This window comes from Salvelinus fontinalis, chromosome 10 (genome assembly GCF_029448725.1).
Source record: "Salvelinus fontinalis isolate EN_2023a chromosome 10, ASM2944872v1, whole genome shotgun sequence".
NCBI classification, from domain to species: domain Eukaryota; kingdom Metazoa; phylum Chordata; class Actinopteri; order Salmoniformes; family Salmonidae; genus Salvelinus; species Salvelinus fontinalis.
Window position 1 is genome coordinate 8,341,843 of NC_074674.1, and position 72,089 is coordinate 8,413,931.

Genomic DNA, 72,089 nt, shown 5'->3' on the forward strand with positions numbered 1-72,089 from the left:
TCCCTGGTTCGCGAGGGGACGGACGTAAAGTTATACTGTTACAACTGCAGTGGTTTGGGGCCAAAAGCTCTTTCAGCGTATCTTAAATAACCAAGCTCCACATGCGTTGGTACTGTAGGTGCTCTTCATTAAAAAAACAGGACTGACCCAGCAGGTCAGACGCTGGGCACTAACCACACCAGGAAGTCTCTTTCGGTGTTCAACCTGAACCTCTGTCTAAGATGTCTCCTTTGATGGGTGCACTGCGCTGAAGTTCAAAGCACAATACTTCTGTTGTCCGGATTCTTTTGAGGCCAACTGCAATCTTCCTCTATTATTCAGAAAAACAATGAATAAAATAAGACCACTCCTGGTCACTCAGACTCCTTTTTCCCCCCAGCACATATATTCACAATTTGACACCTCAAACGAGTCTCCTACATATGTATCCTTATTCAACAAACGCATCCCAACATGAAACGATGAATTATCGTTCATACACGTATCCTCCACTCCAATTTTAGACCATTTCCTTTTTGTTAGATATTTTTTTTTTTACACTAATGTTGTCCATTCAGAACATTCATCTTCACCAACTTTGTTCGACGCGCTGCTTGATTCCAACTCCGCATCCACTTCCGCCATCTCTCAGTGAGTGAGTTATGTGGCCGTGGCTTGCTATATAAAGTAGGCATCGAAGCATTCCGTTACTGTTCGATTGAACGTTAGAATGAGCAAAACGAGTGACATAAGACACTTTGAGCGTCGATGCCAGGTGCGACGGATCCATTATGTCTAGGGTTTACAGAGGATGGCGCGACAAACAAAAAACAGGAGAATGGCAAGAATCGTGTAAACTAACAGGCGGGCCACAAACAGTCAAATAATGGCGCAGTACAACGGTGGTGTGCAGAATGGCATCTCAGAACGCACAACTCATCAATCCTTGTCACGGATGGGCTATAGCAGCAGACAACGAAAATAAGGTTTGAGGTAAACAGGCTTAGGATGTTTAATGAGATATCAGTCAGTTAACATGACTTTGATTCATTACAAAGCATTTGTGATTTATGTGTTTGTGTAACAGTCTAACTTTACGTCGTCCCCTCGCCCCGACACGGGCGCGAACCAGGGACCCTCTGCACACATCGACAACAGTCACCCACGAAGCAGCGTTACCCATCGCTCCACAAAAGCCGTGGCCCTTGCAGAGCAAGGGGAAACCCTACTTAAAGTCTCAGAGCAAGTGACGTAACTGATTGAAATGCTACTAGCGCGTACCCGCTAACTAGCTAGCCATTTCACATCCGTTACACTCACCCCCCTTTCAACCTCCTCCTTTTCCGCAGCAACCAGTGATCCGGGTCAACAGCATCAATGTAACAGTATAAACTTTACGTCGTCCCCTCTGCACACATCAACAACGGTTGCCCACGAAGCATCGCTACCCATCGCTCCACAAAGGCCGCACCCCTTGCAGAGCAAGGGGAAACCCTACTTAAAGTCTCAGAGCAAGTGACGTAACTGATTGAAATGCTACTAGCGTGTACCCGCTAACTAGCTAGCCATTTCACATCCGTTACACTCACCCCCCTTTCAACCTCCTCCTTTTCCGCAGCAACCAGTGATCCGGGTCAACAGCATCAATGTAACAGTATAAACTTTACGTCGTCCCCTCTGCACACATCAACAACGGTTGCCCACGAAGCATCGCTACCCATCGCTCCACAAAGGCCGCGCCCCTTGCAGAGCAAGGGGAAACCCTACTTAAAGTCTCAGAGCAAGTGACGTAACTGATTGAAATGCTACTAGCGTGTACCCGCTAACTAGCTAGCCATTTCACATCCGTTACATTTGTTTTCATTACATAAATGCTTCAAAATTCACAAAAGTGACGTTAGCTGATGAAGATTAGCTCATAGAACAAAACGTATAAGATCTCCTAAGCCTGTTTTTACCACAGTCCTTATTTTCAGCATTAATCCAAAAACCCTACAAAAAAAACACCATTAATTTCCCCATAGGCTTTGGCCAACAAGCCATGGCGGAGTTAGTTCCTACAAAAAGATGCCATTACTATTGCTCCCTATATGCTGTGTTTACCGTGAACGCCTCTCCCCCATGTAACCTACTTGCTGTGTGTATGTACTGACATGAAGGTGTAACTATTAGATGCACACACACTACATGTTAATGTTTTTAAAGGTATGTAAATTGTAAAGGCTTTTGACTGTATTTTTTGTTATGTGTCGGACCCCATTAAGACTAGATGTCGCCATTGGCGTCGGCTAATTGTTGTCGGCTAATTGGGATCCTAATAAAATCTAAATGTGGTCTCCGCGAACGCGGAAACATTGCAGACAAATCGTGGCTTACAGTCTTCCTTGGAACAAAGATTCTATAGCCCCGTTTTTCTTTAGGTCCTGACGTGCTTTTCCCTCACATTCTAGTTGTGACCACACTTTTAGATGGGTGTAGACAATCAAAAGACACATTGTGATCTGATTGTGGTGAGGTCTTCTTGACCTCTTCCGGTGGTAGTCAGACACACATTGTACAATGTAGATGGATCTGGACAGTGAAACGCTTAAATCATCCTTATCCCACCCACTAAAATCATTGATTGACAGGTGGCAACATTGATTTATGGCATCAATAAAATTTATGTCAGTCTTCCTTGGAACATAGATTGCATGATGTAATTTGTGGAGTGAACTACTCCTTCAAATTGTTTGCGGCCACCGGCCAGTGCAGAGTGTCTTTGTTGCCCTCTGCCGATACTAGGTGTACCCCATCCCTCATAGATTAGAGAAACTCAAGATAGGTCTACAATATGGCTGCCTCCCCTAAGAACATTGATTAATGCTAACACAAAGCTTATTTCTTCAGTTAAAAACAAATTTTGTAATGTCTTTTTTATTTTATTTATGTTTCCTAAAAATACAATAGTTATTATATATGAAATATAATTCCCGTTTATACCTGGTTCTAACATGTGTCCTTTGTACTGATTATACCTGGTTCTAACATGCATCCTTTGTACTCATCTTGTCCACATTCTGATTGCGCCCACATAGATGAATAAAATACTCATTGTGATCTTCCTGACCACCTCTAGTCAGGGACCCATTGTGTCTGGATATTGTACAAGTCTCTCACCGTTGCTGCCTGTTGTAGACCCCCCCCCCCCCCCCCCCCCCCCCCCCCCCAGCTCCCAGCTGTGCCCTGGACACCATATGTGAATTGATTGCCCCCCATCTATCTTCAGAGCTGGTTCTGTTAGGTGACCTAAACTGGGATATGCTTAACACCCTGGAAGTCCTACAATCTAAACTAGATGCCCTCAATCTCACACAAATTATCAAGGAACCCACCAGGTACAACCCTAAATCTGTAAACATGGGCACCCTTATAGATATTATCCTGACCAACTTGCCCTCCAAATACACCTCTGCTATTTTCAATCAGGATCTCAGCGATCACTGCCTCATTGCCTGCATCCGTTATGTGTCTGCGGTCAAACGACCACCCCTCATCACTGTCAAACGCTCCCTAAAACACTTCTGCGAGTAGGCCTTTCGATCTGGCCCGGGTATCCTGGAAGGATATTGACTTCATCCCCTCAGTAGAGGATGCCTTGTTGTTCTTTAAAAGTAATTTCCTCACCATCTTAAATAAGCATGCCCCTTTCAAAAAATGTAGAACTAAGAACAGATATAGCCCTTGGTTCACTCCAGACCTGACTGCCCTCGACCAGCACAAAATCATTCTATGGCGGACTGCACTAGCATCGAATAGTCCCCGCGATATGCAACTTTTCAGGGAAGTCAGGAACCAATACACACAGTCAATCAGGAAAGCAAAGGCTAGCTTTTTCAAACAAATATGCATCCTGTAGCTCTAACTCCAAAAAGTTTTGGGACACTGTAAAGTCCATGGAGAATAAGAGCACCTCCTCCCAGCTGCCGACTGCACTGAGGCTAGGAAACACTGTCACCACCGATAAATCCGCGATAATCGAGAATTTCAATAAGCATTTCTCTACGGCTGGCCATGCTTTCCTCCTGTCTACCCCAACCCCGGCCAACAGCTCCGCACCCCCCGAAGCTACTTGCCCAAGCCTCCCCAGCTTCTCGTTCACCCAAATCCAGATAGCAGATGTTCTGAAAGAGCTGCAAAACCTGGACCCGTACAAATCAGCTGGGCAAGACAATCTGGACCCTCTCTTTCTAAAATTATCCGCCGGCATTGTTGCAACCCCTATTACCAGCCTGTTCAACCTCTCTTTCGTATCATCTGAGATTCCTAAAGATTGGAAAGGTGCCGCGGTCATCCCCCTCTTCAAATGGGGTGACACACTAGACCCAAACTGTTATAGACCTATATCCATCCTGCCCTGCCTTTCTAAAATCTTTGAAAGCTAAGTTAACAAACAGATCACTGACCATTTCAAATGCCACCGTACCTTCTCCTCTGTGCAATCCGGTTTCCGAGCTGGTCACGGGTGCACCTCAGCCACGCTCAATGTACTAAACGATATCATAACCGCCATCGATAAAAGACAGTACTGTGCAGCCGTCTTCATCGACCTGGCCAAGGCTTTCGACTCTGTCAATCACTTTATTCTTATCGGCAGACTCAACAGATAGGTTTGGTCAAATGACTGCCTCGGCTGGTTCACCAACTACTTCCCAGATAGAGTTCAGTGAGTCAAATCAAAGGGCTTGTTGTCCAGACCTCTGGCAGTCTCTATGAGGGTACCACAGGGTTCAATTCTCGGGCCAAGTCTTTTTTCTGTATAGATCAACGATGTCGCTCTTGCTGCGGGTGATTCCTTGATCCACCTCTACGCAAATGACACCATTCTGTATACATCCGACCCTTCTTTGGACACTGTGTTAACTAACCTCCAAACGAGCTTCAATGCCATACAACACTCCTTCCGTGGCTTCCAACGACTCTTAAACGCTAGTAAAACTAAATGCATGCTCATCAACCAATCGCTGTGGATGGGTATAGAGTCAGTGTGGATAGTCTGTGGGACAGGGACAGCAGTAGTTGTTAGCCATTTAACCCTTAACAGTCTTATGGCCAGGGGATAGAAGCTGTTTAGGAGTCTGTTGGTCTGAGCCTTGATGCAGCGGTACCACCTGCCGGACGGGTGCCTGGAGAACCTACTATGTCTCGGGTGGCTGGAGTCTTTGGCAATTTTTCTGGATTTTCTCAGACACCGCCTGGTATGTACGTCCTGGATGGCACAGACCTAATTTCATTTGGAAGTCATCTGACCACTGAGGTTTAATGAAGTTCCTGAGGTCTCGTATTGGCATTTCTGGGGAAACATCATAAGCCTATGTACAATGTAGCAATGGTTTATTGAAATACTATGGAAGTAGAACATTAATAAGGGCAATGGAATGTGTAACCCAAACTTGTCATATCGTGGGATGATGATGATGGTGATGATGATGATTATGGTGGCACCAATAAAGATGATTGTGCTCATTCAGTTCAGTTTGTCATTCAATTAAAACATGGAAAATAATTAGTAGGCTCCATATAGGCAACGCTACCAAAATATCAGACTGTAAATACATTTAAACTCAGCCTTGTGTTTGATAAAAGTAAAACAAGTCACAATCTACTTGGTCAGTTAAAAACATTATCGGTTATTGCCACCCCCCCCCTCCCTCCGAAAGCCCGACTATTCACACATAAACCCCCGCCCGAAAATGTCACCCCATTGTGTAGCAAAGATAGACGAGAAACAAAGAGTATTTGGTATACTTTTATTTTACTCCTTTTGTTACCCTCTTGTTTTCACTTTAAATGTCAAACATTCAACTTTTATGCAACGTTGGTCTGACAGTTTCCGCAAGGATGATGATGCCCTAACATATAGGTGGAATTTGTCTGTATTTCACCCCAGCAAAACAAATCCTAAAAACAAATGATCTACAAATTTACGAGGGACGCTACTCCGCTGACTGCAGAGGCCGCCGGTGCTGTAGGATACTGTAAGATTACGTCAGTAAAGATGGAAGCGCATAGTCAGACGCTGGAGCTGAGCGAAGTCCAAAAAGAAGAGGAAGAAGTGGATCATGAATATTTGACTTCCCTATTCCAAAGGAAGTGTTGATTAGGGTTGGATACGTGTATTTTGTGTAATGGTGACATCCAGGAGGTTTCCTTCCTTGTCCCTTGTCCTGTATTGGTGCTGATGTACTGATGATGGTACTGATGATTGGTACTGATGATTACTGATGGAATCGGAACATTCTATGCAGACTATTCTGGAGTTCTGAAGGAAGAAAAGTATGAGGAAATGTCTCCTCTGCCTGGTAAGTTTTAATATGATATGTACTGCTGTACTGGACAGTCAGTCATATCACATATCTGTATGTGTTGCAAATCCAATTTTATTTGTTACATTCTTCGTAAACAGTAGGTTGTAGACTAACAGTGAAACGCTTACTTATGGGTCATTTTCTAACAATGCAGAGTTAAATATGATAAAATTTAAAAAAGAAAGATATATATATACATTTAAAGTGACACAAGGAATAAATACACAGTGAATACTAATAACTAGTAAAAAATAACATGGCCATATCCTGGGAGTACCTAGTCACTACAGGGGTACAAGGTCAATGAGGTAACTATGTACATATAGTAGTGTTAAAGTGACTAGGCAACAGGATAGATCATAAACAGTAGCAGCAGCTGTATGTGGTGAGTGTGTGTATGACATCAGTTTACATGTGTGTGTGTGTTGGGGTGTCAGTGTAAGGAGGTGTGAGTGTGTGGGTAGAGTCCAGTGTGTGGGTAGAGTCCAGTGTGTGTGTGTGTGTGTTGGGGTGTGAGTGTGTGGGTAGAGTCCAGTGTGTGGGTAGAGTCCAGTGTGTGTGTGTGTGTGTTGGGGTGTTAGTGTAAGGATGTGTGAGTGTGTGGGTAGAGTCCAGTGTGTGTGTGTGTTGGGGTGTGAGTGTGTGGGTAGAGTCCAGTGTGTGTGTGTGTTGGGGTGTGAGTGTGTGGGTAGAGTCCAGTGTGTGTGTGTTGGGGTGTGAGTGTGTGGGTAGAGTCCAGTGTGTGTGTGTGTTGGGGTGTTAGTGTAAGGATGTGTGAGTGTGTGGGTAGAGTCCAGTGTGTGTGTGTTGGGGTGTCAGTGTGTGGGTAGAGTCCAGTGTGTGTGTGTTGGGGTGTTAGTGTAAGGAGGTGTGAGTGTGTGGGTAGAGTCCAGTGTGTGGGTAGAGTCCAGTGTGTGTGTGTTGGGGTGTTAGTGTAAGGAGGTGTGAGTGTGTGGGTAGAGTCCAGTGTGTGTGTGTGTGTGTTGGGGTGTGAGTGTGTGGGTAGAGTCCAGTGTGTGGGTAGAGTCCAGTGTGTGTGTGTGTGTTGGGGTGTTAGTGTAAGGATGTGTGAGTGTGTGGCTAGAGTCCAGTGTGTGGGTAGAGTCTAGTGTGTGTGCATAGTCAGTGCAGGAGAGTTAGCGCAAAAAAAAGGGTAAGTGCAGGAAGCCATTTGATTCACTATTTAAAAGTCTTATTTAGCCGTTTTATGGCTTGGGGGTAGAAGCTGTTTAGGGTCCTACTGGTTCTAGACATGGCCTGCCGTGCGGTAGCAGAGGGAACAGTCTGCCTGTGTAGGCTGATGTGCTCTCTGTTATCTGGAGTTGCTTGGCAACTGGTCCAGGAACACAAGGAAAGCAAAGGACAATGCCCAAGTATTAGTCCCCCGTTTTTGTGACGTTTTTCTGTTAGTTTTGGACTTTGATGCTGTGACACCCTGTGGAGATTGGGGCTTGGTAGGTATCGTTTGATTGGTCAGTGGTGGATGATTTTGGGGTGCAAGGTTACACCTTCAGATGTTATCAATGGAAAGGAAATGCCTTTGTTCTCTCTCTTATCCTGTATCCAGTCCATGGAGGAAGGTTTTATGTTCTCTCTCTTATCCTGTATCCAGTCCATGGAGGAAGGTTTTATGTTCTCTCTCTTATCCTGTATCCAGTCCATGGAGGAAGGTTTTATGTTCTCTCTTATCCTGTATCCAGTCCATGGAGGAAGGTTTTATGTTCTCTCTCTTATCCTGTATCCAGTCCATGGAGGAAGGTTTTATGTTCTCTATTATCCTGTATCCAGTCCATGGAGGAAGATTTTATGTTCTCTATTATCCTGTATCCAGTCCATGGAGGAAGGTTTTATGTTCTCTCTTATCCTGTATCCAGTCCATGGAGGAAGGTTTTATGTTTTCTTTTATCCTGTATCCAGTCCATGGAAGAAGGTTTTATGTTCTCTCTTATCCTGTATCCAGTCCATAGAGGAAGATTTTATGTTCTCTATTATCCTGTATCCAGTCCATGGAGGAAGGTTTTATGTTCTCTCTCTTATCCTGTATCCAGTCCATGGAGGAAGGTTTTATGATCAATTCTCATTTCCTAGGCTTCTAGGCATTTCTTTGTTCATGCTTTTTTCTTGTAAGTTAACTTTAGGATCTATATGCCTAGAAGTATGCTTTGTGATGCTTGTAACTTAAGTTTTATGTGTTGTATGTGAATCCATTCATTATACAATGTTAATTAAATATGCCTTTGATTTGGCCTTGTGTTTTTAGGTTATTGTCCTGCTAAAAGGGGAATTAATTTCTCAGTGTCTAGTGGATAGCAGACTGAACCAGGTTTTCCTCTAGGATTTTACCCGTGCTTAGCTCCATTCCATTTCTTTTTTTATCCTGAAAACATTCCCAGTCCCTAACGATTACAAGCATACCCATAACATGATGTACTGTAGCCACCACTATGCTTGAAAATATGGAGAGTGGTACTCAGTAATGTGTTTTATTGGATTTGCCTCAAACTTAACACTTTTTATTCAGGACAAAAAAGTTAATTGTTTAGCAATTGTTTTTTCTGTATTACTTTAGTGCGTTCTTGCAAACATGATGCGTGTTTTGGAATATTTTTATTCTGTACCTGCTTCCTTCTTTTCACTCTGTCAATTAGGTTGGTATTGTGGAGTAACTACAATGTTGTTGATCCATCCTCAATTTTCTCCTATCGCAGCCATTAAACTCTGTAACTGTTTTTGAAATCTTTGAGCGGTTTCCTTCCTCTCTGGCAACTGAGTTGGGAAGGACTCCTGTATCTTTGTAGTGACTGTGTGTATTGATACATCATCCAAAGTGTAATTAATAACTTCACCATGCTCAGAGGGATAGTCAATCTCTTCTTTAAAAATAAAAAATACACCTACCAATAGGTGTCACGCCCTGACCGTAGAGAGCTTTTTATGTCTATATTTTGGTTTGGTCAGGGTGTGATTTGGGTGGGCATTCTATGTTCATTCTCTATGTTTTGTATTTCTTTGTGTTTGGCCGGGTGTGGTTCTCAATCAGAGGCAGCTGTCTATCGTTGTCTCTGATTGAGAACCATACTTAGGTAGCTTTTCCCCACCGATGCTTTGTGGGTAGTTGTTTTGTGTTTTTGCACCTGACAGAACTGTTCGTTGCCGCTTTGCTCTTTGTTATTTTGTTCAAGTGTTTTTTTGAAAATAAATCATGAACACTTACTGCGCTTTGGTCCACACCTTCTTCAACAGATGACCGTTACAATAGTTGTCCTTTGCAAGGCATTGGAAAACCTCCATGGTCTTTGTAGTTTAATCTGTTTGAAAGTCACTGCTCGACTGAGGGACCTTACAATTATCTGTATGTCTAGGTTACAGAGATGTGGTAGTCATTCAAAAATCATGTTAAACACTATTACTGCACACAGAGTGAGTCCATGCACTTATTATGTGACTTGTTAAGCACATTTTCACTCCTGAACTTATGTAGGATTGGCATAACAAAGAGGTTGAATAATTATTGACTCCAGACATTACAGATTTTCCTTTTGAATTAATTTGCAACATTTTCTAAAAACATTATTCCACTTTGACATTATGGAGTATTGTGTGTAGACCAGTGACAAAAATCTTCATTTGAATAAATTCAGGCTGTAACACAACAAAATGTTGAAAAGGTCAAGGGGTATGAATACTTTCTGAAGGCACATTTAGTGAACATATTAATATAACTACTGTATGGAATCATTTTAGATGTACTGGATGACTAGTTAATCATCATATGTTTGATAAATGTTGTTTCAGGTATGTTGGGGGTGAGTAGTCAAGGAACGGTAGAGGGATTTCTGAAAGACAGACTGATAGAAAGATATGGAGGTTTTATGAAGTCTCTTTGTTTAACTAAACACTCTGGTCTTCAGCAGGAGAGAGCCCAACCTCTGACAGTGGAAAGAGTTGTTCTGCAGCAGGGGAGCCAGACCTTAACCAGACCTTAACCAGACCAAAACAGATGACTGCTCCCAGTGTGGAAAACGATTCTCACAACTATCAAACCTGAAATTCCATTGCACAGGAGAGAAGCCTCATGTCTGTGATCAGTGTGGGAAGAGTTTATCGAGACCACGACATCGGAAAACACATAAGACAATTCATACAGGAGAGAAACCACACATATGCTCTTTGTGTGGAAAGGGATTTTCCTTGAAACTTCACCTAACATCTCACAATAGAGTTCATAGTTTGAAAAAAACCTTGTGGTATTTTGGAGAAACCTTACCACTGCTTTGGCTGTGGCAAAGACTTTATGTCATCAGGCTTAGTAGTCAACCAAAGAATACATATAGGAGTGAAATCCTACCATTGCATACAATGCGGAAAAGGCTTCTCTAACTCTGGAAACCTGAATTTGCATGAAAGAATACATACAGGAGAGAAGCCTTACATCTGCCTGTGTGGTAAGGGTTTCTCACATTTAGGTAACATGAAATAACACCAGCGGGTGCATAGTGGAGACAAACTTTACCGTTGCTCAGAGTGCGATAAGAGTTTTTCCCACCACCCAAAACGTAAATCTCACCAGCTGATTCACAGTGCCCCCCCTCCGCCTGCTAGTGTGTGCTCTGTGTGTAGTAAAGTGTTTTCACGGGTAGATCGCATGAAGGAGAATTACCAACGTTTGCACGGTTCCGAGAAACCTCACTACTGCTCAGACTGCGTGAAAAGCTTCTCTTCAACTGGAGATCTAAGAAGGCACCAGAGAGGTCACACCAGAGAGAAACCTTACGAATGCCCCCAGTGTGGAAAGAAAAGTGCCTTTTCATCGAATATGAAAAAACACAAGGGTTCACATTGGAGAGAACCCTTACCACTGCGCGGGGGGGGGGGGGGTTCTCTCAGTCAAGCAGTCTAAAGCAACATCAGCGCAGCATAAACACCTTTTAGAAAGGAAAATACACTAGAACGATGGACGGGCTAACTGCTTCTGACCAGAATATTGTCAGTCATTTCTTTGTTAATTTACCTGACGATTCTACATGTTGAATCGTTGCAAACAGCTGTCGTTCGCCAGGCACCCAGCAGATAGTCACTATAACACACCATGGTGACAGTAAGTGATAGGACAACCATCCGCTGCTTTAACCGTTAATTGTCGCGGTGTGACTGAGCCTTAAAACCTTTCCATTTTCCAGTGCTCTGACTCTGCAAAGGGAGAGTTTCATTCAAAGTAGATAGTAGGTGCAACATTAAAATGTGCATAGTGAGGAAGAAGCCTCATGGCTGCTCCAACTCTGGGAAGACTGTCTTGTTTTCAATGACTCTAAAGGTTCACCAGCTCTCTCTCTGTCTCTGTCTCTCTCTCAGAACAGGAGCCTTCCCATGAATGCAGTGTGGAGAAGGTTTCTCATTGCTATGCTTTGTATGCACTCTCAAAATGAATTTCTGGGGCAATGTTTGATGTTTTTATTAATCATTAGAACTGATGATGATGATGATGATGATAAGAAATGGTTGCTCTTGGTCAGATTATTTTCCATATAAATGAGCTTTTCTCACTTTGTTGCTTTGTATGCTGTGTCAAAATGTATTTCCGGAGAAAAGTTTTACTTCCCACTGGACACTGGTTGAATCAACATTGTTTCCACGTCATTTCAATGAATTAATGTTGAACCAACGTGGATTGGATGTTGAATTGATGTCTGTGACAATAAGGATTGTGATGATGACGAAATGTGTTTCGATTTGTTTTCCTTCTAAATGAGATGCTACCCTTTTAAAGGTAATAGGTTGATGATTGGCATATATTCCAACATTTGTGTAATTTAAGGTTCAATAAATGAAAAGATGACATCATACATTGTATGTATATTTTTGATGTTAAATGAACCTGAATCTGAACTGAACAGAACTTGCCGACCTGCCAAGGAACCACAACCACATGGAGTTTATACAGTATGGCCACAGCAATCATTCAGACAGTAGAAAGCCCCTTCTTTCTGGAACCCCTTGTCAGGGTGGCACACACACACATCTGCTGTGACCGCTTTATATAATCAGGCATACCAATAAAGTGTCCATCCCAGAGAACTCAATGTTAATTTCTCTACCATAACCTACCTCCAACGTCTTTTTAGAGAATTTGGCAGTACATCCAACCGGCCTCACAGCTGCAGACCACGTGTAACCACGGCAGCACAGGACCTCCTCATCTGGCTTCTTCACCTGCAGGATTGTCTGAGACCAGCCACCCGGACAGCTGATGAATATGTAGAGTATTTCTGTTTGTAATAAAGCCCTTTTGAGGGGGTAAAACTCATTCTGATTGGCTGGGCCTGGTCTCCCAGTGGGTGGGCCTTACTCCCAAGTATTTGGGCCTATGTCCTCCCAGGCCCATCCATGGCTGCACCCCTGCCCAAATCAATTGACTGATTTCCTTATATGAACTGTAAGTCAGTCAAATTTTTGAAATTGTTGCGTTTATATTTTTGTTCACTATATAAACAAACTATTATGTTATAATAAGTCTTGTTAACTGGCCTCTCCTTCACACAGACAGGACTAGCCATAGTCCCATTTTACTTAAAAGCCCAGTGCAGTCAAAAATGTGATTTTCCTGTCTTTTATATATATTTCCACACTATGAGGTTGTAATAATACTGTGAAATTGGTGAAAATACCATTTTAGTGTCAGAGCCATTTGAAAAGGCTGCCTGAAATTTCAGCCTGTTTTGGTGGGACGCTGTTTTGGCCTGGCTGGTGACGCCACTCCCTACTCAGACCACTCCCAGACAGTCCGAGCAAAATTCTTGCTTGATAAATTTCTCTTTGCTAAGAAGCTATTTTTGTTTCTTGTTGACCATTTTTAATTACAAACAATCACATTAAGGTACTTAATTATTACCAAGAAATTATTTTATATTGAGACAAAAATAAATTAATTGAACATTTAAGTTTTCCTGAATAACTGGGCCTGCTGAGTGCATATGTGGCCACATTATCATAGGGAAACTTGGGAGTCTGATGATCTGCAACAGACAGCGCATCTCAGTATCAGAGCATAAAATACAGCCAGACTGACCCTCTAGACTAAACTGTCAAGACTAGACACACAACTGATCCAAATGGAATGAAATACTCAGGACTTATGCCCCGCTATTCAAATGACATTTGCAGACGAGAGTAGAATTGTACTCACTTGAAAACAATAATGCAATGATGAATTGTATTGTGGTGTTGTAGGCTAGTCGGGGTAGAATAATTGTATTTCCCCTAAACAAGATCAAAAGAGGAGCATTTTAAGCTGCATGTCTCATGTCTTAACTGTTCTTTCATGTGTAATGATGAACCTGGCTTCTCCTCTTTTATATTGAAAATTGGTGCAGCTTTGAATTATTTATGTGTGGTATGATTGATAGTTGCATATTGCAGATCTGGACAAACTATCCACTATTTTCCCTGACTGGTGGATAGAGGGCAGGATAGACTGTTAGACTGGTAGAATATACTGACCTGTGTTTTGGTAAAAGTTAGCACACCGAAAAGAGTAGTGCATAGAGGAAGTATCAAAACACCTTGATATAGGGGAGGAGCATGCAAGCAAATGAGGACATTTGGCTCGAATGAAATAAATTATAAAGTAAAACCTGCAAAATGGTGAATGGAAACCTGGGAAAAATGCCCTATCTTCCCCTGTGTCCAATAAAATAAAATAAAACTCCCCAAACCAAAAAAAATAAGCTTGCCAACCCTCCCCTATTTTGGACCACACATTCTAAAAAGTACTGAATTCCAAAAATAATTTACAAATAAAAAAGAAGACATACAATCTTATATTGTACAACCTCTACACGTATTATCCCATTTTAGTCAGTAATAGTTCATATGTAGTCCACACAATCTGATCAAACCATGAAAATTGTTGCAAGTCCATGTTTTTCCTGGTTCTGTATGTGGTCATAAGAGACCAGTGCACCATGGATAACGTGTTATTTATGTAGTATGTTAAGTAATGGACAGTGTTTATTTTGTATCCTATCTTATCTAATTTCTTTGTGCTACAAGACTTTGTGAGCCTGATGCAGACCACTGACCCAGACGTATTCAACGCCCAGATCAATGAACTGAGAGATACTGCAGTCTATCAGGACTTCAGGTACAGTGACAGTGGGTGATAAACTTGTAGTGTAGGACAGACACGTACAACTAATAAAATAAATCTCTCTTTCATCTGCACACTCTTAGAAAAAAAGGTGATATCTAGAATATCTCATTTATAACCTGCCTAAATGACTACCGCCCCATAGCACTCACGTTTGTAGCCATGAAGTGCTTTGAAAGACTGGTCATGACTCACATCAGCATCCATCATCCCGGAAACCCAAGACCCACTCCAATTCATATACCGCCCCAACAGATCCACAGATGACGCAATCTCAATCGCACTCCACACTCCCCTTTCCCATCTGGACAAAAGGAACACCTACAGTTGAAGTCAGAAGTTTACATACACCTTAGCCAAATACATTTAAACTGTCTTTCACAATTTTGACATTTAATCCAAGTAAAAATTTGTTAGGATCACCACTTTATTTTAAGAATGTGAAATATCAGAATAATAGTAGAGAGAATGATTTATTTCAGCTTTTATTTCTTTCATCACATTCCCAGGGGGTCAGAAGTTTACATACACTCAATTAGAATTTGGTAGCATTGCCTTTAAATATTTTGGGTAGTCTTCCACAAGCTTCCCACAATAAGTAGGATGAAGTTTGGCCTATTCCTCCTGACAGAGCTGGTGTAACTGAGTCAGGTTTGTAGGCCTCCTTGCTCGCACACGCTTTTTCAGTTCTGCCCACATATTTTCTATGGGATTGAGGTCAGGGCTTTGTGATGGCCACTCCAATACCTTGACTTTGTTGTCCTTAAGTCATTTTGCCACAACTTTGGAAGTATGCTTGGGGGCATTGTCCATTTGGAAGACTCATTTGTGACCAAGCTTTAACTTCCTGACTGATGTCTTGAGATGTTGCTTCAATATATCCACATAATTTCCCCTCTTGATGCCATCTATTTTATGATGTACACCAGTCCCTCCTGCAGCAAAGCACCCCCACAACATGATGCTGCCACCCCCGTGCTTCACGGTTGGGATGGTGTTCTTCGGCTTGCAAGCATCCCCCTTTTTCCTCCAAACATAACGATAGTCATTATGGCCAAACAGTTCTATTTTTGTTTCATCAGACCAGAGGACATTTCTCCAAAAAGTACGATCTTTGTCCCCATGTACAGTTGCAAACTGTAGTCTGGCTATTTTATGGTGGTTTTGGAGCAGTGGCTTCTTCCTTGCTGAGCGGCCTTTCAGTTTACAACGATATAGGACTCGTTTTACTGTGGATATTGACACTTTTGTACCTGTTTCCTCCAGCGTCTTCACAAGGTGAAAACGAAAACCTTGTAAAGACTTACAGAAAACGTTTGACCTCTGTCATTGCAAACAAAGGGTATATAACAAAGTATTGAGATAAACTTTTGTTATTGACCAAATACTTATTTTCCACCATAATTTGCAAATAAATTCATTAAGAATCCTACAATGTGATTTTCTGGATTTTTTTTTCTCATTTTGTCTGTCATAGTTGAAGTGTACCTACGATGAAAATTACAGGCCTCTCTCATCTTTTTAAGTGGGAGAACTTGCACAATTGGTGGCTGACTAAATACTTTTTTGCCCCACTGTATATGGGTCAGTAGCCTCTAAGATGCAGGTTTACGTAACCGGGTGGAAGCCACCTAATGATGGCTATTTAACTGTCTGGTGGCCTTGAGATAGAAGCTGTTTTCAGTCTCTCGGTCCCAGCTTTGATGCACCTGTACTGACCTCGCCTTCTGGATGATAGTGGGGTGAACAGGCAGTGGCTTAGGTGGTTTTTGTCCTTGATGATCTTTTTGTCCTTCTTGTGACATCGGGTGATGTAGGTGTCCTGGAGGGCAGGTAGTTTGCCCCCGGTGATGCGTTTGGCCGGTGCTACTGCTGCACTAGGCAATGACACAACCTGACAGGATGCTCTCAATTGTGCATCTGCAATAGTTTGCGAGGGCTCCAGGTGCCAAGGCAAATTTCCTCAGCCTCCCGAGGCCAAAGAGGCGCTGTTGCATCCTCCTTACCACACTGTCTGCGTGGGTGGACCCAGATGGTCAGCGATGTGTAATCAGAGGAACTCAAAGCTTTTCACCTGCTCTACTTCGGTCCCGTCTATTGTATTGTCCTTTTGCTTGTTTTGATGACTGTGGAGGTCATAGTGGGTCTTCTTGTACTTGTTCTTGTCCTCAACCGTAACCATATTATACAACATTCACCATAACATCTGAAAACTCCCTCGGGTAGTAGAAGGTTCAACATTTGACCAGCAGATATTCCTAGATGGGTGAACAATGGGTCAACACTTCCAGTTAGCACACCAGTTGTTGTTGATGAAGAGGCAAACACTTCCCTCTCTCGATTTCCCTGATTCCACTGTCCTGTCCGCACGGTGAATGGAGAATCCATCGAGTTGGATAGCCATGAGGGGTGTCTTGTCTGAGAGCCATGTTTCAGAAAAGCAAAGAATATTGCATTCGAGAATCCGCAAATCGCAGGTCGACCATCTTGGCCAGTAGAATGGAGAGAAGATGTGGTCGGTTTTCCCTTTGCCATAATGTCGCCAGGATCCCCCATCTCATATGTTGATATCACTGTCATTCTTATTGGCCTATAGCCATAAAGGCAGGCATTAATAGGTATCCATAAGACACTACCTCCTAATGGTCTCTGCTTAGTTTTTCTTGTCACTTGTGTGTCCTGTTGTGTGACATGTTGTGTGACCTGTTGTCATGTTGTCTTGGGTCTTGATTTTATTTTTTAAATTCCTCCAAGGCCAATAAAGTGAACTGAAGAAGTGAACAAATCGTGTGTTACAGTCTTCATTGTTCATTGTTACAGACTTCCTTAGGCCTACTAGACTTCCCTAGGCCTACTAGACTTCACTAGGCCTACTAGACTTCCCTAGGCCTACTAGACTTCCCTAGGCCTACTAGACTTCACTAGGCCTACTAGACTTCACTAGGCCTACTAGACTTCACTAGGCCTATTAGACTTCCCTAGGACTACTAGACTTCCCTAGGCCTACTAGACTTCCCTAGGCCTACTAGACTTCACTAGGCCTACTAGACTTCACTAGGCCTACTAGACTTCACTAGGCCTATTAGACTTCCCTAGGACTACTAGACTTCCCTAGGCCTACTAGACTTCCCTAGGCCTACTAGACTTCACTAGGCCTACTAGACTTCACTATGCCTACTAGACTTAACTATGCCTACTAGACTTCACTATGCCTACTAGACTTCACTAGGTCTACTAGACTTCACTAGGCCTACTAGACTTCACTAGGCCTACTAGACTTCCCTAGGCCTACTAGACTTCCCTAGGCCAGTGCTGAGTTTGTCGCCCTCTGCCGGTATTAGGTCTGGGTGCATGCAGTACATCTCAGCTCAGCACTGGTCTGGAGCCGCGCGCAGCTGTCAAACCGAACGGAGGAGGACAGATGATAGTTTGTAACGGAGTGACAGTTGTCCGTTGTGCCACTGACTGACCGAGTAGCCCACGGAATTTATGTCGGCCTGTTACCAGGTCTCACACTGGATAGTTTAGGAAATGTCTGCCAAATTTTGACAGCAGTCTTGGAAAACAAAGTGTATTGGCCCACATTTGGAAAAATATATATTTTAATCGTCTAAATAATTTATTCATTACCATAGCATATCTGACAGTTTATAAGTAGACTATAGTTTACGAACATGGCAGGTCGTCTAAGTTTTAATGTAAGCCGCCAACCCCCTCTACCTCTTCACGCGCTTGTGTAGCCAGTGACCACCTGACTCCTGCGCGCGATCACTGCTCAACCTATAGCTCTGTCCCAGGCATACGAGAGATAGCCAGACAGGGCCTTTCGAAAATAGACGGGACCACTTTGACCCCTTTCCCATATCCCCTCCCTCCTCTCCTTCTCTCTCTGTCCCCCTTTCAGACCCCCTCCCTTCTTGCTCGTCTCGCCGCGTCATAGTTGTACCTCGCGACCGCCGTCAAGTCCGCACCAAGTGTACAAAACTGGACCTCAGAGAACCAGAGAAAACACTCCAATAAGCACGGCGCGTTACCGAGAACAGAAAACTACCAAGGGAAGGGGGAGTGGAGAATTCGGAGGGCGAACGACCGGTGGAGATACCCAACAAATACCGAGCTGAGTGAGTTGCCTCAATTGACCTAAAGCAGCCGTGTTCTACTATCATTAATAACGTCAATAACCGTCGACGCCGCAGTTGAATGCTGCGACAGCTTCTCTTACCGCATTGCCAGTGTGTGCGTAATGCTGGGAAAGTCATAGATTGTGACAATGTGACTGCGCACTTTTTATCCGCGGACAGTGTCGAGCTTTAAGTTGTGACTGCTGAACCAAATGGAGCACGTTGTGCAGGGCCAGAGTGTGGAGGGGGGAGGGGGGGGGGGGTGCCCCCCCTTCTTTCCTTATAGGGGTAACATTATTAGGCTACTGTGGTAGGTTTCCAGATGTGTGAGTTTGCGCGTACGCGCAAAAGGATTGTGTGTGTGTGCGTGTATTTGTGTGTATTCGCCAATATTCTTGTTATTGACAGATCAGGGAGATCTGTTTCATTTTCCTATTTGGGATGGTTAGGCCCTCTCCCAGAGCCCCAGAGTGGCAAGGGTAGGGCTGGGGTTAGAGCTGGGGGTGGGAACGGACAGTTTGGCATGGCTATATTAGGAAAGTGACCATGTCATTCTTTTGCTCTGGCTGGAGAGCCATGCCAGAACAGAGCAGAGAATATAAGAGCTAAGGCTTATCACAGCTAGACAGACAGACAGACAGACAGACAGACAGACAGACAGACAGACAGACAGACAGACACAGAGGCAGACATTACAGACAAACGGAACTTGACTACCTTATTATACTGGTATAAACTGTTTAAAGAGTAGGTCTACCTTATTATACTGTTATAAACTGTTTAAAGAGTAGGCCTACCTTATTATACTGTTATAAACTGTTTAAAGAGTAGGCCTACCTTGTTATACTGGTATAAACTGTTTAAAGAGTAGGCCTACCTTATTATACTGTTATAAACTGTTTAAAGAGTAGGCCTACCTTGTTATACTGGTATATACTGTTTAATAAAGAGTAGGCCTACCTTATTATACTGTTATAAACTGGTTAATAAAGAGTAGGCCTACCTTATCAAATCAAATCAAATGTTATTTGTCACATACACATGGTTAGCAGATGTTAATGTTAATGTTAATGAGTGTAGCAAAATGCTTGTGCTTCTAGTTCCGACAATCAGTAATAACCAACGAGTAATCTAACCTAACAATTTCACAACAGCTACCTTATACACAAAAGAGTAAAGGGATGAAGAATATGTACATAAAGATATATGAATGAGTGATGGTACAGAACGGCATAGGCAAGATGCAGTAGATGGTATCGAGTACAGTATATACATATGAGATGAGTAATGTAGGGTATGTAAACATTATATTAAGTGGCATTGTTTTAAGTGGCTAGTGATACATTTTTTACATGTACATTCAGTTGTACAGCTAACTAAGTATTTCCCTTTCTCTGTTACACCGTATTACACTCTGTTACACCATATTACACTCTATTACACTCTATTGCACTCTATTACGCTCTATTGCACTCTATTACACTCTATTACACTCTGTTACACTGTATTACACTCTGTTACGATGTATTACACTCTGTTACACCCTAATTACACTCTATTACACTCTATTACACTCTGTTACACTCTATTTCATTCTATTACACTCTGTTACACCCTAATTACACTCTATTACACTCTATTACACTCTGTTACACTCTATTTCATTCTATTAGACTCTGTTACACTGTATTACACTCTGTTACGCTGTATTACACTATGTTACGCTGTATTACACTCTATTACACTCTGTTAAACTCTATTGCACTCTATTACACCCTATTACACTCTGTTACAATGTATTACACTCTATTACACCCTATTACACTCTGTTACGCTGAATTACACTTTATTACACTCTGTTACACCTTATTACACCCTAGTGCACCCTATTACACTCTGTTACGCTGTATTACACGTTATTACACTCTGTTACACTGTATTACACTCTGTTACACCCTATTACACTCTGTTACACTCTATTGCACTCTGTTACACTCTATTACACCCTGTTACACTCTGTTACACTCTATTACACTCTATTACACTCTATTACACTCTGTTACACTCTATTACACACTGTTACGCTGTATTACACCCTGTTACACTCTATTACACTCTATTACACTCTGTTACACTCTGTTACACTCTATTGCACTCTATTACACTCTGTTACACTCTATTACACTCTGTTACACTCTATTACACTCTGTTACACGCTATTACACCCTATTACACTCTGTTACGCTGTATTACACTGTATTACAACCTGTTACACTCTGTTACACCCTATTACACTCTGTTACACCCTATTACACTCTATTTACACTCTGTTGCACTCGGTTACACCCTATTACACTCTATTACACTATGTTACACTCTTTTACACTATGTTACACTCTATTACACTCTATTACACTCTGTTACGATGTATTACACTCTATTACACTCTGTTACACTCTATTACACTCTGTCACACTCTATTACACTCTATTTACACTCTATTACACTCTGTTACGCTGTATTACACCCTATTACACTCTGTTACACTCTATTACACTCTATTACACTGTATTACACTCTGTTACACCCTATTACACGCTATTACACTCTATTACACTCTATTTACACTCTATTTACGCTCTGTTACACCCTATTACACTCTATTTACACTCTATTACACTCTAGTACACTGTATTACACCCTATTACACTCTATTACACTCTATTTACACCCTGTTACACTCTATTACACTCTATTACACTGTATTACACTCTGTTACACCCTATTACACCCTATTACACTCTATTACACTATTACACTCTGTTACACTCTGTTACACTCTATTTACACTCTATTTACACTCTATTACACTCTATTTACACTCTATTACACTCTAGTACACTGTATTACACCCTATTACACTCTATTACACTCTATTTACACTCTGTTACACTCTGTTACACTCTGTTACACCCTATTACACTCTATTACACTCTATTACACCCTATTACACTGTATTACACTCTATTACACTCTATTACACCCTATTACACTCTATTTACACTCTATTACACCCTATTACACTGTATTACACTCTATTACACTCTATTACACTCTATTACACTGTATTACACTCTATTACACTGTATTACACTCTGTTACACTCTGTTACACTCTATTTACACTCTATTACACTCTGTTACGCTCTATTACACCCTATTACACTCTATTTGCACTCGGTTACACTCGGTTCACGTTTCTTATGATAACTGTGTCATGTTGCTGAGTAGAGCTGGGATCAGGACTCACACAGCAGAGACCTAGAGGCCTTTTGTATGTGGTGACTGGAATTCCCTGATCACACACACCCAAGAAACAAGCGGAACTAAGGCCTATCAGTTCATCCACCCTATCAGTTGTTGGGTCGTGCAATGCTGCATACTTACATACATGCAGAGGCAAAATCATAAAGCATTTGGGTGAGCACATATTTTTCTGTTTTCTTGGAAACAGATTAAGCCAGTTGTGGATTTACAGATAGTTTCAATGGTTTCTAGTCTTGGACTACGTTTTCGGCATCTATCTGATAGTAAGAGCTCATATTAGAGATACGTTATTGACGGGCAGTTGTTCCTGTAAACTGAGGTTAACTGAGTCATAATCACAACCATTATTACACCAAGGACTCATGATTGACAGGACTGGTTTGTTCATCTCCGGTAGTCCAGTAGAGACACTGCATTCTGTGCTGCTATGTGTATTTATTTGGCAACGTTTCGGTCTTCATTGGGTCTCCAAATAGGTCTCCATCTCCAAAAATCCCAACAGCTTAACTTGACTTTCTTCTCTGAGCAGAGAGTTGTTTTACAACAGTATTTCATTTCACCTTTCAGAGAGTTTGCTCAGGTCCTAATTCTCCTGGCCTCCTGTCTGCAGGGGCAGCTGGGTAATTTTAAATGTGGGTTTTAGTGCCAGCCTATGGCCTTTCTTCTGTATGTGTGTGTCCATGTCCACGTACCCTTAATTTCCTTATATACAGGAAATATTCTGTTTATCACAGATGTACATGTTAACCAACAGTACTTACTTCTCTATAGTATTACGTTACATACAGACTACTGCAGTTTGAGTTTATATCTTGTCTTAATGCTTTACTCATTTATCTTGTGGTCTGATCCCATATCTTCATCAGCTTTGTGTGTGTGTGTGTGTGTGTGTGTGTGTGTGTGTGTGTGTGTGTGTGTGTGTGTGTGTGTGTGTGTGTGTGTGTGTGTGTGTGTGTGTGTATGCGGGAGCATGTGGGTGTTTGTGTGGGACAATCACACTATTAATATCTGTGCTGATGGATCATCAGAGTTCTAGAATGTGTCTCCTGTGTTTTCACGGCTTACATTGTTCTGGCCCGTTGCCCCGGACAACAACATGACAACAGTACATCAGCAACAGACACATAACAACTCAACAATGTTATGTTTCTATCAGCAACAGACACAGAACTCAACAATGTTATATTACTAAGCAGCAACAGACACATAACTCAACAATGTTATATTACTAAGCAGCAACAGACACATAACTCAACAATGTTATGTTTCTATCAGCAACAGACACATAACTCAACAATGTTATATTACTATCAGCAACAGACACATAACAACTCAACAATGTTATATTACTATCAGCAACAGACACATAACTCAACAATGTTATATTACTAAGCAGCAACAGACACATAACAACTCAACAATGTTATATTACTATCAGCAACAGATACATAACTCAAACAATGTTATATTACTAAGCAGCAACAGACACATAACAACTCAACAATGTTATATTACTATCAGCAACAGATACATAACTCAAACAATGTTATATTACTAAGCAGCAACAGACACATAACAACTCAACAATGTTATATTACTATCAGCAACAGACACAGAACTCAACAATGTTATATTACTATCAGCAACAGACACAGAACTCAACAATGTTATATTACTAAGCAGCAACAGACACATAACTCAACAATGTAATATTACTATCAGCAACAGACACAGAACTCAACAATGTAATATTACTATCAGCAACAGACACATAACTCAACAATGTTATATTACTATCAGCAACAGACACATAACTCAACAATGTTATATTACTATCAGCAACAGACACATAACAACTCAACAATGTTATATTACTATCAGCAACAGACACAGAACTCAACAATGTTATATTACTATCAGCAACAGACACATAACTCAACAATGTTATATTACTATCAGCAACAGACACATAACTCAACAATGTTATATTACTATCAGCAACAGACACAGAACTCAACAATGTTATATTACTATCAGTAACAGACACATAACTCAACAATGTTATATTACTATCAGCAACAGACACATAACAACTCAACTTGACTTTTGACACTTCCATCCTAATATACCATCGTGTGTGTTTCGCAGAATGCCAAGAGGCATAGCTTGTCAATGGAAGAGGTGAGATCAGTCCCATGATTCACATCATTTAAGTTGGATTCATATTACTTCTCTTGGTCAATAAGAGTTTCATGATTTCTTGAATGATTGATTAAATGCTTGATTGATTGACATTGCATATCTGTAATTGTCACTTCATCACTCACTCATGTTTCCCTCCCCCTACCTCTCTCCCATCTTTATCTTCCCCTCTCACTCTTCCTCACTCCATCTCTCTGTCCCCTCACCCCCCTCATCGTCGCCCCTCTCTCACTCTTCCTCTCTCCATCTCTCTGTCCCCTCACACCCCCTCCTCGTCGCCTCTCTCTCACTCTTCCTCTCTCCATCTCTCTGTCCCCTCACACCCCCTCCTCGTCGCCTCTCTTTCACTCTTCCTCTCTCCATCTCTCTGTCCCCTCACACCCCCCTCCTCGTCGCCCCTCTCTCACTCTTCCTCTCTCCATCTCTCTGTCCCCTCACACCCCCCTCCTCGTCGCCCCTCTCTCATTCTTCCACCCACACCCCCCTCCTCGTCGCCCCTCACTCACTCTTCCTCACTCCATCTCTCTGTCCCTTCACACCCCCCTCCTCGTCGCCCCTCTCTCACTTTTCCTCACTCCATCTCTCTGTCCCTTCACACCCCCCTCCTCGTCGCCCTTCTCTCACTCTTCCACCCACACCTCCCTCCTCGTCGCCCTTCTCTCACTCTTCCTCACTCCATCTCTCTGTCCCCTCACCCCCCCCTCCTCGTTGCCCCACTCTCACTCTTCCTCTCTCCATCTCTCTGTCCCCTCACACCCCCCTCCTTGTCGCCCCACTCTCACTCTTCCTCTCTCCATCTCTCTGTCCCCTCACACCCACCTCCTCGTCGCCCCTCTCTCATTCTTCCACCCACACCCCCCTCCTCGTCGCCCCTCTCTCACTCTTCCTCACTCCATCTCTCTGTCCCTTCACACCCCCCTCCTCGTCGCCCCTCTCTCACTCTTCTTCACTCCATCTCTCTGTCCCTTCACACCCCCCTCCTCGTCGCCCCTCTCTCACTCTTCCTCACTCCATCTCTCTGTCCCCTCACCCCCCCCCTCCTCGTTGCCCCACTCTCACTCTTCCTCTCTCCATCTCTCTGTCCCCTCACACCCCCCTCCTCGTTGCCGCTCTCTCACTCTTCCACCCACACCCCCCTCCTCGTCGCCCCTCTCTCATTCTTCCTCTCTCCATCTCTCTGTCCCCTCACCCCCCCCCCCCCCTCCTCGTTGCCCCTCTCTCACTCTTCCTCTCTCCATCTCTCTGTCCCCTCACACCCCCCTCCTCGTTGCCCCACTCTCATTCTTCCTCTCTCCATCTCTCTGTCCCCTCACACCCCCCTCCTCGTCGCCCTTCTCTCACTCTTCCTCTCTCCATCTCTCTCTCCATCTTTACCCCCTCCCTTCTTTGTCTCCATAGCGATGAGTCGCAGCATCGTACGACAGAGTAAGTTCCGGCACGTCTTCGGACAGGCGGGGAAGACGGAGCAGGGCTATGATGACATACGCGTTTCCAAGGTGACGTGGGACAGCTCGTTCTGTGCCGTCAACCCAAAGTTCCTGGCCGTCATTGTGGAGTCCAGTGGGGGCGGAGCCTTCCTCGTTCTGCCCCTCGCTAAGGTAAGTCAGCCCTTAAAGGGGCAATCTGGGATTCAAACAACAACAAAGTAGACACCCTGCCACTTTTTTTGGTAAACAGCTGAGGGATGGGGCTGAAGGTCAGTCAAACCTTAAAGGGGTATTCTGCAATTGCTACATCCATTTTTTTTTACTTATAAATTAATGACATATACCCATTGACTCTTGAAGAATATTACTTATAAATGGCTCATGACCTCAGTTCAACTGTCGTAGCCCATCAGAACTGAAAATATAAGCTTGTTTTACTCCAATGTTTGTAAACAAAGTAAATATTTAAAAAAAAACACACCATATAGCCTCAAAACTATAATTTTGATATCATGGATGGTCTTTCCATGCATCCATAGCCGTCTATGAATTTGAGCGTGACATTTCTCCAGCCCCATCCCTCAGCTTTTTACAGAAACAGAGACAAGGTGGTGGCTTTTGTTATTGTTTCAACTGCTGATTGTCGCTTTATCGTTTTTGACCTTTGCCTGTATATTTGAACTTATCCTGAAAGTAGTCTGTCATCCATGGTTCGGATTTGTTTCAAAAGCCACTACTAGTACTAATTTAACTTAATAGCCACTGCCAACCAAATGGGAGTGATAGGGAAAACTCAGGGACAAGTTCAAATCAACAAAACACAATGCACCGACATCGCACTGTACTTTACCTTTAAAAGTGATTTATGCTTCAGCTGTTATCCGTGTCATTTACAGCGGATGTGATCTCTGCTAAAGTCAGGGAAATGGCCTTTAAAAGTCAAGTGCAGTGTGATGTCGGTTTGTTTGAATCCCAGCCCTGGTTTGAAGTTCCTTTAACACAATATTAACACAATATTTTGAACACGATGAGCTTTCTGTGTTGGGCAGTTGAATTGGACTGTGTTGTCAGATATATACATCTCTGGGAACTCCTATAGTCCAAGCTAAGTCTTAGGTCCCAGAGTGTGTTTTGTTAAAATGTCAGAGTGGTGTGTTACCTTTCTCTAGTCTAGCTGATATGCCTGATGGGAACAGCGTTGATTGTGTGGGCACGATTGAGGTCAATTCAAAAGTTATATATTCAGTCAATATTGTGTTTATGTGTGAGAGTTGACTTCTAATCAGTGGCATAACGCAGTTTCACAGGACCCTCCCGAGCAAGGACCCCCCCCCTTGCGGGATTTATTTTGCCATGGGGCATAGAGAACAATTTGCAATGTTATAGCTAATGTCATGTTATTTTACACATTTTGCCATGAGGCTGAGAGAAAATGAATCCCTTCTCCCCCCTCTCAACCCCCCCCCCTCTCTCCCCAAGTCCCACGTTTCGCCCTTCTCTCTAGGGCCAGATTCACCAAGTGTTTTCTTTGTGCACCAGTTTCTTTCCACGGGAAATACCACACAGAAACAATAGAACAAAAATAAATATGTTAAAAGGACACAAGGAGATCATCTAGATAGATAAACACAGTTTCATGCTTTTCTCACTCCCCTCTAAAACAAAATGACAGGTGGAAACGTTGCACCTGGCGGGAGCCGCACATTTAGTCTGGCCTTAAGGACCCTTGTAACGTTCGTCTTTCGGGGAGAGAGTGGACCAAGACGCAGCGGGTGATAAATACATGATGATTTAATAGACAAGACGAACACTGACACGAAAGACACTTGATAATATACAAAACAACGTTAAACAGACCTGAACTTGTGAACTACATATAACGAAGAACGCACGAACAGGAAAAGCCGAAACAGTACCGTGTGGTGTAACAAACACAGACACAGCAACAATCACCCACAAACAAACAGTGAGAACAGCCTACCTTAATATGGTTCTCAATCAGAGGAAATGTCAAACACCTGCCTCTAATTGAGAACCATATCAGGCAACACATTTGACCCAACATAGAAACACATAACATAGAATGCCCACCCCAACTCACGCCCTGACCAACTAAACACATACAAAAACAAGAGAAAACAGGTCAGGAACGTGACAACCCTGCTCTCTCCCTAGGATACACTGGAGGGGATTGTTCCTACCACCGACTGAAAGCTCAGACTAACTAACCACCTGTTTAGTAAAACCTGCCAAGACAAGACAGATACTTAGAGGATTTACAAAGTTCTAGACTGGTAAGATAATAGTTGCCATTCATTCAAGGTTTAGTTAGATGTTTACATTAGTGTTTGCCTCGTGATGAAGGCAGCTTGTTGTCTAAAAGTTAGCTAATTACAGTAAAAGATGTATTGCATCGCAGCAGTAGAGTTCCAAGCAAGCTGCCTTGTTTTTCTGTCTGTGTTAATAACAGGGAACGTTTGGTGCCCTTCGTTGAGTTTCCTTGCTCGGGGAAGAATTGAGCTGGAACTCTGTTGAAGTTGTTGTTATCCGAGTTCTCGTGTGTTTCCCCAGAGCACAAAGCTCCCGATGTGTTACTGTCGGTTCTGCACAGGTTTTGCTCTCTTGGCAGTCTATCCACACACAGCAAGGTGTTACCTGAAGCAGGGTTTCCCTACCTTCACTTAGACAGGTCCCCCTGCCCTCTGCCTGAAGGCGTCCGCATGCTTCCCAGACAAAACAGTTCGGAAGAGTTTGTGCATATACTGTGGTATGACGATATTTTGGCTTTTCGGCTTTTCGGGCAAACAACATTTTTTATGGAGGGTAGACGAATTTCGGAGCCGAGGTCAACGCCCCATTGTCGGTGATTGGTCAACAGTAGGGATTCTTCAATAAAGTCTTGTTGCACATTTTGGGGAATTTTCAGAGGTGGACACTTTCTGTGGGAATTAACTGGAATATATGGGAATTAACGGGAATATATGGGAATTAACAATAAAGGGAACACTAAAATAACACATCCTAGATCTGAATGAATGAAATATTGTTCACTCTACCGGGGCTCCCGAGTGGCGCGGCGGTCTAAGACACTGCATCTCAGTGCTAGAGGCGTCACTACAGACACCCTGGTTCCATTCCAGGCTCTATCACAACTGGACGTTATTGGGAGTCCCATACGGCAGTGCACAATTGGCCCAGCGTTGTCCGGGATTGGCCGTCATTGTAAATAATATTTTGTTCTTATCTGACATACCGAGTTAAATGCAGGTTAAATAAATACATATAAAATAAGCGGTGACCACTGGACAGGGTTTTGGTGCCGGGGAACATCACATTAATGCAGACATATTCTGATCTCTGATACTGACAGTAAATCTGAACAACTGTCTGTCTATCTATTAGTGAAAAACAGACAGACAAAGAGAGTGAGGGGTTGTGAGAGAGGAAAGGAACACTGCCGTTACCTCGCTCTCCAACCAAGGTGAACTGAAGTTACTGAATATCCTCTTCACTTCAGAGTGAGGAGAGTTATATATATATATATATTAGAGGGCTGGACATACAGAGGGAAAAGGAGTGGGAGAGAGGGAGAGACATGGTTATATATTAGAGGGCTGGACATACAGAGGGAAAAGGAGTGGGAGAAAGGGAGAGACATGGTTATTGTAAAGGTAGTCAATGTTGTTCTCCTCCTCAAACGAGGAGGAGCATGGATAGGACCAAGATGCGGATTGAGGGAAATAAGCCATCTTTTAATGAAAAACAGCAAACAAGACACTACAAACTACAAAACAACAAACGTGACTAACCTTCAACTGTCCTGTGAGGACACAGGAACAAACACCCACAAAACACCAGTGAAACCCTGGCTGCCTTTGTATGACTCTCAATTAGAGACAAACAATACACACCTGTCTCTAATTGAGAATCATACCAGGCCGAACACAAAACCCCACATAGAAATACAAAACATAGACAAACCCACCCAACTCACGCCCTGACCAACTAAAATGAATACAAAACAAAGGAAAACAGGTCAGGAACGTGACAGAACCCCCCCCTTAAGGTGCGAACTCCGGGCGCACCAGCACAAAGTCTAGGGGAGGGTCTGGGTGGGCGTCTGTCCACGGTGGCGGCTCTGGCGGTGGACGAGGTCCCCACCCCACCATAATCAATCCCCGCTTCTTTATCCCCCTCCCAATGACCACCCTCCCACTAACCCCACCTAAATGAAGGGGCAGCACCGGGATAAGGGGCAGCACCGGGATAAGGGGCAGCACCGGGACAAGGGGCAGCACCGGGACAAGGGGCAGCACCGGGACAAGGGGCAGCACCGGGACAAGGGGCAGCACCGGGACAAGGGGCAGCACCGGGACAAGGGGCAGCACCGGGACAAGGGGCAGCACCGGGACAAGGGGCAGCACCGGGACAAGGGGCAGCACCGGGACAAGGGGCAGCACCGGGACAAGGGGCAACACCGGGATAAGGGGCAACACCGGGATAAGGGGCAGCAGGTCCTGGCTGAGGGACTCCAGCAGGTCCTGGCTGAGGGACTCCGGCAGGTCCGGGCTGAGTGGCAGCTCCGGACTGTAGGGCAGCTCCGGACTGTAGGGCAGCTCCGGACTGTACGGCAGCTCCGGACTGTAGGGCAGCTCCGGACTGTACGGCAGCTCCGGACTGTACGGCAGCTCCGGACTGTCGGACGTCTCTGGCAGCTCCTGACTGGCGGGCGTCTCTGGCAGCTCCTGACTGGCGGGCGTCTCTGGCAGCTCCTGACTGGCGGGCGTCTCTGGCAGCTCCTGACTGGCGGGCGTCTCTGGCAGCTCCTGACTGGCGGGCGTCTCTAGCGGCTCCTGACTGACGGACGGCTCTAGCGGCTCCTGACTGACGGACGGCTCTACTGGCTCGGGACAGACGGGCGGCTCTAATGGCTCGTGGCAGGCAGATGACTCAGACGGCGCTGGGCAGACAGATGGCTCAGACGGCGCTGGGCAGACAGATGGCTCAGACGGCGCTGGGCAGACAGATGGCTCAGACGGCGCTGGGCAGACAGATGGCTCAGACGGCGCTGGGCAGACAGATGGCTCAGACGGCGCTGGGCAGACGGGCCGTTCAGGCACCGCTGGGCAGACGGCAGACTCTGGCCGGCTGAGACGCACTATAGGCCTGGTGCGTGGTACCGGAACTGGAGGTACCGGGCTGAGGGCACACACCTCAGGGCGAGTGCGGGGAACAGGAACAGGGCACACTGGACTCTCGTGGCGCACTCTAGGCCTGGTGCGTGGTACCGGAACTGGAGGTACCGGGCTGAGGGCACGCACCTCAGGGCGAGTGCGGGGAGAAGGAACAGTGCGTCCAGGGCTCTGGAGACGCACAGGAGGCTTGGTGCGTGGTGCCGGAACTGGAGGCACCGGGCTGGAGACACGCACCATAGGGAGAGTACGTGGAAGAGGAACAGGGCTCTGGAGATGCACTGGAAGCCTGGTGCGTGGTGTAGGCACTGGTGGTACTGAGCTGGGGTGGGAAGGTGGCGCCGGATATACCGGACCGTGAAGGAGGACACGTGCTCTTGAGCACCGAGCCTCCCCAACCTTACCAGGTTGAATGGACCCCGTAGCCCTGCCAGTGCGGCGAGGTGGAATAGCCCGCACTGGGCTATGCAGGCGAACCGGGGACACCACCTGTAAGGCTGGTGCCATGTACGCCGGCCCGAGGAGACGTACTGGAGGCCAGATACGTTGGGCCGGCTTCATGGCATCCGGCTCGATGCCCAACCTAGCCCTCCCAGTGCGGCAAGGTGGAATAGCCCGCACTGGGCTAAGCACGCGTACTGGGGACACCGTGCGCTTCACCGCATAACACGGTGTCTGACCAGTACGACGCCCTCTTACTCCACGGCAAGCCCGGGGAGTTGGCTCAGGTATCCAACCCGGCTTCGCCACACTCCCCTTTAGCCCCCCCCCAAGAAATTTTTGGGTGAGCCTCTCGGGCTTCCGTGCTAGCCGCGTACCCTCATACCTGCGCTCCTGGGCTGTGGCTGCCTTCCTCTCCTCCCGAGAGCGGCGATTCACACCAACCTTAGCCCAGGGTCCTTCTCCATTGAAAATTTGCTCCCAACTCCATTCCTCTTCTCTCCATTGCTTTAGTTCTTGTTCTCTCTCCTCAATCCGCTTGGTCCTGTTGTGGTGGGTGTTTCTGTAAAGGTAGTCAATGTTGTTCTCCTCCTCAAACGAGGAGGAGCATGGATAGGACCAAGATGCGGATTGAGGGAAATAAGCCATCTTTTAATGAAAAACAGCAAACAAGACACTACAAACTACAAAACAACAAACGTGACTAACCTTCAACTGTCCTGTGAGGACACAGGAACAAACACCCACAAAACACCAGTGAAACCCTGGCTGCCTTTGTATGACTCTCAATTAGAGACAAACAATACACACCTGTCTCTAATTGAGAATCATACCAGGCCGAACACAAAACCCCACATAGAAATACAAAACATAGACAAACCCACCCAACTCACGCCCTGACCAACTAAAATGAATACAAAACAAAGGAAAACAGGTCAGGAACGTGACAGTTATATATTAGAGGGCTGGACAGACAGAGGGAAGAGGAGTGGGAGAGAGACATAGTTATATATTAGAGGGCTGGACAGACAGAGGGAAAAGGAGTGGGAGAGAGACATGGTTATATATTAGAGGGCTGGACAGACAGAGGGAAGAGGAGTGGGATAGTGGGAGAGAGACATGGTTATACTGTATATTAGAAGGCTGGACAGACAGAGGGAAGAGGAGTGGGAGAGAGGGAGAGAGACATGGTTATACTGTATATTAAAAGGCTGGACAGACAGAAGGAAGAGGAGTGGGATAGTGGGAGAGAGACATGGTTATATATTAGAAGGCTGGACAGACAGAGGGAAGAAGAGTGGGAGAGAGGGAGAGAGACATGGTTATACTGTATATTAGAGGGCTGGACAGACAGAGGGAAGAGGAGTGGGAGAGAGACATGGTTATACTGTGGATCCCGATACTCTTAATAAAGATGAGCAAAAATGACTATAAAATAAATGTAAATACTGAGCTATATTGTATGCTATTTAAAGAAAGTTGTATTATATTATTTTATACTAATAGAATTGCTCAGAGAAAGAGATTTTGTTCAACAAGTAATATTTTTTTTATTTATTTAAAGGTAGGTGTCAAAATTATTGACACTGCTGTTTTCAATACCTTTCAACACATCACCTTGTGAGGATAAAGGCACTGAGCTTTTTCCTCAAATGTTTTATGAGTTGTACAACCCATTGGGAGGAATCTTAGACCATTCCTCCATACAGAATCCTTCCAGGTCCTTGATATCCTTCGTCTGCACTGCTGCTCTACACTCTTCACTTCAAACCACAGGTTTTCAATGGGTTTCAAGTCCAGAGACTGAGATGGCCATTACAAAATGATGATTTTGTGTCCAATCAACCATTTCTTTGTAGATGTTGATGTGTGCTTGGGGTTATTGTCTTGCTGGAAAATCTACTTGTGGCCTAGTTTCAACCTCCTGGCAGAGGCCAACAGGTTTTTGGCTAAAATGTCCTGGTACTAGGTAAAGTTTGTGATGTCCTTGACCATAACATCAAAGATCCACCAACATATTTTACAGTAGGTTTGAGGTTATGATCTGCTCATGCATTCTCATTTTGACACCAAACTCACCACTGGTCAAAGAGCTCTATTTCCATGTCATCCAACAAACGTAAACGCCCAAAGTTCACTAAGCGGCGTTGCCACTTGGATTGGAACCAGTGCTTTGGTCAGATGACATGAAAATAGAGCCCTTTGGCCACGCACACCAGTGGTGGGTTTGGCGTCCAAATTATTACTTGTTAAACAAAATATCTTTCTCTGGGAAATGGTAATGGTATAAAATAATATAATTTCCCCATTTTGTTGAGGATACAATATAATTCAGTATCTGTATTATTTTATACAGTCTGTTTTGCTAATCTTTATCAAGGGTGCCAATCATTTCAGACCCCACTGTACATTAGAGGACTGGATAGTCAGTCTATATATATATCTGTGCTGCTCTCCATCCATCCTGCACAGGGTACGAGCCAGAAGAAAAACTCCCCTTTCAACACCTCATCAGACTGCTATAAATACACACCTCAGGAGGGTAGGATGTGTGTATGTATGTGCGTGTGTGTGTATACGTGCGTGGGTATATGTGTGATGGGGTTGAGAGACACGTTGTTCAAATTGACGGAACCGGAAGTGGTGAAATAGCACAGGAAGTGACATCATTGGTCAGGAATGCACATGTTCCTGGTGTGTGTTTCAGGCATGGCTAAAATAAAGAAGTGTAGTATGTGAAATGATGTATGAAGCGTTGTGTAATTATGGTTTGAGTTCAGTCTTTATTGTCAGTTCCGCTGTGCAGATTATCAGATGTTTAACATCTCAGGAACCACATCATTATTATATAGCTATCTTCTAAGATGTGGGGCATAACTTCTACATTTGTATTGCTGTTGCTAAAATGTAGAGTTTTTCTAACTAGAGTGTACACTGTGTATGTTGCAGTGTAATGTGATGTTGTCTGCCTATCTGTCCTGTCCTATGTGATGTAGATGGGTCGTCTGGATAAGAATCACCCGTTGGTGACTGGCCACACTGGGCCCGTCCTGGACATCGACTGGTGCCCTCACAACGACAACATCCTGGCATCGTGCTCAGAGGACACCACCGCCATGGTAAGGCCGGCAGCCTGTGTGTGTGTGTGTTATATCATAGGGAAACATTATAATGTATCAACTGTCAGTGTTTTTAGGAACTGGCCCTGGACTGCTGTTCATCTAATGAGCTGTTAAACCAAGGTCCTGACTGGTCCTGACTGGTCCTGACTGGTCCTGACTAGTCCTGACTGGTCCTGACTGGTCCTGACTGGTCCTGACTGGTCCTGACTAGTCCTGACTGGTCCTGACTGGTCCTGACTGGTCCTGACTGGTCCTGACTGACGTGGTCAGTAATGATCCCATGAGGAGTACTATAGTACTGTAGTGTGGGATGTTAGCCTCGGGTGTCCTGCCTAAACCCCTCACTTATAACAAGGGCTGAGGACTCAGGCTTGGCATGTGTGGGAGAATAGAAAGGTGGGTGGTGTTAGGGAGACGGCGTGTTAGGTGGAGGGAAGGGGTGCTGCCTGCAGAGGGGTGGGGTGCGGGTGGTCAAGGGGGGTGGTTGGGTTGTTGGGGTAACGGCTGGTTGGTATTTATAAACATGTGTTAACACAGCTCCCCTGAATACCCCTCTGCCTCATCCACCAATCAGATGACAGAGCCTCTCAGGATGAGCAGGGATGAGATATCAAAGCTGTGTGTGTGTGTGTGTGTGTGTGTGTGTGTGTGTGTGTGTGTGTGTGTGTGTGTGTGTGTGTGTGTGTGTGTGTGTGTGTGTGTGTGTGTGTGTGTGTGTGTGTGTGTGTGTGTGTGTGTGTGTGTGGAGTGTGGTTTATCGGACCTAGTGCTACAGTCCACCAAGACCTTGCATCACAAGGGTAGCACAAGGACAAGTGTGTGTGTGAGTGTGTGCTTTCTGGTTTTATCAAAGAGGGAACGTGTTGATGCAAACAAGGGATTTTGTGATAAAGAACACATATCGTATATATTATAGTGAAATCAAGCTACAGGAGTAGACATCATATGATGATACAGTCAGTAAGATTCAAACCAGAGGTTTTGTCCTTTAGCGGCTGCTTGTGTGAACTAATGATGTACAGCACTGGCTGTTTATGATGCGTGTTCTGGAAATGGGATAGAGCATGGTGACAGACAGACAGACAGACAGACAGACAGACAGACAGACAGACAGACAGACAGACAGACAGACTATATAGATAGACAGGATATTTTGATAGACAGGATATATAGATGGGATATATAGATAGATAGGATATATAGATGGGATATATAGATAGATAGGATATATAGATGGGATGTATAGATAGATAGGATATATAGATGGGATATATAGATAGATAGGATATATAGATAGGATATATAGATAGATAGGATATATAGATAGATAGGATATATAGATAGATAGGATATATATAAAGATAGGATATATAGATAGATAGGATATAAAGATAGGATATATAGATAGATAGGATATATATATAGATAGAATATATATATAGATAGAATATATAGATAGATGGGATATATAGATAGGATATATATATAGATGGGATATATAGATAGGATATATATATAGATAGAATATATAGATAGATAGCAGCTGTCCAGGCTTGACATTGTGACCAGAGAAGAAGGCCTTAGCTGTAATGTCATCCTTTGGATTTCACAGACAAAAAGACATGGCTTACTGAGCCAGCTAACTTGGCTATCATTAGTGTGATTATGTGTGTGTGAAGGGGGGAGAGAGTGTGTGTTTGTGTTTGAAAACACACACACACCAACAATTGGGGGGGGGGGGGGGGGGGGGGGGGGTTGGAGTAGCACATTTCATTTAATTAGTATGGAAAAATGTTCTTTAAGATATAGTACTGGAATTAGGTCATAGCAATGTTCTCAGTGTCCCAATGTGTAACGGTATTATGTGTCCCCCTGTTCCCCTGTAGGTGTAACGTTGTATTGTGTATGTGTAACATTATTATGTGTCCCCCTGTATGTATAACATTATTATGTGTCCCCCTGTATGTATAACATTGTATAGTGTCCTTGTGTAGGTGTAACATTGTATTGTGTCACCATGTAGGTGTAACATTATTATGTGTCCCCCTGTAGGTGTAACATTATTATGTGTCCCCCTGTAGGTGTAACATTATTATGTGTCTCCCTGTAGGTGTAACATTATTATGTGTCTCCCTGTAGGTGTAACATTATTATGTGTCCCCATGTAGGTGTAACATTATTATGTGTCCCCATGTAGGTGTAACATTATTATGTGTCCCCATGTAGGTGTAACATTATTATGTGTCCCTCTATAGGTGTAACATTATTATGTGTCCCTCTATAGGTGTAACATTATTATGTGTCCCCATGTAGGTGTAACATTATTATGTGTCTCCCTGTAGGTGTAACATTATTATGTGTCTCCCTGTAGGTGTAACATTGTATTGTGTCACCATGTAGGTGTAATATTATTATGTGTCTCCCTGTAGGTGTAACATTATTATGTGTCCCCATGTAGGTGTAACATTATTATGTGTCCCCCTGTAGGTGTAACATTGTATTGTGTCACCCTGTAGGGGTAACATTATTATGCGTCTCCCTGTAGGTGTAACATTATTATGTGTCCCCATGTAGGTGTAACATTATTATGTGTCCCCATGTAAGTGTAACATTATTATGTGTCCCTCTATAGGTGTAACATTATTATGTGTCTCCCTGTAGGTGTAACATTATTATGTGTCTCCCTGTAGGTGTAACATTATTATGTGTCTCCCTGTAGGTGTAACATTATTATGTGTCCCCTGTAGGTGTAACATTATTATGTGTCCCCCTGTAGGTGTAACATTATTATGTGTCCCCCTGTAGGTGTAACATTATTTTGTGTCTCCCTGTAGGTGTAACATTATTATGTGTCCCCCTGTAGGTGTAACATTATTATGTGTCCCCCTGTAGGTGTAACATTATTATGTGTCTCCCTGTAGGTGTAACATTATTATGTGTCCCCCTGTAGGTGTAACATTATTATGTGTCTCCCTGTAGGTGTAACATTATTATGTGTCCCCATGTAGGTGTAACATTATTATGTGTCCCCCTGTAGGTGTAATATTATTATGTGTCTCCCTGTAGGTGTAACATTATTATGTGTCCCCATGTAGGTGTAACATTATTATGTGTCCCCCTGTAGGTGTAACATTGTATTGTGTCACCCTGTAGGGGTAACATTATTATGCGTCTCCCTGTAGGTGTAACATTATTATGTGTCCCCATGTAGGTGTAACATTATTATGTGTCCCCATGTAAGTGTAACATTATTATGTGTCCCTCTATAGGTGTAACATTATTATGTGTCTCCCTGTAGGTGTAACATTATTATGTGTCCCCCTGTAGGTGTAACATTATTATGTGTCTCCCTGTAGGTGTAACATTATTATGTGTCTCCCTGTAGGTGTAACATTATTATGTGTCCCCCTGTAGGTGTAACATTATTATGTGTCCCCCTGTAGGTGTAACATTATTATGTGTCTCCCTGTAGGTGTAACATTATTATGTGTCCCCCTGTAGGTGTAACATTATTATGTGTCTCCCTGTAGGTGTAACATTATTATGTGTCCCCGTGTAGGTGTAACATTATTATGTGTCCCCCTGTAGGTGTAACATTATTATGTTTCCCCCTGTAGGTGTAACATTATTATGTGTCTCCCTGTGGCTGTAACATTGTATTGTGTCCCTGTGTAGGTGTAACATTATTATCACGGGTTTACTTCCGGTTTGGGGCGAGCGGTCGCATTTGCATTCGCTCTGCATTCGCTCTGCAGGTAGTATAACTTTTATAACTTTCATTACATTTCATTATAGTACAACGATTTAATTTGTCCAACCTTAGCAATTTCTTCTTAACTAGCTACATAGCCGTCTGTGTATCAAAGATAACTGCGTAATTATCGTATTTCGTCGTCTCGTTGTCCACTGCTATCTGCCCAGCAGCTAGCTAACGTCCACCGTCTACCGAATAGTAGTATAACTTTTCATTACATTTCATTATAGTACAACGGTCTGATTTTCATTTTCATTACAGTACAACGGTTTGATTTGTTTGATCTTAGCTAGCTACATAGCCGTCTTTTATCAAACATAATTGCGTCGTTATTGAGGTTCGCTAGCGAGCTATTTTCGTTCGAAATTAACGCAACGTAGCCATCACTGCTAGCTAGCCAGCTTGCCACCGAAGAGCATTGTAGAAACGATTACAATACAACGGAACGACTTGTTTTGTGTAGTGTTAGCTAGCTACATAGTTTTCTTTGCTAGCTTTGTATCTAAGATAATTGTGTAACTTTGAGTAATTATCGGTTAGCTAGCCAGCTAGTTTCGCCTGCCGCGCTGCTGTCCTCCTACCTAGCCAACACTGCTAGCTAACACTGCTAGCTAGCCAACTTCTACCGAATAGCAGCACTGTAGAAACTTACATTACAACGGAACGACTTGATTAGCGTAGTGTTAGCTAGTTGTCTTTGCTGTCCTTGTATCCATGATAATTGTGTAGTTTAGAGAAATTTAGAGAAACTGTCGAGGTCACCTAGCCAGCTTCACTTTCAACAACGCAGCTACTGCTAGCCAGGCTACTTCACCAGCCAGCAGTACTATATCATTTTAGTCAATAAGATTTGTAATTTTATTGATTTTTTGCTACGTAAGCTTAACTTTCTGAACATTCGAGACGTGTAGCCCACTTGTCATTCTAATCTCCTTTGCTTTAGCGTAGCCTCTTCTGTAGCCTGTCAAATATGTGTCTGTCTATCCCTGTTCTCTCCTCTCTGCACAGACCATACAAACGCCTCACACCGCGTGGCCGCGCCCACCCTAACCTGGTGGTCCCAGCCCGCACGACCCACGTGGAGTTCCAGGTCTCCGGTAGCCTCTGGAACTGCCGATCCGCGGCCAACAAGGCAGAGCTCATCTCAGCCTATGCCTCCCTCCAGTCCCTCGACTTCTTGGCACTGACGGAAACATGGCTCACCACAGATAACACTGCTACTCCTACTGCTCTCTCTTCGTCTGCCCACGTGTTCTCGCACACCCCGAGAGCTTCTGGTCAGCGGGGTGGTGGCACCGGGATCCTCATCTCTCCCAAGTGGTCATTCTCTCTTTCTCCCCTTACCCATCTGTCTATCGCCTCCTTTGAATTCCATGCTGTCACAGTTACCAGCCCTTTCAAGCTTAACATCCTTATCATTTATCGCCCTCCAGGTTCCCTTGGAGAGTTCATCAATGAGCTTGATGCCTTGATAAGCTCCTTTCCTGAGGACGGCTCACCTCTCACAGTTCTGGGTGACTTTAACCTCCCCATGTCTACCTTTGACTCATTCCTCTCTGCCTCCTTCTTTCCACTCCTCTCCTCTTTTGACCTCACCCTCTCACCTTCCCCCCCTACTCACAAGGCAGGCAATACGCTTGACCTCATCTTTACTAGATGCTGTTCTTCCACTAACCTCATTGCAACTCCCCTCCAAGTCTCCGACCACTACCTTGTATCCTTTTCCCTCTCGCTCTCGTCCAACACTTCCCACACTGCCCCTACTCGGATGGTATCGCGCCGTCCCAACCTTCGCTCTCTCTCCCCCGCTACTCTCTCCTCTTCCATCCTATCATCTCTTCCCTCTGCCCAAACCTTCTCCAACCTATCTCCTGATTCTGCCTCCTCAACCCTCCTCTCCTCCCTTTCTGCATCCTTTGACTCTCTATGTCCCCTATCCTCCAGGCCGGCTCGGTCCTCCCCTCCCGCTCCGTGGCTCGACGACTCATTGCGAGCTCACAGAACAGGGCTCCGGGCAGCCGAGCGGAAATGGAGGAAAACTCGCCTCCCTGCGGACCTGGCATCCTTTCACTCCCTCCTCTCTACATTTTCCTCTTCTGTCTCTGCTGCTAAAGCCACTTTCTACCACTCTAAATTCCAAGCATCTGCCTCTAACCCTAGGAAGCTCTTTGCCACCTTCTCCTCCCTCCTGAATCCTCCTCCCCCTCCCCCCCCCCTCCTCCCTCTCTGCAGACGACTTCGTCAACCATTTTGAAAAGAAGGTCGACGACATCCGATCCTCGTTTGCTAAGTCAAACGACACCGCTGGTTCTGCTCACACTGCCCTACCCTGTGCTTTGACCTCTTTCTCTCCCCTCTCTCCAGATGAAATCTCGCGTCTTGTGACGGCCGGCCGCCCAACAACCTGCCCGCTTGACCCTATCCCCTCCTCTCTTCTCCAGACCATTTCCGGAGACCTTCTCCCTTACCTCACCTCGCTCATCAACTCATCCCTGACCGCTGGCTACGTCCCTTCCGTCTTCAAGAGAGCGAGAGTTGCACCCCTTCTGAAAAAACCTACACTCGATCCCTCCGATGTCAACAACTACAGACCAGTATCCCTTCTTTCTTTTCTCTCCAAAACTCTTGAACGTGCCGTCCTTGGCCAGCTCTCCTGCTATCTCTCTCAGAATGACCTTCTTGATCCAAATCAGTCAGGTTTCAAGACTAGTCACTCAACTGAGACTGCTCTTCTCTGTATCACGGAGGCGCTCCGCACTGCTAAAGCTAACTCTCTTTCCTCTGCTCTCATCCTTCTAGACCTATCGGCTGCCTTCGATACTGTGAACCATCAGATCCTCCTCTCCACCCTCTCCGAGTTGGGCATCTCCGGCGCGGCCCACGCTTGGATTGCGTCCTACCTGACAGGTCGCTCCTACCAGGTGGCGTGGCGAGAATCTGTCTCCTCACCACGCGCTCTCACCACTGGTGTCCCCCAGGGCTCTGTTCTAGGCCCTCTCCTATTCTCGCTATACACCAAGTCACTTGGCTCTGTCATAACCTCACATGGTCTCTCCTATCATTGCTATGCAGACGACACACAACTAATCTTCTCCTTTCCCCCTTCTGATGACCAGGTGGCGAATCGCATCTCTGCATGTCTGGCAGACATATCAGTGTGGATGACGGATCACCACCTCAAGCTGAACCTCGGCAAGACGGAGCTGCTCTTCCTCCCGGGGAAGGACTGCCCGTTCCATGATCTCGCCATCACGGTTGACAACTCCATTGTGTCCTCCTCCCAGAGCGCTAAGAACCTTGGCGTGATCCTGGACAACACCCTGTCGTTCTCAACTAACATCAAGGCGGTGGCCCGTTCCTGTAGGTTCATGCTCTACAACATCCGCAGAGTACGACCCTGCCTCACACAGGAAGCGGCGCAGGTCCTAATCCAGGCACTTGTCATCTCCCGTCTGGATTACTGCAACTCGCTGTTGGCTGGGCTCCCTGCCTGTGCCATCAAACCCCTACAACTCATCCAGAACGCCGCAGCCCGTCTGGTGTTCAACCTTCCCAAGTTCTCTCACGTCACCCCGCTCCTCCGCTCTCTCCACTGGCTTCCAGTTGAAGCTCGCATCCGCTACAAGACCATGGTGCTTGCCTACGGAGCTGTGAGGGGAACGGCACCTCAGTACCTTCAGGCTCTGATCAGGCCCTACACCCAAACAAGGGCACTGCGTTCATCCACCTCTGGCCTGCTCGCCTCCCTACCACTGAGGAAGTACAGTTCCCGCTCAGCCCAATCAAAACTGTTCGCTGCTCTGGCACCCCAATGGTGGAACAAACTCCCTCACGACGCCAGGACAGCGGAGTCAATCACCACCTTCCGGAGACACCTGAAACCCCACCTCTTCAAGGAATACCTAGGATAGGATAAAGCAATCCTTCTGCCCCCCCCCCCCCCCTTAAAAGATGTAGATGCACTATTGTAAAGTGGCTGTTCCACTGGATGTCATTAGGTGAATGCACCAATTTGTAAGTCGCTCTGGATAAGAGCGTCTGCTAAATGACTTAAATGTAAATGTAATTATGTGTTCCCCTGTAGCTGTAACATTGTATTGTGTCCTTGTGTATGTGTAACATTACTATGTGTCCCCCTGTAGGTGTAACATTGTATTATGTCCATGTGTAGGTGTAACAGTAGAATGGGTGTCTCCATTCAAGTTAATGATGGCATAATGGGTGGACTGGCGGCCATGTTTTGGTGTACCCATAGGAGCAAAGCAGGAAGTAAAAGCTACAGTAGGTTGAAGACATAGAGAATGATAGAGGCCTCTAGTGGCCAAAAGACCGTTATAGCATGGGCTGTGCCATTGAGGACTTCCACCATGGCATATATCATTATATTATATTATTAAAGTAGTCAAAGTAGTCAACTGGGATGGGATTCCTATGGGTTATAGCCTAAATGGCGCGGCCCATGCTGTCACAGACGCTATAATGGCACAGATATAAAAGTGAGTCCTCTATCGATCTCTATGGTTGAAGATGACTAAGGTTAAGACAACGAGACCTCTCACCCAATGGGTTTTGAGAGGGAGGCGAGAAAGGAGGAGAGAAGACGCGAGGAATATGCAATTGAGATTCTCCCGTTTGTTACCTTCAGCCGAGAGTAAAAGCAGGAAGTCAATCTGTGCTGTAATTTGTTGAATCAACTCAACTGACATTACAAAAATGAGCCACATCAGTTAGCATCAATAGAATGAACATTCTACATTGACGTTTACATTTTTGCATCACAAAACCAAGCAGCCATTTGCGAATGTACCCGTGATACTGTATATAATGACGAGATGATCTCCGCCTTAACAATGGGAGACGTTGTCCCAAATAGCGGGGAGGCAGGTGATCTGCTTATCGCTACATTCCCGCGTAGACAAATTTTGACGGGAGGGGATCCTCTTCGCGCCGCTTCTTCCTCACTGCTATGAGTCAACTCATACATAAATATAGATATGGCATATCTCCATGAGTCTACCAGTCAAGTTGCCAGGCTTAGAGGGTCCAAGACCGTTCTAGTTATTCTATTTCTTTGGGTGTAACGTTGTTATGTGTCATCCTTTAGGCGTGTAATGTTATATTGTTGGGTGAAGTTTGTATATTCGCTCTGGCTATCTACTCCGATTTCAGAGCACTCTCATCTAACTGCCTGGAACGCAGAATAACTGATTCATTTACGAACGCTCAACACCCGTTGAATATGGCCGGTGCCATTAAATGTCGGCCCCCAAAAAATAGTAATTCAATTGTTGCCAGCAGCACAGTTACAGTCACCAACACTCTGGAAAACATGAAAACAGCCTAACCGGCTCTGCTAGGATGAGTAAAATTGTCAGAGTGGGGTGTTCTCTCATTTGTGTCTGGAAATAGCTAGCCAACGTTAGCCAGTTAGCTTGGGTGCTTGACTGTCGTGCTAGGATTAACGCTACTCCTCGGCCAGAGCGTCCAGTGTTGCCTCTGAACACTATGAGAGCAAATTCTGTGAATTTGCGAACACCCAGAGCGCACTCTGAGTGCACTCCAGATTGAATTTACGAACACACCCATTGTGTCCTCCTGTAGGTGTAACATTGTATTGTGTCCCCTTATTCATGGCTTGCACATTTCGTCACAATATTGTTTGTAACAATCGTTTTAGGACTGATGCCCGACTGAGCATTCTATTCAATGCATTGTCAATTGGCACTGATGAATATTTCATCAAAAATGCATTACTGTGGCTTGGAAATACAATAACATTTCTAAAGGAGACAGATAGTTATAGGAAAACCTTTTGCCATTGTGATGTTGCCAGATTGACTTTAGATGCAGTACAACGTTAGCTAGCTAGCTATGATTGAGGAGAGACCAATCGGATGTTCGTGCTCCCAGCAAGGCTTACATTAGCTAGCTATTTCTGACAAACATTGCTAGCTAATGACAACATTGCCATCTGTCTGAAGTAAATTTGACGGCATGATAATGAGGGCAAAGTTGTTTCCTACTAAATATTTGCCTACTTTAGCAAAGTTATTGTATTTCCAGGCAAAACAGTCATTAGCCTGCATTAGCCTCTGTTAGCCTGCGTTAGCCTCCGTTAGCCTGCGTCAGCCTCTGTTAGCGTCCATTGAAAATGACCGGGCTTATCCTGACTGTTGGGCACTACTATGGCGGATACACGGCTTGAGAAAGTTCAGAACAATGGCATGACGTGACCAAGTGTTGGAGGTGCAACCTATAGGTGTAACGTTGCTTTTTTCTCCCCTCTAGGTGGAACATTATTTTGTGTCCTTCTATAGGTGTAATGTCTTTTTGTGTCTCCCTGTAGTTGTTAAGTTATATTGTGTCCCCCTGCAGGTGTGGCAGATCCCTGACCAGATGGGGACCCGGCCCATATCAGAGCCCATCGTGGTCCTGGAGGGACACTCCAAACGCGTCGGCATTGTCACCTGGCACCCCACCGCACGCAATATACTACTCACTGCAGGTACACACACACACACACACACACACACACACACACACACACACACACACACACACACACACACACACACACACACACACACACACACACACACACACACACACACACACACAGACACACAGACAGACAGACAGACAGACAGACAGACAGACAGACAAAATCATGCACTCACTTACACACTTTCTCACCCTCCTCCCTCCCTACCCCCAGGCAGTGATAACCTGATAATAATCTGGAACGTGGGAACTGGCGAGGCCCTCATCTCCATGGACGACCACCCAGACCTCATCTACAACGTCAGCTGGAACCGTAACGGCAGCCTGTTCTGCACCACCTGTAAAGACCGACGCCTCCGTGTGTGTGACCCCCGCAAGAGAGAGGTGGTCGCGGTGAGTTGGTGAATGGGGGAGCTGGGAGGGGAAGAGATTAAGATGACGGGGTAAGAGAGAGGTGGTCGCGGTGAGTTGGGGAGGGGGGGGCTTGGAGGTGAAGAGATTAAGATGACGGGGTAAGAGAGAGGTGGTCGCGGTGAGTTGGTGAGGGGGGTGCTGGGAGGGGAAGAGATTAAGATGACGGGGCAAGAGAGAGGTGGTCGCGGTGAGTTGGTGAATGGGGGAGCTGGGAGGGGAAGAGATTAAGATGACGGGGCAAGAGAGAGGTGGTCGTGGTGAGTTGGGGAGGGGGGGAGCTGGGAGGGGAAGAGATTAAGATGACGGGGTAAGAGAGAGGTGGTCGCGGTGAGTTGGGGAATGGGGGAGCTGGGAGGGGAAGAGATTAAGATGACGGGGTAAGAGAGGTGGTAGCGGTGAGTTGGTGAATGGGGGAGCTGGGAGGGGAAGAGATTAAGATGACGGGGTAAGAGAGGTGGTCGCGGTGAGTTGGTGAATGGGGGAGCTGGGAGGGGAAGAGATTAAGATGACGGGGTAAGAGAGAGGTGGTCGCGGTGAGTTGGTGAATGGGGGAGCTGGGAGGGGAAGAAATTAAGATGACGGGGTAAGAGAGAGGTGGTCGCAGAGAGGTCAAAGGTCACAGTTTCCCAGACCTAGTCTCTGTACTCAAAGTGAGTGATTCTTATTTACAATGACGGCATGGCAAAAGGCCTCCAGTGAAGACGGGGGATAATAACAAAACAAAAAAACTACGGAAGACAAAATGGACAACACAGACAGAAGACACTGGCAAAAGCACATATACAACAGCAAGCTGTTGTATTGTGTGTGTGTGTGTGTGTCCGTGCAGGCATGTGTGTGTGTGAAGTAAAACAACATACTTCCTTACATAAGGCAACGCAAACTAGTGACATTGGGTGACAACTACACTGAACAAAAAAGAGGTGTGTGTGTGTGTGTGTGTGTGTGTGTGTGTGTGTGTGTGTGTGTGTGTGTGTGTGTGTGTGTGTGTGTGTGTGTGTGTGTGTGTGTGTGTGTGTGTGTGTGTGTGTGTGTGTGTGTGTGTGTGTGTGTGTGTGTGTGTATGCGTGAGTGTAAGTAAAGAAATAGAATAAAGAAAAGTAAAGAAATAAAACAACAGTAAAAAGACACTTGAAAAAATAGTAGCAAGGCTATATACAGACACCTGTTAGTCAGGCTGGTTGAGGTAGTATGTACATGTAGATATGGTTAAAGTGACTGTGCATATATGATGAACAGAGTAGCAGAAGCGTAAAAAGAGGGGGGGGTGGGACACAATGCACAATGCCCGGTTAGCCAATGTGCGGGAGCACTGGTTGGTCGAGCGATTTAGGTAGTATGTACATGAATGTATAGTATATACACTATATATACAAAAGTATGTGGGCACCCCTTCAAATTAGTGCATTCGGCTATTTCAGCCACACCTGTTGCTGACAGGTATATAAAATTGAGCACACAGCCATGCCATTTCCATGGACAAACATTGTCAGTAGAATGGCCTTACTGAAGAGCTCAGTGACTTTCAACGTGGCACCGTCATTAGGATACTGCCTTTACAAGTCAGTTCGTCCATTTTTTTTCCTGCTGTAGATGCCTCGGTCAACTGTAAGTGTTATTATTGTGAAGTGGAAATGTCTAGGAGCAACAACGGCTCAGCATCGAAGTGGTAGGCCACACAAGCTCACAGAATGGGACCGCCGAGTGCTGAAGCATGTAGCTCGTAAAAATCGTCTGTCCTCGGTTGCAACACTCACTACCGAGTTCCAAACTACCTCTGGTAGCAACGTCAGTCAATGCTACAGCATACATTCTAGACGATACTGTGCTTCCAACTTTGTAGCAACAGTTTGGTGAAGGCTCTTTCCTGTTTCAGCATGACAATGCCCCCAGGCACAAAGCGAGGTCCATACAGAAATGGTTTGTCGAGATTTGTGTGGAAAAACTTTACTGGCCTGCACAGAGCCGTGACCTCAACTCCATCGAACACCTTTGGGATGAATTGGAACACCGACTGCGAGCCGGGCCTAATCGTCCAACATCAGTGCCCGACAACACTAATGCTCTTGTGGCTGAATGGAAGAAAGTTCCTGCTGCAATGTTCCAACATCTAGTGGAAAACCTTCCCAGAAGAGTGGAGGCTGTTATAGCAGCAAAGGGGGGGACCAACTCCATATTAATGTCTATGATTTTGGAATGAGATGTTCGATGAACAGGTGTCCACATACTTTTGGTCATGTAGTGTATATATAAATATTTATACTCCATTGCGCAATCTATATTATATATTTTTATATTTCTTCATTCCATTCTTTTACTTGTTGATTTGTGTGTATTGTTGTGTATTGTTAGATATTACTGCATTGTTGGAGCTAGGAACACAAGCATTTAGTGTAACCACCATTTGCAGCACGACACATCTCCTTCGCATTGAATTTATCAGCTGTTGGTTGTGGCCTTTGAAATGTTGTCCCTCTCCTCTTCTGTCGTACACATCGATCCAGAGCATCCCAAACATGCTCATTAGGTGACATGTCTGGTGAGTATGCAGGCCATGGAATAACTGGGACATTTTCAGCTTCCAGGAATTTCGTACAGACACTTGCGACATGGAGCTGTGCGGTATCATGCTGAATGAGGTGATGGCGGCAGATGAAAGGCACAACAATGGGCCTCAGGATCTCGTCACGGTATCTCTGTGCATTCAAATTGCCATCGATAAAATGCAAATGTGTTTGTTGTCCATAGCTTATGCCTGCCCATACCATTACACCACCGCCACCGTGGGGCCCTCTGTTCACAACGTTGACATCAGCAAACTTCTCGCCCACATAATGCCATACACGCTACGCTGTCTACCATCTGCCCAGTACAGTTGAAACTGGGGTTAATCCATGAAGACCACACTTCTCCAGTGTGACAGTGGCCATCGAGGGTGAGCCTCTGCCCACTGAAGCTGGTTACGACACCAAACTGCAGTCAGGTCAAGACCCTGGTGAGGACGACGAGCACTCAAAAAAACTTCCCTGAGATGGTTTCTGACAGTTTGTGCAGAACTTTTTCAGTTGTGCAAACGCACAGTTACATTAGCTGTCCGGGTGGCTGGTATCAGATGATAAGGCAGGTGAAGAAGCCAGATGTGGAGGTCCTGGGCTGGCATGTTTGCACGTAGTCTGCAATGTGAGGCCGGTTGGACGTACTGCCAAATTATCTAAAACAACGTTGGAGGCGGCTTATGGTAGAGAAACAAACATTAAATTATCTGGCAACAGTTCTGGTGGACATTCCTGCAGTCAGCATGCCAATTGCACACTTCCTCAAAACTTGAGACATCTGTGGCATTGTGTTGTGTGACATAACTGCACATTTTAAAGTGGCCTTTTATTGTCCCCAGTACAAGGTGCACCTGTGTAATGATCATGCTTTTTAATCAGCCTCTAGATATGCCACAAGTGTCAGGTGGATGGATTATCTTGGCAAAGGAGAAATGCTCACTAACAGTAATGTAAACAAATTTGTGCACAAAATTTGAGATAAATAATCTTTTTGTTTATATAGAACATTTCTGGCATCTTTTATTTCAGCTCATGATACATGGGACCAACACTTTACATGTTGCATTTATATTTTTGTTCAGTGTAGATATTTAGTCCAAATCGTGCAGGCCTAGCCTCAATGGGACTGCTTGTGCTTTCACAGAAGCCATGATGAGCCCTCTTTCTACCAAGATGGGTGCTCTGTACTCTGTTAGTGATGTCTGTCTTGTCCGTTCGGTCCAATAGGAGAGGATGGCTCCACACGACGGGATCCGACCGATGAGGGCCATCTTTACCAGAGACGGAAACCTGTTCACTACCGGCTTCACCAGGATGAGTCAGAGAGAGCTGGGCTTGTGGGACCCGGTAACACACACAGACAAATACACACACACACACACACACACACACACACACACACACACACACACACACACACACACACACACACACACACACACACACACACACACACACACACACACACACACACACACACACACACACACACACACACACACACACACACACAGTCAACACATATGGACACACATGCATGCACCCTCACTCGTAATTCCTCTTGTCAGGACAGTGAACATCGGTCCAATGAATTCCTCTCGTCCCTCTTCTCTCATCTTGTCCTTCTTTGCTCTGTTCCTACCAGACAAGTTTTGAGGAGCCTATTGCACTGCTGGAGTTGGACACAAGTAACGGTGTGTTGTTACCTTACTACGACCCAGACACCAACATGGTTTACCTCTGTGGAAAGGTATAAACACACACACACACACACACACACACACACACACACACACACACACACACACACACACACACACACACACACACACACACACACACACACACACACACACACACACACACACACACACACACACACACACACACACACAGTAACAGTATTATCCATTACCTTGATACTACTACTGTAAATCCTCCCCTCCCCTCTCCTTTCTTCCTCTCCCCCTCTCCTTTCCTCCTCTCCCCTCATCCTTTCCTCCTCTCCCCTCCCTTCTTCTCCACTCTCCTTTCCTCCTCTAACCTCCCCTCCCCTCTCTTCTACTCACTCCTCCCCTCCTCTCTAGGGGGACAGTAGTATCCGGTACTTTGAGATAACAGAGGAGCCTCCCTATGTCCACTACCTCAGTACCTTCAGCAGCAAGGAGCCTCAGAGGGGGATGGGCTTCATGCCTAAGAGAGGGGTGGACGTCAGCAAGTGTGAGATCGCCAGGTAGGAAACTGCGCACACACACACACACGTGCGCACAGACACACACGGACGCACGTACACACACACTCCCAATCAGGGATGGACATTACGCACAGGTATATGCAATGCAATTTCGATTCCTTTTGGAAACAAAACAAGTTTTATAAGGAATATGGGATCCACCCAAATCATTTGGGTTCCTGGATCCTTTCACAGCATTATAAGGCTGCATTGAGACAATGATTTATCAATGACCCAAGTCCAGCTTAGATAATCCCTACCATTGTGACGCTGAGTTGTCATAATGCTTCAGCAAATGTACATTATCCCAGGGGCGTTGGTAGACACAATGTAAGTAACCTAATTTATGTCCCTCTAACTGCCCTGAATGCCTCTGCTGATCCTACAGCTATTGTATGCAGTAATCATGTGCCTATGAATCAAATGTATACTGTTAGCACTGAGGCGGTGTGCCCTAGTAGGAAGTCCACTGTGTGCAGGTCACCCTGCACTAACATAAATAACATGAGAATATCTACTTCTGATAAGCTTCCCAGCAAAGCAATGAAAACAATCTAGCATCCCGGAAGAAAAGTGCTCAAAATAGCCCACGTTAACATATATAGCTTAAGAAGCAAGGTTCCTGAAATCAATAATTTGCTAGATGACATTCATATTCTATCTCGGATACTCACTTAGATAAAACCTTTGATGATACAGTGGTAGCAACACACGGTTATAAGATCTACAGAAAAGACAGAAATGCCAATGGTGGAGGTGTTACTGTTTATATTCAGAACTACCTTCGTGTAAAACTTAAAGAGGATCTCATGTTAAATACGGTAGAAGTAATATGGCTACAGGTTCATCTGCCTCACCTAAAACCCATTCTGATGGGAAGCTGCTATAGAACACCAAGTGCTAACAGTCAGTATCTGGATAATATGTGAAATGCTTGATAATGTATGTGATATCAACAGAGAGGTATATTTTCTGGGTGATTTAAATATTGACTGGCTGCCCACTCAAGAAAAAGCTTCAAACTGTAGCCAGTGCCTGCAACCTGGTTCAGGTTATCAGTCAACCTACCAGGGTAGTTACAAACAGCACAGGAATGAAATCATCAACATGTATTGATCACATCTTTACTAATCCTGCAGATATTTGCTTTAAAGCAGTATCCAGATCCATCGGATGTAGTGATCACAATATAGTAGCCATATCTAGGAAAACTAAAGTTCCAAGGGCTGGGCCTAAACTATGTTGTTGATGTAAATAATATTTGTAGGTCTGTGGTGTGTAATGAGGAGCAACCAGACGCTGCACTTGATACATTTATGAAATGTCTTATTCGAGTTATTAATAAGCATGCACCCATTGGGGCGACAGGTGGCCTAGTGGTTAGAGCGTTGGACTAGTAACCGAAAGGTTGCAAGATCGAATCCCCAAGCTGACGAGGTAAAAATCGGTCGTTCTGCCCCTGAACAAGGCAGTTAACCCACTGTTCCAAGGCCGTCATTGTAAATAAGAATTTGTTCTTAACTGACTTGCCTATGTCACGCCCTGACCTTAGATATCTCTGTTTTCTATATATTTTGGTTAGGTCAGGGTGTGACTAGAGTGGGTACTCTAGTGTTGTATGTCTAGGGGTGTTGTATGTCTAGGGGTTTTGTATTTCTATGTTGGCCTGATATGGTTCCCAATCAGAGACAGTTGTTTATCGTTGTCTCTGATTGGGGATCATATTTAGGCAGCCCTTTTTCCCACTTTCTGTCGTGGGATCTTGTCTATGTGTAGTTGCCTGTCAGTACTCGTTTGTATAGCTTCACGTTTCATTTTTGTTATTTTGTTAGTTTGTTCAGTGTTCATTCTTTTAATAAATAAGAATGTACGCATACAACGCTGCGCCTTGGTCCGATCCTTATAACGAACGTGACACCTGATCGAATCCTCGAGCTGACAAGGTAAAAATCTGTCGTTCTGCCCCTGAACAAGGCAGTTAACCCACTGTTCCAAGGCCGTCATTGTAAATAAGAATTTGTTCTTATTAACTGACAGCCTAGTTAAATAAAGGTTCAATAAATAATACTTTTTAAAAAATGACTGTAAAAACAGCTAAATCCCAGTGGATTGATGAGGAATTGAAAAAAATGTATGTTTGAGAGGGATGAGGTAAAGGAATGGCGAATAAGTCTGGCTGCACAACCGATTGGCAAACGTATTGAGAAATGATGTGACTAAACTGAACAAAAAGAAGAAACTACACTATGAAACAAAGATAAATGACATAAAGAATGATAGTAAAAAGCTTTGGAGCACCTTGAATTAAATTTGGGGGAAAAAGTCAAACTCAGCTCCATCATTCATTGAATCAGATTCCTCACAAAACCGACTGATATTGCCAACTACTTTAATGATTTTTTCATTGGCAAGATTAGCAAACGCTGACACTACACATCCGAGTATAACTGACCAAATTATGAAAGACAAGCATTGTAATTTTAAATTCTGTAAAGTGAGTGTGGAAGAGGTGAAAATGTTTCATCAACAATGACAAGCCACCGGGGTCTGACAACTTGGATGGAAAACTACTGAGGATAATAGCGGACGATATTGCCTCCTATTTGCCACATCTTCAATCTAAGCCTACAAGAAAGTATGTGCCCTCAGGCCTGGAGGAAAGCAAAAGTAATTCTGCTCTGCTACTACTGTTCAGTGGTGTGGTCAGGTGCCACAAAAAGGGACTTAGGAAAATTGCAATTGACTCAGAACAGGGCAGCACGGCTGGCCCTTGGATGTACACAGAGAGCTAACATTAGTAATATGCATGTAATCTCTCCTGGGTCAAAGTGGAGGAGAGATTGACTTCATCACTACTTGTATTTGTGAGTGGTATTGACATGTTGAATGCACCGAGCTGTCTGTTTGAACTACTGGTGCACAGCTCAGACACCCACGCATACCCCACAAGACATGCCACCAGAGGTCTCTTCACAGTCCCCACGTCCAGAACAGACTATGGGAGGCGCACCATACTACATAGAGCCATAATTACATGGAACTATTCTACATCAAGTAACTGATGCAAGCAGTAAAAATGTGAGTTAACCCTTGTGTAGTCTTATCATTCTGTATACTCCCCTTGTCCTAAGGGTCAAAAATTACCCACCTTCACTAAACCCCTAAAATAAAGCAGCTTAATTGAACTTTAAACCCCAAATCTATTTTGCATGAAGAAACAACCTGTCATTCATCACAAACCTTGTGAATATCTGTGTTTTCCCTCGTCACAATGCAGAAAGACTGCATTTAATCAGTGGACACCACTCGTTTTTATTTCAACACACCTGTCATAATTGTTTTATTTTCTAAAGTAGAGGTTTATTATTATTATTGCTAAATGTACTACATAGGTGTAAACATACATTTTATTAGCAAGAGACAGCACTTGTATAGCCTAAGAAAGTAGCAGAAATGTGCAGAAAGTAGTTTTGAATGCATTTTATTGAAGGGAAACAAGAACAGTCTTGAACTTTTTTGGCAACATAGTGATATATTCTTACATACTGTACAATTCGTTTTTTAAATTGTATAACTGCCTTAATTTTTGCTGGACCCCAGGAAGGGGGGCTGCTGCTTTGGCAGGAACTAATGGGAATCCATAATAAACCCCAGGAAGAGTAGCTGCTGCCTTGGCAGGAACGAATGGAGATCCATAATAAACCCCAGGAAGAGTAGCTGCTGCCTTGGCAGGAACGAATGGAGATCCATAATAAACCCCAGGAAGAGTAGCTGCTGCCTTGGCAGGAACGAATGGAGATCCATAATAAAAACAAATACAAACATGTGTAGGCTTAGCTGAGCAGGGTAATGTGAGAGTATTTGTTGTGGCTGTTCTCTGACTCCAACCCTGTTCTCCAGGTTATATAAGCTTCATGACAAGAAGTGTGAGCCCATCGCCATGACAGTACCTAGAAAGGTAAGCCTCTATCTCTTTCCCTCTCCTCCTCTCCTTCTCTCCCTCCCTATATTTACAGCTTGTTAAATCTTTCCCTCCCTCTCTTCCCCCTCTCCTCCACATCATTCTCTCTCCCCTTCCTACCTCTAACCCCTCTCTCTCTCCCCATCCTCCATCTCTCCCTTTCCCTCCCTCCTCCCTCGCTCTCCCTCTCTCTTTCCCCCCTCCATCCTTACCTTCCCTCTTTCTCCCCCTCTCCTCCTCCCTCCAGTCAGACCTGTTTCAGGATGACCTGTACCCAGACACAGCGGGTTCAGACCCGGCTCTGGAGCCAGAGGAGTGGCTGGAGGGGCGAGACGAGGACCCCATCCTCCAGTCCTTGAGAGATGGCTACGTTCCCCCTAAGAGCCGCGAACTCAAAGTGGCCAAGAAGAACGTTCTGGACTCCAGACCCACCACCAGACGCAGCATGTCCTCCTGCGACGGCTCAGCCAACCTGCCTGTGAGTCACACTCTGTCTGTCTGTCTGTCTGTCTGTCTGTCTGTCTGTCTGTCTGTCTGTCTGTCTGTCTGTCTGACCCTAACCACCAACCTGCCTGTGAGTCACTATGTATATAATCACCCCTTTATCAACCCTCATTCTCCAATGTCTCTTCTCCCTCTCTCTCTAATTTTTCCTCTATCATTAGGCCTTATTCTGATGTTTAGAAATTCTGACGACAGTTATTTTCCTGTTGTTTTCCTCTAGCTGCCTGTTGTTTTCCTGTTGTTTTCCTGTTTTCCTCTACCTGCCTGTTGTTTTCCTATAGCTATCTGTTGTTTTCCTGTTGTTTTCCTATAGCTGTCTGTTGTTTTCCTGTAGCCGCTTGTTGTTTCCCTGTTGTTTTCCTGTTGTTTTCCTATAGCTGTCTGTTGTTTTCCTGTAGCCGCTTGTTGTTTCCCTGTTGTTTTCCTGTTGTTTTCCTATAGCTGTCTGTTGTTTTCCTGTAGCCGCTTGTTGTTTCCCTGTTGTTTTCCTGTTGTTTTCCTGTAGCCGCTTGTTGTTTTCCTGTTGTTTTCCTGTAGCTGCCTGTTGTTTTCCTGTAGCTGCCTGTTGTTTTCCTGTAGCTGTCTGTTGTTTTCCTGTAGCCGCTTGTTGTTTTCCTGTAGCCGCTTGTTGTTTTCCTGTTGTTTTCCTGTAGCTGTCTGTTGTTTTCCTGTAGCCGCTTGTTGTTTTCCTGTAGCCGCTTGTTGTTTTCCTGTAGCCGCTTGTTGTTTTCCTGTTGTTTTCCTGTAGCCGCTTGTTGTTTTCCTGTAGCCGCTTGTTGTTTTCCTGTAGCTGCCTGTTGTTTTCCTATAGCTGTCTGTTGTTTTCCTGTTGTTTTCCTGTAGCCGCTTGTTGTTTTCCTGTAGCTGCCTGTTGTTTTCCTCTAGCTGTCTGTTATTTTCCTGTTGTTTTCCTGTAACTGCATGTTGTTTTCCTGTTGTTTCCCTCTAGCTGCATGTTATTTTCCTGTTGTTTTCCTCTAACTGCATGTTGTTTTCCTGTTGTTTTCCTCTAGCTGCATGTTAATTTCCTGTTGTTTTCCTCTAGCTGCATGTTGTTTTCCTGTTGTTGTCTGTCCCTGACCTATCTTTCCTCTTTTTCCTTTTTTCTTCCTTCCTTTCTATCTCCTACCTTTTTCTCCCCTTCCTTCTTTCCCTTCCTACCTTCCTCTTACCCCGCTCTGCCCCTCCCTTACCCCTCCCTCCCTACCTCTCCCCCTTCCCTCTCTCCAGCCTCAGTTGGTAGAGCGGTTGTTGGAAGAAGTTCAGAATCTCAAGGCAACTGTTCTGTCTCAGGAGAAGAGAATCTGTGACATGGAGAATAAACTCTCCAAGTACACCAACGGCACAGCCTAATACACACACACACACACACATACACCACGACAACACTCTGTAACAGCCCACACACACAATTCCACTATCCACATATACCGCCACACCCCCACACCCCTTACATACACAGCCAGGCCAACATTCAATCAAAGCTGTTGGCAACAAGCACATTGCACTTGACTTTTAAAGGTAATTTACGATTGAGCTGAAATCCGCGGGTCTATACCATGAATGTGATCTCCGTGAACAACTGTGAAATTGTCTTTTAAAAGGCGCATTGTCGTCCGTGCAGTTCGCAGCTCTGCAACCTGCCTTTGAATAAATTCCATAGCAACCCCCAAAACCCATTACTTCAAACACATATAACCCCCACCCCCCAAACACACACACACACACACACACACACACACACACACACACACACACACACACACACACACACACACACACACACACACACACACACACACACACACACACACACACACACACACACACACACACACACATGCACTCACAAACACACACACACAACCAATGCTCAGTACCTAGAGAGAGAAAGAGATGGAATTTTGAAAACCTAGTTGTGAGTTTGTATTAACTTACAGTTCTAAATATTCTTACAGGTCTGATTGAAGGAGTTCCTGTGGATAGGTTTTACCGAAAGATCTCTCTCTCTAGGTGCGTCTGGAAATTGGATCGCACACACACACTCATAGACTACGCACACACACACACGCGCACACACGCATACATAGACTACACACACACACACACACTCATAGACTACACACACACACGCACGCACACACACACACACACACACACACACACACACACACACACACACACACACACACACACACACACACACACACACACACGCGCATACATGCATACATAGACTACACACACACACACACATAGACTACACACACACACACACACACACACACACACACACACACACACACACACACACACACACACACACACACACACACACACACACACACACACACGCGCACACACGCATACATAGACTACACACACACACACTCATAGACTACACACACACACGCACACGCACGCACGCACACACACACACACACACACACACACACACACACACACACACACACACACACACACACACGCGCACACACGCATACATAGACTACACACACACACACTCATAGCCTACACACACACACACACGCACGCACACACACACACACACACACACACGCACACACACACACACACACACACACACACACACACACACACGCATAGACTACACACACACACACACTCATAGACTACAAACACAAACACACACACACTACATTAAAGACATTTTATGAGCCCAAGCCCAAAAAAGGCCAAATGATTGTGTCGTTATCCAATACAAACAGTATCATACGCTACACACACACTGACCCATCCCTATCCATCCATCACCGACCAACACTCAGTAATAACCATACCTGGATCTCAGTCAACCTTCTCAAAATGTAAATAGTGCGATAAAGCAAAAAAGGTGGGAGGGAAAAAACGTTTTAAAAAATACCCACATTTGTGGAAAAAAAATCTAATCTAAGAAGACTTTAGTGTGTTCTGTAAATGCTTATACATGAGACACGTGATGACATCAATTAAAACAATCTTTTTTTTTTAAACTGGGTGGACTAACCTTTTCCTTGTCTTGTGTCATGGAGCTGCTTTTATTTTTTATGTCATGTTTTCCCGGGGTTTTACAAATGTTCCATCCTGAGAATAAATCACTCTTTTTCCTGTGTAACCTGTTATTTCCCACCAAAACCGTAAGTGTAATTCTAAAGCATACAAAGGCATATAAATAACTCAACTCAATACAAATAACTTTCAACTTTGATCAGAATTAACATTCAAGCCTGATGCTACCTGAGCCAAATGAGCCCTACATGAAAGACATTTAATGAGCCCTACATGGAAGACATTTAATGAGCCCTACATGGAAGACATTTAATGAGCCCTACATTAAAGACATTTAATGAGCCCTACAGTAAAGACATTTAATGAGCCCTACATTAAAGACATTTAATGAGCCCTACATTAAATACATTTAATGAGCCCTACATGAAAGACATTTAATGAGCCCTACATGGAAGACATTTAATGAGCCCTACATGGAAGACATTTAATGAGCCCTACATGGAAGACATTTAATGAGCCCTACATGGAAGACATTTAATGAGCCCTACATGGAAGACATTTAATGAGCCCTACATTAAAGACATTTAATGAGCCCTACAGTAAAGATATTTAATGAGCCCTACATTAAAGACATTTAATGAGCCCTACATGGAAGACATTTAATGAGCCCTACATGGAAGACATTTAATGAGCCCTACATGGAAGACATTTAATGAGCCCTACATTAAAGACATTTAATGAGCCCTACAGTAAAGACATTTAATGAGCCCTACAGTAAAGACATTTAATGAGCCCTACAGTAAAGACATTTAATGAGCCCTACATTAAAGATATTTAATGAGCCCTACATTAACGACATTTTATGAGCCCAATCCCAAAAAAGCTTAAATGATTGTGCCGTTATCCAATACATACAGTATCATAGGCTATGGCACCAAAGAAAAACCTACAATTATTCTCTCTTGGGTAAATAAATGAAACAAGCTCCAGTAATATTTTTGACTGGGAGATGTATTACAGTACTGTATTGTATTATACTGTATTATATGGACTGGAATTACGCACCTCGTTCAAACTATGAAGCTGGGAGAGAAGATGCAATGCTGGTGCAGGACACACAGCCTACAATTTGATATTTAAAAAAATATATAATAGGGCATATTTTACATTTTTATAATTAGTAGGCTGATGCATTAGCCTGCCTTTCATAATATTTCCACTAATGTTATTAGCCTGCCTTTCACAACATTCCCCCTAATGTTATTAGCTTGCCTTTCATAATATTCCCCCTAATGTTATTAGCCTGCCTTTCATAATATTCCCCCTAATGTTATTAGCCTGCCTTTCATAATATTCCCCCTAATGTTATTAGCCTGCCTTTCATAATATTCCCCCTAATGTTATTAGCCTGCCTTTCATAATATTTCCACTAATGTTATTAGCCTGCCTTTCATAATATTCCCCCTAATGTTATTAGCCTGCCTTTCATAATATTCCCCCTAATGTTATTAGCCTGCCTTTCATAATATTCCCCCTAATGTTATTAGCCTGCCTTTCATAATATTCCCCCTAATGTTATTAGCCTGCCTTTCATAATATTCCCCCTAATGTTATTAGCCTGCCTTTCATAATATTCCCCCTAATGTTATTAGCCTGCCTTTCATAATATTCCCCCTAATGTTATTAGCTTGCCTTTCATAATATTCCCCCTAATGTTATTAGCCTGCCTTTCATAATATTCCCCCTAATGTTATTAGCCTGCCTTTCATAATATTTCCCCTAATGTTGTGCGACGTGCATATTACCTCCTGTGTTGCTTCATTCCTTCCTTGCTCTCCACAGTTACAGTTGAAGTCAGAAGTTTACATTCACCTTAGCCAAATACATTTAAACTCTGTTTTTCACAATTCCTGACATTTAATCCTAGTAAAAATGCTCTGTTTTAGGTCAGTTTGGATCACCACTTTATTTTAAGAATGTGAAATGTCAGAATAATAGTAGAGAGAATGATTTATTTCAGCTTTTATTTCTTTCATCACATTCCCAGTGGGTCAGAAGTTAACATACACTCAATTAGTATTTGGTAGAATTGCCTTTAAATTGTTTAACTTGGGTCAAACTTTTCAGGTAGCCTTCCACAAGCTTCCCACAATAAGTTGGGTGAATTTTTTCCCCTTCCTCCTGACAGAGCTGGTGTAACTGAGTCAGGTTTGTAGGCCTCCTTGCTCGGACACGCTTTTTCAGGTCTGCCCACACATTTTCTACAGGATTGAGGTCAGGGCGTTGTGATGGCCACTCCAATACCTTGACTTTGTTGTCCTTAAGCCATTTTGCCACAACTTTGGAAGTATGCTTGGGGTCATTGTCCATTTGGAAGACCCATTTCCGACCAAGCTTTAACTTCCTGACTGATGTCTTGAGATGTTGCTTCAATATATCCACATAATTTTCCTCCCTCATGATGTCATCTATTTTGTGAAGTGCACGGCTTGCAAGCATCCCCCTTTTTTCTCAAAACATAACGATGGTCATTATGGCCAAACAGTTCTGTTTTTGTTTCATCAGACCAGGGGACATTTCTCCAAAAAGTACCATCTTTGTCCCCATTGCAAACCGTAGTCTGGCTTTTTTTTATGGCGGTTTTGGAGCTATGGCTTCTTCCTTGCTGAGTGGCCTTTCAGGTTATGTCGATATAGGACTCGTTTTACTGTGGATATAGATACTTTTGTACCTGTTTCCTCCAGCCTCTTCACAAGGTGCCAGCAGCATACCACCCTGCACAGCACTGCTGGCTTGCTTCTGAAGCTAAGCAGGGTTGGTCCTGGTCAGTCCCTGGATGGGAGACCAGATGCTGCTGGAAGTGGTGTTGGAGGACCAGTAGGAGGCACTTCTTTCCTCTGGTCTAAACAATATCCCAATGCCCCAGGGCAGTGATTGGGGACACTGTCCTGTATAGGGTGCCGTCTTTCGGATGGGACGTTAAACGGGTGTCCTGACCCTCTGAGGTCATTAAAGATCCCATGGCACTTATCGTAAGAGTAGGGGTGTTAACCCCGGTGTCCTGGCTAAATTCCCAATCTGGCCCTCAAACCATCATGGTCACCTAATAATCCCCAGTTTACAATTGGCTCATTCATCCCCCTCCTCTCCCCTGTAACTATTCCCCAGGTCGTTGCTGCAAATGAGAACGTGTTCTCAGTCAACTTACCTGGTAAAATCACGGTAAAAAAAAAAAAAAGGTCCTTTGCTGGTGTTCTGAGATTGATTTGCACTTTTCACACCAATGTAGTTCATCTCTAGGAGACAGAACGCGTCTCCTTCCTGAGCAGTATGACAGCTACGTGGTCCCATGGTGTTTATACTTGCGTACTATTGTTTGAACAGATGAACGTGGTACCTTCATGCGTTTGGAATTTGCTCCCAAGGATGAACCAGACTTGTGGAGGTCTACAACTTTTTTTCTGAGGTCTTGGCTGATTTATTTTTATTTTCCCATGATGTCAAGCAAAGAGGCACTGAGTTTGAAGGTAGGCCTTGAAATACATCCACAGGTACACCTCCAATTGACTCAAACGACTCCCGTACGGGCTCGGGAGAGACGAAGGTCGAAAGCCATGCACACAACCCAACCAAGCCGCACTGCTTATTTACACAGCGCGCATCCAACCCGGAAGCCAGCCGCACCAATGTGTTGGAGGAAACACCGTGCACCTGGTTAGCGCGCACTGCGCCCGGCCCGCCACAGGAGTCGCTGGTGTGCGATGAGACAAGAATATCCCTACCGGCCAAACCCTCCCTAACCCGGACGACGCTAGGCCAATTTTGCGTCGCCCCACGGACCTCCCGGTCGCGGCCGGCTGCGACAGAGCCTGGGCGCGAACCCAGAGTCTCTGGTGGCACAGCTAGCGCTGCGATGCAGTGCCCTAGACCACTGCGCGACCCGGGAGGCCCAAGCTACAGTTTGTTAACAAGAAATTTGTGGAGGGGTTGAAAAACTAGTTTTAATGATTCCAACCTAATTGTATGTAAACATCCGACTTCAACTGTAAATTGAATACCCTTTGTTATCCTAATCTTCATCATTGTAATGACATGCTTGAATAATATAGGACTAAATTAGATGCGGACGGCTATCACTTCTATTCAACGAGAATTAATCATTATGGGTCGGACTAAATAACTGCTATAGACTATCGCCATCGCGTGTTCTCTTCTTTCAAACTCCCCGCCAGCTCTTTTGGCTGCTGTATTTAACACAAGAGCAGGATTGCTTCCCTCTTTCTATTAGTATGAGAAATGCAAGAAGAATAAAAAAGTCCAACAAGCTATTCAAGTGTAGCTTTTCCTGGGACTCCACAAGATCTGAGGAGAGAAGCCAGCAGAGAGCAGGTGCCTATTGCGCAAGAGTGAAGACAGAGGCTAAGTTTGAAGCTTATGCATATTAATCCATTATTCATTAGCTAAATATCAGGCTAATACTGCATTGAATGTATTTCCTAAAAGAGGTAAGCTAGGACATCTATATACTGTATCTATATATCTACAGTAACAGTCAAACGTTGGAACACACCTACTCATTCCAGGGTTTTTCTTTATTTTGACTATTTTCGACATTATAGAATAATAGTGAAGACATCAAAACTATGAAATAACACATATGGAATCATGTAGTAACCAAAGTATTTAAAAAATCTAAATATATTTTATATTTGAGATTCTTCAACAAAGTCACCCTTTGCCTTGTTGACAGCTTTGTACACTCTTGGCATTCTCTCCACCAGCTTCATGAGGTAGTCACCTGGAATGCATTTCAATTAACAGGTGTACCTTGTTAAAAGTTAATTTGGAGAATTTCTTTCCTTTTTAATGTGTTTGAGCCAATCAGTTGTGTTGGTAGGGAAGGTAGGGGTGGTATCCAGAAAGTAGCCTTATTTGGTTAAAGACCCGGTCCATATTATGGCAAGAACAGCTCAAATAAGCAAAGAGAATCAACAGTCCATCATTACTTTAAGACATGAAGGTCAGTCGATGCGGAACATTTCAAGAACGTTGAACGTTTCTTCAAGTTCAGTCGCAAAAACCATCAAGCGCTATGATGAAACTGGCTCTCATGAGGACCGCCACAGGAAAGGAAGACCCAAAGTTACCTCTGCTGCAGAGGATAAGTTCATAATAATTACCAGCCTCAGAAATTGAAGCCCAAATAAATGCTTCACAGAGTTCAATTAACAGACACATCTCAACATCAACCGTTCAGAGGAAACTACGTGAATCAGGTCTTCATGCCCAATTGCTGCAAAGAAACCACTACTAAAGGACACCAATAAGAAGAAGAGACTTGCTTGGGCCAAGAAACACAAGCAATGGACATTAAACTGGTGGAAATCTGTCCTTTGGTCTGATGAGTCCAAATTTTAGATTTTTGGTTCCAACCACCATGTCTTTGTGAGAAGCAGAGTAGGTGAACGAATGATCTCCACATGTGTGGTTCCCACCGTGAAGCATGGAGTAGGAGGTGTGATGGTGCTTTGATGGTGACACTGTCAGTTATTTATTTAGAATTCAAGGCACACTTAACCAGCATGGCTGCCGCAGCATTCTGCAGCGATACCCCATCCCATCTGGTTTGTGCTTAGTGGGACTATCATTTGATTTTCAACAGGACAATGACCCAACACACCTCCAGGCGGTGTAAGGGCTATTTGACCAAGAAGGAGGGCGATAGAGTGCTGCATCAGATAACTTGGCCTCCACAATCACCCGACTTCAACCCAATTGAGATGGTTTGGGATGAGTTGGACCACAGATTGATGGAAAAGCAGCCAACAAGTGCTCAGCATATGTGGGAACTCCTTCAAGACTGTTAGAGAAGCATTCTAGGTGAAGCTGGTTGAGAGAATGCCAAGAGTGCACAGAGCTGTCATCAAGGCAAAGGGTGGCTACTTTGAAGAATCTAAAATATATTTTGATTTGTTGAACACATTTTTGGTTACTACATGATTCCATATGTGTTATTTCATAGTTTTTATGTCTTCACTATTATTCTACAATCTCGAAAATAGTACAAATAAAATAAAAACCTTGATGGGGCGGCAGGTAGCCTAGTGATTAGAGCGTTGGACTAGTAACCGAAAGGTTACAATTTTGAATCCCTAAACTGACAAGGTAAAAATCTTTCGTTCTGCCCCGGAAGAAGGCAGTTAACCTAGGCCGTCATTGAAAATAAGAATTTGTTCTTAACTGACTTGCCTAGTTAAAAAAAGGTAAAATAAAAAATGAGTAGGTGTGTTCAAACTTTTGACTGGTACTAAATATAGTATATCTATGAACAGGATGATCTATTTTGGATGCAATTTGAATGGAATTGATGGAGAGAGAGAAAGACCGAGTGGTCACATGCGCACTGATTTAAAGCAACGCAATTCGAGTGAGATGCACTTTTATAAACTCTGCAGCTGCAATTAAAAAATAAATAATCTTTACATTTAAAAAAATAAGGTGACCCCTGAAAGCCAGATGGAGATTAGATGTGCTTTCAAATATATTATTCCCTTTTACTGTAGCATAGGTGATGCTGCAGCAAATTTACTTGTGACAAGGAAAAAAAGTTACCAGCTGATGAGATGATCCATGCATTGTCTGCGCTCGGGATGAAATGAGCTATCTGTTCCACCTTTAGCGTTGATGATTGATCATGCAGATAGCAGAGCAGGCCGTAGAGAAGACAGATATAGACATCGCATATAATTTATCAGTTCCATTTCACTTTTCATACAAATATTTTATTATAATTGACTCTTTTCTCGCAGTTATTTATCCGGGGAAACGGGAGTGGGTTTGGGAGGGAAATCTCAGTACATTTCGATAACCTGGTTCCTGCTATTTATTTTACCAGGTAAGTTGACTGAGAACACGTTCTCATTTGCAGCAACGACCTGGGGAATAGTTACAGGGGAGAGGAGGGGGATGAATGAGCCAATTGTAAACTGGGGATTATTAGGTGACCATGATGGTTTGAGGGCCAGATTGGGAATTTAGCCAGGACACCGGGGTTAACACCCCTACTCTTACGATAAGTGCCATGGGATCTTTAATGACCTCAGAGAGTCAGGACACCCGTTTAACGTCCCATCCGAAAGACAGCACCCTACACAGGGCAGTGTCCCCAATCACTGCCCTGGGGCATTGGGATATTTTTTAGACCAGAGGAAAGAGTGCCTCCTACTGGCCCTCCAACACCACTTCCAGCAGCATCTGGTCTCCCGTCCAGGGACTGACCAGGACCAACCCTGCTTAGCTTCAGAAGCAAGCCAGTAGTGGTATGCAGGGTGGTATGCTGCTGCTATTAAAACCCTTTATTGCAGTCCAATGACCAAATCACCCTCTAGTGGTCTCATGGGTTGAATGTTATAAACATTTTTCATAATTTCATCATTAATAAACATTAAAAACATATTTATGCCAAAAATCCGGTGTTTCTATGCCAAATGGTTTTGTTATATTTCAGTTTTCTGTGATGTATATAAAGTGTAATATTGGGATGCAAACTCAACATTTGAACTCTATATCTGACATGCTACAGGTGTCTTCTTCTTTTTAAGCCCATAACCACGTGTGTGAGGTGTATACTTTTGTTTCAAAATAGATTTGTTTAAGACTTCCAAGAAACACTGATTTAGGCCACTGGAGTAAAAGGTTAAACCCTACTGGCTATTGTGTAGGTATTAAGTCAGAAGGGGGCACCAAATCACATTGTATCTCTTTTCTCCTCCCCCTATTACCGAAGCATAGGCTATGCTTGAGCAAAACTAGGTCTACCTGTCACAAGAAAAAAAGTTACCATGATATGTCTACATGCATTGTGAACTGCGCCCCATACTGAGATGAGCTGTCTGTCCCTACCCTGAGCGTTGATGATTCATCATTCAGAGGCCGTAGAGAAGCCACATTTAGACATCGCATATAATTTCACAGTTCCATTTCACGCCATGCTGTTCATATAAATAATTTATTATAATTTACCGGTTTCTCGCAAATTATTTATCCCGGGAAAATGGGGGGATTTTGGGCGGTAAATCCTGGTAAATCTCAGTAACTGGGTTTCCGCCATTCAATCCTAGACCTGACCTCAGAGCTATTGTAAAGTCTCCATATTTGTGGACCCTATTTGATTTGTTTTATTCAATTCGGTTTGGAATGAGAACGGTAGCCCCTATCTGCAAAAGCAGCGTGTCTGCGGAAAAGCTGAGTATCTTGGCTATTGATCGGAGCTGTCAAATCTTACTACCATATATGGGCATACGAATATAAGGGAAAGCCGAGCCAATGACCTCATTTCAAGATGGCTGCAACCTACATCCGGGTTATCGTTGTGAAGCATAAACGAAATAAACACGGAATAACTTGATACACAACGAAAGCCGGGACTCCACAGATCATGAGGATATCTTATTTGTCTGCCATTATTGATCACCAGACTTATTTTACACAACATTTTCACCAAACAGAAAACATTTTACAAGGTAAGATTCAGTTTGGTCTGTTTTTGATCTATAGCTATAGCTAAGATGGTATTCTTGGAAAGGTTCTTGTGCTATTTATTATGTTTCTCCTTAAGCAAAAATGTAAGAACTTAATTTTTCCATAATCAAATTTAATTGTAAATGTTCTTAATTCCAAGATAGTTAAACCCTTGTCTTAAACTCAGGGCAGTGAGTGAAAAAGATAATGAAAGGAATTGAACCTGTTTAATTCACACAAACTTCATCTGAAAGTTTCAGTATTGATTATTTTAAACCCAAGAACATGTTTTAGAACAGTAATCTCACTAAGAAATATGCCAACATGATTACCATTGCTAGCTAGATAGCTAGCTAAATCGGTTGCCTAGCAACAAACATCTTAAGAAGATTCGTAAGAAGACATTGGAGAAGTTCGTAAGTAAACCATTGAATCGTAAGATATTGTTGAGGAATTGCTGTTCTTATGAACTTATTTTTTTTCTTACGAAATTGTTAAAATTTTTGCTTAAAAACTGTTTTGTGAATCTGGGCCCAGGTGTTCATAATGCTTTGTAAACTGTATATATGTAAACTAGACACTATACTTTTGGTATACACTATACAATTTGTTTTACTAGTTATCAGTTTTGAGCTAATTGATAAATCAAATGTCAGCCCTTGTATCCAGAACTCTGCCTGTGAATATTAGTGGTTACATTTTTTTAAGCTTGCTTAAAAGCGGTGCAGGACCGTTATTGAATTGTTGAATCACAGATATACAGTACATTTCAAATACAATGATACATACTGTACTTCTGGTTGAATAAGGCTTGTACTCCTTGCACCCTAGCCTTGTCAAACCCCTTGATCTTTGACTGTGAAGCTGCAGGTTTGCCTAGATGTAACAATAAAAAAGGCCCAGTACTGTATGAGTGTGTTTAAAGGTTATTATACATCTTACTTCGAGTCAGTTTGCTACAGCAGGAAAATAATCCTGCAGTAACAGGAAATGTGAATTGTTATGTGGTGTCATGACCCGGTGCGAGAAACAGTCACTAATAATCGTCAGAACCCAGAAGATGAGGCAGACACAGCAGTACTAGAGATGGTGGTTTAATAAAAGAACAAAATCTTCAGGCAAAGAAACTAAATCCACAATGTCCAAAAATAAAACCAAGAGGCACAAAATGGAAATCCTCCAAAATACAAAAGAAACTCCACAAAGTGGTAAAAAACAGCAGGGAAAACAAACCTCAAAAGACTACTCAAATAATACACAAGAACTAAACCAGAGAACCTCTGAAAAATCCAACAAGAGAAATATCTGTATAAAACAAGGCTGGGGCTGGGTGCTAACTTACAAACACTGAGCAAGGAACTGAGGAACACACAGGGTTTAAATACTAACAAGGGAATGACCTACAGGTGCAAACAATAATTAGAGCAAGAAAAACAAAAGGTACAAAAAAGGTGCAATGGGGACACCTAGTGACCAAAACCCGAACAGTCTTGGCCAAAACCTGACGTGGATTATAATAAATTGTCTTTTGTCAGGGGTTGATATATTTTTAAGGGAAAATCAAGTCTGAAATTTCAGAAGCCTTATCAAACCTCAAATAAACTACAAGTTAAAAATGTCCTGCATTGCCGAAAAGTTGTCCTGCAACAGGGTGATCAAAGTAAGATCCTACATCTGTATGCTTGAAGTTAGGTGTTACCAAAGTAAATAAAAAAATGTGTACAAGAAAAGTGTACAGAACTTGGTGATCAGATCATGGCCCTCAATAAATTCCTTTCCCCTCCCAGATTAGCCTGTGCTGAGTGGTTTGGGGTCCTCTGGGTTGTGGACAAGAAATGCTGTGTCCCCCCCCCCCCCCCCCATACCTTCCAACTCAGTAAACGAATAAAACATTATGTAGAAATAGGCAAGATGAATAAGTGAAATTAGATGTTAAAAAAAAGATACCTACAAATGCTTATAGGAAAAGAGTTGGTGAAAACACAAATCCTTCCGTAAGAAAAATGCCTGTTCTCTCTATCTTAAATCTGTACCCCAACTCCGACTATCAAATACATTACTTTTTTCAAGTAAAAGTTTCAAAATGTCACGATTTACCATTGTGACCCTATATATTTCCACCATTGATTTCAGCCGTCTTAAATAATCTTTGACTTTTAATGCCTTCATCTCCTGACCTCCAGCCTGTAGCTTGTCTGCCTCCTCACTATGAATGGGCTTTTGTGGCAGGTGATAATGCCTGCCATTTGCCCTGTGTACCTGCCATAACTCCTGACAGAAAACATGACAATATCAGTGACATTGTTTTATCTATCTATTCTATCAAGGCATTACAACAACAACACTTTTACTTGTTGAAACAAAGTAGAAATGTGTGTCAGATGGAGTCAGACTTTAGAATTTGTTGTTGGACCCATAAAGTTCTGAAGAGAAACCCTTCTAATAATTCCTCTAAAAAATAATAGTAACTAATAAGACACATCTAATCCAGTGTTTATATATGGATCAGTATACATATAAGACTTGATTTGAGAAGTGGGCCATAATCAGCTAAGAAATAACTAGGGCATAATACAAGATTGCAGAAAGACTTCGCACCAACAGCGCCGGACTGGTCCATTCCAGGTGGTCCTGACGACCCAGACAGAGGTGAAGGTTGCAGAGCCCTATGTGGGTTCACGCCAGCTACTGCAGGATGGTGCTCCACAACCCAGACAAAGATGTACCAGCTGATGGATCATCATAGGTGACCCCAGTGGCCATGGGAGGACCAAGACCAGACTCTACGCATCATGTTTGTTGCTTTCGTGGCCAGACTTCTCATTGCAGCTGTTGTATGGGCCCTGGGAGAAGTGGCCACAATGCAACTGAAGTATACAACACCAGCATAGTTCCACGGTGGACTTAAATAACACCTGCTCCAGCTCAAGCCAACATCAGGCTCAGGACGGGTGTCCAGCAAACAATAGCCGCCCCATTTCTAGAAGAAGCAGTAGGTCGATGCTGAACTCTGGCAGTGTGGACAGTGTCAATGTGATGATTGTTCTCTTTGTACAGACAAAGGGTGTGTACTCCTGTGTAACTGTTTAAATGATTCCCTTAAATGTTTTGCACCATAAAGGGAAAAAAACTCAGTGGCTCAACGGAAGCCATTTACAACGATAATGTACTGGTGTAAGAGAGCCTACAATGCTTTATATTTTGCTTGGTTGAAGTTTTACTTAGATTAGGACATAATTGGCTTACATTATGAATTATTACTTACATGCTTACTTGTAATTTTGTATTAGGTTGAAATTAGTCTCAAAAGGGAGGAATATGATTGGGAAAATTACAAACTCTTATGCACATACGCTGTATATGCCTTAAACCTGTACATTTCCACTTTTTGTTTCTTTCATGTAAGAAGAAGCCAGTGTTTTTCCTCTCTTGTTTGAGAGTAACTTTGTCCATGTGACTAAGGGCTGTCTGAGAGTGACCGGTTTCTGGTCCATCCTGTTCTTTTCATGTCTTTCAAGGGCCCAGCTGTGTGGAGATATGAAGAGAACAATTCTAACAGCAGAAAGGAGTAACAAAACTGCCGTTATCACTTGTTTGTATGCTATGTTCCCATCATGATCTCACACATCTGCTAAACTGCCACGTAGACAAAGGTTATAAAAGCTGAGACCCAACTCTTGTTCGTTGGGCCCTTAACACTGCAATGTTGAGTGGATTGTTCACTGCTCCAGATTTTTAATAAAAATGTGTTTGAAGAATCTACCGTCTCTTCCTTTCTGGTTAGAATTTCCACTACAAAGTATAGGATTCTGGGTTTGAATGGGAGTGTAGGTTTTTGTTCAAACCCTTATCTAGCGCACCTAACTAACTGCATCACGTTAGTTATTACTGGGTTTGGAGCTAAAACTTAACAGGATAGTAGCTCTCCAGGAACAGAGTTGGTCAGCCCTTAAATAGTGATTTGGGATTTGCAAAAAATGTACTAAAGACCATTAAATCATCAAATAATCTGATCCAATTATGCTAATCTGTAATGTTAACTATCCAAGAGTTGTAATACACCCATAAATTAAGAAGCAATGAAGTCCACCGACACCTGGAAATGTGATCTTGCGTTATTGTGCCATTGTCAATACAGTACATCTACAACACAATATGAAACGTTGATTTGAACCTTCTGACCAACTAGTGGGTCAGGCGGTACCCCACAGTCGCATTCATATTGCGTGATTTCTGATGATAGTTCTCAATTATATCGACAGATTGCTATTGTATGGGGTGCTCTCATCGCGCTGGTGAATGGTAGCTGACAGTGTCGGTTAGAGATGACGTGCTGGAGCTTCCTGCAGGAAGTTGTTGTTTTGCTGAGGTCTTCTCTGTTGCTAATTAGCATTTAAAAATTTGAGAGTAAGTTGAGGCGAATATACTGATAAAACTCCCCTTGTCCGAGAGAGAATTCGATGGTTATCAAAACGTCATGCCAGGGTAAGCATACACCAAACACAGACCTTATATGAAGTAGTTTAAAATCCCAGATGCAAAAATTAGGGGAAAAAACGATTGGAACCATTACTGGGTTTTACTTCTAGGTTTTAAAATGGTACTATGACGTGTCCACTGTGCCGGACTATTAAGAATTGTTTCAAATTTTTGGTGTTATGGGATAGCCTCCCTGGAAAATTAATTTAGCAGACATCCTTATCCAGAGCAACCTACAGGAGCAATTAGGTTTAAGTAACTTGCTCAAGGGTACATCGACAGATTTTCCACCTCGTCGGCTTGGGGATTCAAACCAAACCTTTTGGTTACTGGTCCAACACTCTTATCCGCTAGGCTACCTGTCACGAAACTACAGACCCACCACAGATTACTGGAAGATTGTTCTTATATTTGCACAACAATAAAGACAACTCAAACACAAGAGCTAGAAATAGTGTGCCATCAAGTTTTGCACCTTGAAATCTACTTGACGTATGGACCAAATAAGATCATGATGACAGTATAAAGAAACTACACCATTCACAGAAGGAGAACAGGGTTTGTTTCCATTTTTTTAATACAGTCGAGCATTTCAGTTGATTCTGTTTGGCAATGTAAAAACTGTCCATAGAAACGAAAACCATAAAATAACCCGTTCCAGGCAGTTAATTTAACAAGGTTGTCGTCACATTAAAAATATCACGTAGTTTAGCAGTCAGTGACGTTCAAAGCTTTCAGTTACAGCTATACTGTATCCTTAGAATTCAAATTCAACTTATAGTTGATATTGAAAATCCAATCAAATGTATTTAGAAAACCCGTTTTACATCAGCAGTTGTCATAAAGTGCTTACACAGAAACTGAACCTAAGCCAGAGAGCAAGCCATGCAGATGTAGAAGCACGGTGGCTTGGGAGGACTCCCTAGAAATGCTGGAACATAGAAAGAAACCTAGAGGAACCAGGCTCTGAGGGGTGGCCAGTCCTCTTCTGGCTATGCCGGGTGGAGATTATAAGAGTACATGGCCATTTTGCCAGATCGTTCTTCAAAAGTTAATGGATGAACCAGTAGGGTCAAATAATAATCACAGTGGTTATAGAGGGTGCAACAGGTCAGCACCTCAGGAGTCAATGTCAGTTGGCTTTTCATAGCTGAGCATTCAGCCAGTAATACTAGTGGTAACAGGGTAGTGGAGGTGTCTGCATCCATACATTTTTTGTACTCCATAATTTGTTTGATACATTAAAATTACTCAATCGTTTGTTCGTTGTTGCAGCAGGGAGTCCCTTCACTTCCTTAGAACTGGGGAATACGTTGGTTAATAAATTATTGCATCCGAGCTCCCTAAAAGGGTGCAGTTCTCCATTTTTCTCATACATTTTCAATAACATCAAGACGAGTGGACAACATATGGAGGTTATTAAAAAGAAAGCAAATGGAAAAATAAAAGACCAAAAAAAAAGACATGCTTTGAAATCAATGAAAAAAGAGCGAGAACGCAACAACGCAGGCTCTTTCAGGAAGTAGACAGACAAGCGTCACTCTCACCCCTTTGATTGGGTACACAACTACATTTACATTTACATTTAAGTCATTTAGCAGACGCTCTTATCCAGAGCGACTTACAAATTGGTGCATTCACCTTATGACATCCAACTAGGAAGGAGTCATGTGATTGGCATAGAGAGAGAGAGAGGTCTCGTCTTTGTACCTGTGCCATTATAGCATCTTTGACAGCATGGGCAGAGCCATTGAGCAAACTACATTTTTCTCCCTTCGTGATTGGCTGATCCCTCCTGATGACCCGGTTGAACATGACTCACTGGACACTAATAG

General features: G+C 43.8%; 1 protein-coding gene across 1 annotated transcript; it reads left to right on the forward strand.

Moving 5' to 3' along the window:
* Positions 1 to 18,424: 18,424 nt before the first annotated feature.
* LOC129863566 (coronin-6-like) lies at positions 18,425 to 57,361 on the forward strand. The gene is made up of 11 exons (XM_055935630.1): positions 18,425 to 18,593; positions 25,520 to 25,719; positions 34,178 to 34,300; positions 44,433 to 44,562; positions 44,773 to 44,951; positions 48,755 to 48,874; positions 49,173 to 49,277; positions 49,615 to 49,760; positions 53,661 to 53,718; positions 53,969 to 54,199; positions 55,456 to 57,361. The coding sequence occupies exons 2-11, from the start codon at positions 25,522 to 25,524 to the stop codon at positions 55,576 to 55,578; spliced, it is 1,413 nt and encodes a 470-aa protein (XP_055791605.1). The 5' UTR covers positions 18,425 to 18,593; positions 25,520 to 25,521; the 3' UTR covers positions 55,579 to 57,361.
* Positions 57,362 to 72,089: the final 14,728 nt, after the last annotated feature.

What these genes read in the sequence shown, in the direction of transcription:
- LOC129863566 (XM_055935630.1), top strand. Translation starts at nt 25,522, where the DNA reads ATGAGTCGCAGCATCGTACGACAGAGTAAGTTCCGGCACGTCTTCGGA. An exon ending in CAGAGGACACCACCGCCATG is followed by an intron (nt 34,301 to 44,432) that starts GTAAGGCCGGCA and finishes GTCCCCCTGCAG; the next exon opens with GTGTGGCAGATCCCTGACCA. An exon ending in GCAAGAGAGAGGTGGTCGCG is followed by an intron (nt 44,952 to 48,754) that starts GTGAGTTGGTGA and finishes TCGGTCCAATAG; the next exon opens with GAGAGGATGGCTCCACACGA.